General features: G+C 45.8%; 1 protein-coding gene across 1 annotated transcript; it reads right to left on the bottom strand.

Annotated features, from left to right (window-relative positions):
* Positions 1–17,189: 17,189 nt before the first annotated feature.
* Positions 17,190–48,085, bottom strand: LOC115083711 (zinc finger protein 436-like). The gene is made up of 4 exons (XM_029587693.1): positions 47,961–48,085; positions 42,441–42,842; positions 29,116–29,242; positions 17,190–20,173 (listed from the first exon to the last, which is right to left on the bottom strand). Exons 2-4 carry the CDS (start codon positions 42,825–42,827, stop codon positions 19,233–19,235), a joined length of 1,455 nt encoding a protein of 484 aa, XP_029443553.1. The 5' UTR covers positions 42,828–42,842; positions 47,961–48,085; the 3' UTR covers positions 17,190–19,232.
* Between the last annotated feature and the right edge of the window lie 24,004 nt (positions 48,086–72,089).

The following is a 72,089-nucleotide window of genomic DNA, read 5'->3' as shown; positions in this document are numbered from 1 at the left end:
TATCATCGGGACTCGCTAGAGAGATAACGTTCCTGGATGGAATAAATGATAGCTTTATGGAGCAATTGGTTCAGGAACAGACGAGAGAGGGAGCAATTTTAGATCTAATTCTCAGTGGAGCACAGGACTTGGTGAGAGAGGTAACGGTGGTGGGGCCACTTGGCAATAGTGATCATAATATGGTCAAATTTGAATTAATGACTGGAAGAGGAACAGTATGCAAATCCACGGCTCTCGTGCTAAACTTTCAAAAGGGAAACTTTGATAAAATGAGAAAAATTGTTAGAAAAAACTGAAAGGAGCAGCTACAAAAGTAAAAAATGTGCAAGAGGTTCCTGCACCCACTGCCTTTCAGCTGCTCAAGCAGCTAAGTCCACTCTGGCGAAACCAGCTACAGGACCAAGGCACACATCTGAAGGACCATGGAAATCACCTGAGGAATTCTCAACTGGGAGAGGGATCATTTGGTAACACCACAGGAGAACAGGGCACATTTTTTCCTTAATTCTCTTTTACTTTAAAATGAAGCAATCCCCCAGTGGGGAGATGCATGTCCACCATCTGCTGGAGACAGAGAATACCTGCAGGCTGATGCAACTGCAGGGATATATATACTTTGATGTCAGTTTGCTCTGTCTCCATCTGCTGGTAGGAATGCATAATCCATTTATTCTGGATTCATCTGACTAGATCAGCGGTTCTCAACCTGTGGGTCGCGACCCCGGCGGGGGTCGAACGACCAAAACATAGGGGTCGCCTAAAGCAGGTCCCCAACCACCGGTCCGCGGACCAGTACCGGGCCGTTGGGGTTTTTTGCCGGTCCGTGGCGCCGCGGCTGCTGCGGGGAGGCGGGGCGAAGCTGGAGACCTGCCTCCTCCAACCCCAAAAGGGAAGAGACCAGTGGCGTAGCCACGGGTGGGCAGGTGCCCACCCAACTGGCACCGGAACTGCAAGGCTGTCGCGGGATCCCATCCCCGCGACAGCGAACAAGAGAACCCACGCCTCGCACGCCATCATGGCACACATGGGGAAGCGCTGCTGCGGCCGTATGGCCAACCGGTCTTCCTGTTCGGGGGGAGCGGAAGCGCCGCGCGCAGCTTCCGCTTCCTCCCCACAATGCAGGAAGATCAGCTGCCTCTCCTGCTGCCACCCGTTCTCCTGCTATCTTCGGGCCAAACGGCCAGCCGATTTTCCTGTTTGGGGGAGCGGAAGCGCCGCGCACAGCTTCCGCTTTCTCCCCCAAAGCAGGAAGATCAGCTGCCTCTCCTGCTGCCACCGGCCTCCTGCTATCTTCGGGCGTCGGGCCGATCTTCCTGCTTGGGGGGGTGGAGGGAGGAAGCGTATGTTGTGCGCTGCGCTTCCGCTCCCCCCCCCCCCGACAGGAAGTTCGGCGGGCTGTACGGCCCGACGTCCGAAGATAGCAGGAGTCCGGTGGCAGCAGGAGAGGCAGCTGATCTTCCTGCTCTGGGGGAGAAAGCGGAAGCTGTGCACATGCTTGAATGTGTATGTGTGGATGAGAATGGGAGTGTGTGTGGGTGAAAACTGGAGCCTGGGTGTGTATATGGGTGAGAATGGAAGCTTGAATATGTGGGTGAATGGGAGCTCGAATGTGTGTATATATGGGTGAGAATGAGAGCCTGGGTTTGTGTTTTTGGGTGAGAATGGAAGCTTGAATATGTGGATAAGAATGGGTGCTTGAATGTGTGTATGTGTGGGTGAGAATAGGACCTTAAATGTGTATATGTATGGATGAGAATGGGAGCTTGAATATGTGTGGATGAGACTGGGAGCATGGGTTTGTGGGTGAGAATGGGAGTCTGGGTGAGAATGGGTGCCTGGATGTGCGGCTGTGTGTGCATAAGAATATAAGCCTGGGGAGGGGTGAGAAAGTGAGAACTTGTATGTGTGTCTGCAGAGAATGTGAGCTTGTTGGGGGGTGGGGGGGGGAGAGCATATGAGAGTGACAGCTTGAGTGTGTGAGAGGGAGTCTGTGAGAGAAAGCGTGTATGTGTGTGTGTGTGGAAGGGAAGAAGACAGTAATAGAAGAAAGACACTGAAAAGGAATTAGGAAATGAGCTATAAGGGAAAAAATGGGAAAAAGAGACCAGGACCAACTGATTAGAAAAATACAAAGATCAGACAACAAAGGTAAAAATATATATCTATATTTTGAGATGTTAGCAATTTAAATATAAGCAACACAACCTCTCTCTCAAAATTTATGGACAGGTAGGAGCCGTGTATAAAATCGTAATAATAAGAAGGCTAAAGTACCACAAATCACCTTGAATTATGTTTGTATCATTAAGTAAACTTCATACTTAGGCGTAGATGTGAATGCTATGCTGCATAATTTGGCATTATTTATCAGTAAAAAAAACAACTAGTAGACCTGCATGCCTACAGCCCACCCATGTTAACCTTGTGCCCACCCAAAAAATCAATTCTGGCTACGCCACTGGAAGAGACATCGCCCAAAAAGCTAGCGCGTCGCAGTAAAGTATGTGGCTGGAGCCGCGCAGGCAGGAAGGAGGTGTATCAGCCACTGCAGGTGCTCCTCCTACTTCCTTCCTGCCCGCCCTGCCTCGGAAGACAAATGTTGCCGGAGCCACACGGGCAGGAAGGAGGAGGCGCGTCAGCCGCGTGGGTAGAAGAGGCGCTTCAGCCGCGTGCAGAAGAGGAGCAGCGGGGCCGGGAAGACTAGGGCCGCTGCAGAGCCCATCCTGTGGCAACCCGTAAAGAAGAGGCCCAGAGGTGAGAGAGAGGTGTGTGCGAGTATGAGATGAGTTGAGAGATTGTGTGTGAGAGTGAGTTGAGAGACTGTGTGTGTTTGCAGAGACAGCATGTGAGAGCCTCTGTGTGTGTGAAAGAGACAGCATGTTAGAGTGAGAGCCTGTGCTTGAGCAAGGCAGCATGTGGGGGTGTGAGAGAGCTTGTGTGTGAGACTCAGACAGCCTGTGCCAGTGAGAGACTGTGTGTATGAATGATTGCATGAGAGAGAGAGCATGTGACAGTGAGAGCCTGTGTGTGTATGTGTGTGTGAGAGAGAAATGCATGTGAGAATGAGAACCTGACTGTGTGTTTGAGGGAAGAAGATAGGTGGAGAGAAAAGAAATAGAAAAAAGGCAATATAAAAGGAAATGGCAAAAAAATAAGAAAGGGAAGCAGATGTAAAAAAATAAATAAATTACTTTTTACTGATTGGTACATGTAATCTTTGGGAATGTGCAAGAGTAGCACTTTCTCTATGGCGGATCTCACAATGTACGAGATCAACATGGAGGGAAGTGGAAACCCACGGGGCCTGCACAGAGGAGGCAGCAGAATGGGCTTCAGTGCCAATAGCAGCAATCAGCGCCTCCCCAATAGCCACGTGGCAGCAGTGGCAGTAATTAGATTAATTGTTTGACTCAGCTGGAGGTGACAAAGTATGAAGTGGGATGTGAAATCAGCTTGATCTGGTGGAGAATTAGGATTGCTGTTACACATGAACTGTATTTGGCAAACATTATTAAAGGGAGCCAGGATAATCAATTGATGCCTGCAGCTGAGGACTGATTCATTATGACTCATGTAGAAATTAGTGCATTTTCCAGATTAGTCTGCATAACACAATTCTCAACATTCAGCATTATTTCTGCTGCATAGAGTTTTATCTGAGAGGCTCTGAGGTTGTGAGGGAGCCAGTAAGAGTGAGAGCATGAGTGTGTATGAGAAAATCCAGGGGAGTAAGAGTGTGGTGTGAGTGGGGGGGGGGGGGGGGGGGGAGGAGAGAGTGTCTTACACCCTGAGAGTGTGTCAGTGTCTGTAAGAGCGAGAGGTTATGGTGGGTATAAGAGCATGAATGTGTATGTATGTGACAGTGTATGTGTGAGAGAGAATGGACATGTGAGTATGTGTGAGAGAGAGAGGATAACCTCCTAATCCTCGACAATATCAGGGTGACTGGAAATCAAGAGCTCCATGTATGGACAGCAGGGGCTTTTTAAAATCCTTATTAGTTTTAATTATTGGGTGTTATTTGATATATGTGCTGTTTTGAAATATTTTATTGGTGTTTGGGAAATTATAAAATGTATATGATTTTAATTAATAGAAATTCTATTTATCAGTAATTTTAAAATATTCTTTTATTAGTATGGTTTTACTATTATAACTGATGCTTTATGTTTCTTAATTTTATTGTTTTATGAGGAATGGTGGTTCTGTTTATAAATGTCATAATAAATAAGTATGCACTAAAATCCAACCCCATCCATAACCCCGCCCCCATATGACCAAAGCCCCACCCTCGCCCCGCCCTCGCGGGGCGAGGGGTCACCACAACATGAGGAACTGTATTGCGGGGTCACGGCATTAGAAAGGTTGAGAACCACTGGACTAGATGCTAAGAAATGCATGCATTTTTCACCTTCTCTTTAATTTTGCAGGGCAACCCCATCTAAAAAAAAACCTTTTTGATGCTGCCTAGTTTACTTCATTAGTAGGATATCCTAGCTCAAAATGGGCCATAAATACATCAGTCAGCCTACTTAAATAGTCAGCTGGTTCCTCTTTATCTGACATTTTATATACATTTAGTTTTGTCCAATCTGTTTTAGGGGAAAAAGTTACAAGGCTGTTTCAGTAAAGCATCGATAATTTCCCTCACCTCCTCTGCCCACTTCCTTGACTCTTTTCAGAAATTAGGCAAGGAATTTTTACTTGCCATCAAATCATTTCATGGCCATGGCACATACACTTGCTGTGCATAATTAGTATTTGGATTTGCACTGGGTACTGTTGGCAAAGGGTAGTTTCCAGTGTATGATTGTTCCTCTTTCATTGGACATCTAAACCTCAAATTATAAAATCTTTGATGATAGCAATCTGGATAGTCAATACAGCATTTAATCTGAGGGGTAGAGTGAGCCTCTGGACATTTCCCTTTAAACAATTCACTCAAGTCTAAATTTTTTTATTATACGGTTGAGACCTTGTAGGTCAGCTAAAGTTTGCCTCAATATCTCTGAGTCATCAGTATGGGGTCCAGAAGACCCTAAGGATTTAGGGGTCCTAGAATCAATCTCTAGGGATGACAATTCCTCAGTCAGAGATGGGTCTGATGAGCTAGTTTTCACTTGCTGCCTATAAGCCTGTATCCCAGAGCCAGACCCCTGTTTATCATGCTGCCCGTCTGATAAATGAGGACACCAAATGGGTAGGTTGACAATAGGAGCCCCTTCCTCCAGTACCCTCTCCACATTGTCTGATCTACAGGGAGGGGGCAGCAGGTGTTTTAAACAGCCCCCCCTTGATATACAGGATCATTCAGAAAATCTGAATGATCCTCTGCCACCCCTTCCAAGGCTTTCGTGGGTTGCAGTAAAAAAAAAGTGCCCAAAAGTTCAATAAAGATCCCTTTTATATACACTGATCTCCACTTTTTTTTTTTTTTTTTTACTGCTACACAGCAACCTTGGATCGGCTTCCGATTTGTTTTTTTGGGTCCAAGGCTTTCATGGGTACAGTGAAGTTCTGGGATAATCTAATGGCTTAGCCATTTTAGAACGTAAAACATGTAATCCCGTCTTTGTATGTTCCAACACACTTTTTGCTTTTCCCAGAGAGTCCTTAAGTCCAGCATTAATAGATTTTTTTTATTACATTCCTCAGTTTCTTGCCACCATGCTAAAAAAGCAGCTGTTTCTAATTAATTTCTTTCCTCCAATTTCAAGTAAGACAATCTTCCCAATTAAAATGTACCTTCCAATGGAAATTGCAAGTTAATGTCATCTTTTGTAAAGCCATGCCATTTTTTTCAAATATCTTATCTAGTTGCTGGTGATTAGACAAATAAACTGCTGCTGAACTGGCTGGAGAGTTCTGTAAAGAAGCACTCCCCATGTTATAAAAGTAAAACTCACCACTCTTGTCTGTAACATTTCACAAGCACACAAAAAAACCAAAACAATTATATGCTACACCACCTAGCTCAATTTAAGAACTATGCCTGTAAAATCTCCCTATCTCATATCTCCTCCACTACTGTATTCACCACTACACTTAATTCTAAAACCAACACTCAGTTCCACAGCAGCTGCCATTTACAACAAAATTCTTTTGCTCCAGTGTGCATTATGATTGCAAATGAAAGAGACTCCGTACCCTGTCATTATGGTTGTAAAAGGGACTCCATACCCTGATCAACCATAAGTGCATGTGTATCAGAGGGACTCTTAAAACTCGTGAACCACAATTCCAGGACTCCATACCCACAATAAAAAAATCAGATGAACTTCATACCCTCATCATAAATTTTAGGACTCCATACCTAAAACAGACATATCTAAAAGTCGGCTATTTCTCTGGTGCACCTCAGAAACCAACACATAAATTCCGAGAACTTCATATCTCTCACAGAGTACACCGGAGCAATACAAATTCTGGCATCTGCATCCAAATAACTAACCCACCATCCCTTAAGACAGTACCAAAGCCTTAAAAAGGCAATGGGACTGAGAAAAAGAATTAGCAGGAGGCGAGAGGAGATAAAAAGAGGATTACTTCACTAATAGAAAAAAAAATAAATCACCAGCAAAGAGAAAAAGTAAAAAAAACCAAAAACTTCCATGGAATGCAGAACAGGTTTCAAGGCATCAATTGTCTGATTTACAGCCAAAATAGACCCCAGCAGCTTAATAGAAGCTGTCAGAGGACCCTAGATTTATGCCTCATCTCTATCGAGCAACTTTATCTAACTTATCTAGTAAATAAAAAATTCTACTTAAAAGAAATCATAATAGTTTTTATTCAAAAGGCACAAATAAAACAAAACAATATCTCCTGCTACATGGCCATAGCAAGTTGCTCTCTCTCTCTCTGAGATTCCTGTCTGCATTCGACCGGGGCTAATATCCTTCTAATTTCTCATTAAAAGAAGATGTAACCAATCCATGCCTTATTCTCTGATGACAAGCTTCCTTTCATCTCATCCTTAATTCTGTTATCATACAATGTGTCCAAGCACAGACTTAAACAAAGATCTGCACCCAATCACTTAAGGCCCCTTTTACCTAAGTCCAAATACTGAACCAACACCCCTTTTCTTCCATTCTAGATTTCATCAGCTATTTCATGCTGGGTGCCTGTTGCAAATACCTTTTGCAGTAGAGGCGCTGCTAGTCCCATATGATGGCTACTGGTCTAAAAGCCTCTCTAAAAATAAACAATAATAATAAACAATAATAAACAATAATGTACTACCGACCACGCACCTACAAATCACTCATCCCAATCATGATTTCCCCCACTACACAGTTACTAGGCCTCACCCTATTCACCATAATCCTATTCAACGCCCAATCTCTCACCAACAAAACTCTTATACTCAACGACATACTGCAGGACACAACCCCAGACGTTTGCGCCATAACAGAAACATGGCTCAAATCCACGGACATCACACTCATTAACCAATTACCAACGCAGACTTACGATTTCTTCTCCATCCCAAGACAAAAAAAAAAGAGGAGGGGGTATCTTCCTAGCTGCAAAAAAATCCTTAAGGTTCTCACACCACCCCATCAGTACAGTAACTAAACTAGAACTAGGATTGTTCAAATCAGAACAACTCCAAATCCTGCTAGTCTACGCCCCGCCAGGCTTACTAGAGTCAGACTCCTCTCCTATCATCGAAACCATAACTCTGCATCTCAATCTTGACTCCCCTGCTATAATCCTGGGTGACTTCAATTTACATGTTGACAAAGTTCCCCTCTCTACAAACTGTGAAGCCCTCCTCACCGCACTGTCAGCGATGGGATTCAGACAACAAATCAATAAACCCACCCACAAAGCAGGCCACACGCCTCGATCTACTCTTTACAAACACTGGTATTTCTCTTACAAAACAACCAAATTGCAAAAAAGTCCCATGATCAGATCATTCTCTAATCTCCACCAGTTTTTCCTTACCTCGATCAGACTCCAAACTCAACTCAAGACCCTCTTTCCTATACAGAAAACCTTGCAACTCGGAACATCTAAGTAAAGCTCTAACCTCGGATCTACCACTCATTGAAGTATCTACCCCTAACGCTGCCCTCCAATCCTGGTCCAAAATAACAAAATCTATAGCAAACACTCTCTGCCCACTGACAACCAAAACAAGGTCTGCTAATACATCCAAACGTCAACCCTGGTATAATGATGAACTACGAAAACTCAAACAATTACTTCGGCAAAAAGAAAGAAAATGGCGCAAAGCCCCTTCACCAGCCTCACTCTCTGATTACAAACGATCACTCCATCTTTACAAAAGTACCACGTTGAAAATCAAAAGAGACTACTATGCCCGAAAGGTTCATCATCTCAGCTTTGACTCAAAAGCTCTATTCGCCTTCGTTTCCAGCCTCACTAAACCTATCACTCCAGATATACCACCTCCGAACAAGCCCAGACTAAAGCAGACGAATTGGCTCTTCATTTTAACAAAAAAATATCGGATCTCCTTAATCAGCTGATTCCAAACACTACGTCTCCAGATAAACACATATCTTCCCCAAAATAAAGACATCCAGCTTAATGCCTTTGAACCCATCACAATCACAGAGATACAAAATGTATTAAAAAGAATGAAACCGTCATCACACCCATTTGATCAAATCCCTACCAAATGCTTCTTCTTATCCCGGACACAATAGCAAAAACCCTAGCAGATATTATAAACTGCTCCTTATCACATGGCATCTACCCAGATGACCTAAAAACTGCCTCAATCAAGCCACTGCTAAAAAAACCAAATCTAAATGCATGTGATCCCAACAACTTCCGCCCTATTTCCAACCTACCATTTATAGGCTAAAATCATGGAAAAACTGGTAAACACCCAACTATCCAACTACCTAGAGGACCACAGTATTCTGTCCCCAAACCAATATGGTTTTCGCAAAGCCGCAAGCACCGAAACGCTACTAATTTCACTCATGGACTACCTACTCTCTGGTATTGATAAGGCCAAGCATATTTTCTAATCCTCCTTGACTTCTCGGCGGCCTTTGACACCGTCAACCACGCCCTTCTTCTAAAACAGCTGGCAAACATTGGTTTAACAGGTGCCACACTAAACTGGTTCAAAACATTTCTAGAAAACAGAGGATTACAGAGTCAAAATTCATAATAAAGAATCCCAATACCACCCTTCTAATAGAGGAGTGCCGCAAGGATCATCACTTTCACCCACCCTTTTCAATGTCTACCTGCTACCACTCTGCCAACTACTAACAAAATTAAGCCTGAAACATTTCCTTTTTGCAGACGACGTACAGATCGTAATCCCTATAAAAGAATCAATCTCAAAAACAATGGAATACTGGGACAGTTGCCTATTAGAAATTAAACTTCTCCTCAACAGTCTAAACCTTGTACTCAATGCTTCGAAAACAGAATTCCTGCTCATATCACCGGAAAACAATAACACACTTCCTAAACCACCCACACTCCTTCAAACAACCCACGTAAGAGACTTAGGAGCCATCCTAGACAATCGTCTCAACCTCAAAACATTCATTAACCAAACCACCAAAGATTGCTTCTACAAATTACATATCCTGAAAAGAATAAAACCGCTGTTTCACACTCAGGACTTCAGAACAATCTTGCAAGCAATAATCTTTTCCAAACTAGATTATTGCAACTCATTACTATTAGGCCTCCCAGCTTCTTACACCAAACCTTTACAAATGGTTCAGAACTCTGCAGCCAGAGTCCTTACAAATTCCAGGAAAATTGACCACATTTCACCTATTCTCAAAAACCTCCATTGGCTTCCGATCCACTATAGAATCATGTACAAAACCATTAACATCATATACAAAACTATCAACCAACACACGCAACTTGACCTACAAATACCACTTAAAAAATTCACCTCCGCCAGGCCTATCAGGGAACACTACAAAGAGTCACTCCAAATTCCAAAGCCCAAAACCTACCAACATAAATCCTTGAGTCTCAGAGCCTTCTCATCAGCAGGTCCAGCTCTCTGGAACTCGATCCCACCTGATTTGAGACAAGAGCATGCTCTTTAACTTTTAGGAAAAGACTAAAAACTTGGCTTTTCAAAAAAGCATTTCCAAGCCTTGAATAAAACCTCCTCTCACTAGCACTAACTCGTATGCAATAATGGAATGTAAACACGAATCAACCAACCTCAAACCCTCTCTCACTAATTCCTGCTGAATATTTATCATACTATTACCATTCACAACTGTCATATTTATTCATTTGATTACCTATGTACCGTTTCATAGTCTTATTTTTTCACTTGCTATTCTAATGTATCAATAGGCTGAAATGTAAATATTGTGCTGTTCAATTTCTCCCCTTCCATCCCAAGTTTATTTTCCTTGTTTTTTGTAACTTTCCCTCTCCCTTTTTCTGATTCACTGTATTTAAAGTTCAAGGTTCTTATTGAAAATATTGTTTTTTACGTTACGTTATGCTTTACACTCCTTGTTATTTGTAAACCGGGTTGATGTGATGCCTATCATGAAACTCGGTATAACAAAAAACAATAAATAAATAAAATAAATAAATAACAGTCTAACACTGTGAACGACTTCAAAGGGGCGTGGGATAAACACTGTGGATCCATCAAGTCTAGAGGGCGTGAATAAAGAGGAGGCAGCAAAACACTGCACGGAGCGGCAGTAGCCACAGAGGCATTCAAACACTGCACGGAGCGGCAGTAGCCACAGAGGCATTCACAGAGCGGGATGCCAGTGGCCAGTAGTTGGTGTTCCACCTTCACGGAGCGGAAGGATGGAGGGCTGCCATCTCAAAAAAAAAAAACAAACAAACAAAAATAAAAAACAGGGGTGGGTAAGAGTATGGGGGTAAGGGTGTGGCCTACTTGTTACAGCAGTTGCTACCCCTAATTGAGCTGGACGTTCACTTGGATGCAGATACGGCACTGCTCTCTAAATTGGTGGTGGGGTGGAGGGGGAATTAGGGCTGGAGGGTACTGGAAGCCAATAGTAACAGGTGGGAGAGAAAAAAAAAAAAGGGGAAAAAAATGGATAAAGTGCGTAGCTTGCTGGGCAGACTAGATGGGCATTTGGTCTTCTGCCGTCATTTCTATGTTTTCTATGTTCCAGTGACCTAGAATATGGAGATTTCAACCCCCTCCCCCAGAAAAAAAAAAGATTCTTCTACTCTAAATTCCACACATCCTCTTTTTCTCTCGCCTGTCTTTCAGGGGTTTCGTGGGGATCCATTTATTCTTGGTCTGCTTTTTGGTGCAGCCTTTGCCCCTCCTTGAGAACGATGGGCTGTTCTGGCTCTATCTTTTGTCTTTCGGGGGTTTGGTTGGGGTCCATGTTTGCTTTCTTATTGCTCATTTCTTGGGAGTCAAACAATGCTGTTGTCAATATCATCTCGTCTGTCTGCATGTTATTGGTAATGGCAACAGTCTCCAGAGAGTCAAGCAAAATTCCTACAAATGGATACCCTTCAACTATGCTTTAAAGTCCCTAGGAAAGTAACGGGGCTTACGCACCCTGCCTTGACAACTGGGAGCTGCTCTCCTCTTTCTATCACCTGCCTTTCAGGGATTTTGTAGGGATCCATTTTTTCAATGGGGATATGAAGCAGTTTGTTTTTTTTTTAAACTTGTAGGGCATCCGGCTTATATATGGCGGCTGCCGTCTGTTATCTTTTTCTACACTCGCTGCCTTGTCTCTGCACCCCTCCCCCCCCCCCGTGGACATTTTCAGATTTGTTCAACTCAATTCCTATCCATTCCAACACTGTAAGAAAAAAAAAAAAGTGTTCCCATACTATGAAAAGCTTTGCTTTAAATCACTTAGGCCTATTCTTGGCCCTTTCTGAGAATATCACTTGAGTTGTCAGTTGAATGCAGGGCTTAATTTGTGGTTGAACAGCCTGGAACGAAGTTCCACCACTTCTGTTCAGACAGCATGGAGGTTCTGATCCAGTCCCTCCCCTCCAGGAGGCTTGCAGGGAAGAAGAGAGGAGGGAGTGAGCACCGGTGGGCAAGAATGGGGGCTGGAATCAGAGGATCACCGTGTGTGTTTGGGGGAAGAGAGAGTGTACACTCCAGTCCCGCGGACTGTTCACATCCTGCCCTGGTCTCACTCCCCTCCATTCCCACTCTACAGTTCCACATCTTTTGTCTCCAGATTAAATCCTGATCAGTACTGTAAGAGCTGGGTTTGAATTTGTTTTGGTTGTTTATTGTATTGGGTTTTTGATTGGGTGGGTGGGTATTTGTGATTTTGGTTCATTTTAGTGTGTAGAGGGTGGGTTTGTGTGTTACTGATGGGTTATGGGGAATGGTCGGGATATATGATTATATGCTGTTTTTTATACTCCACCATCACATATCCCCCCCCCCCACCTACCCTCCTTCTCCTCTACCCTAGCATTCACCCCCTACCTCCTTCTCCACTCCCACTTTCTGCCTCCTCTTCCCCAGCATCACTTTTACTTTCTCCAACTTCAGAACATGCCTCAGCCTCCATTTCCTTACACCATCCACCTACCTGCCTCCATCCCCCTTCCACAGCATCCTACTATGTCCATCATTCCCATATCCTCAGCAACTACTCCCTGCCTCATTCTACCTCATCCACAGCATCCACCTTGCATTCTCCACCATCTGCATCCCTGCCATCATCCTCCCTTCCACATAAGAACATAAGAAAATGCCATACTGGGTCAGACCAAGGGTCCATTCAAGCCCAGCATTCCTGTTTCCAACAGTGGCCAATCCAGGCCATAAGAACCTGGCAAGTACCCAAAAACTCAAAGTCTATTCCATGTTACCATTGCTAATGGCAGTAGTGGCTATTCTCTAAGTGAACTTAATAGCAGGTAATGGACTTCTCCTCCAAGAACTTATCCAATCCTTTTTTAAACACAGCTATACTAACTGCACTAACCACATCCTCTGGCAACAAATTCCAGAGTTTAATTGTGCGCTGAGTAAAAAAGAACTTTCTCCGATTTTGTTTTAAATGTGCCCCATGCTAACTTCATGGAGTGCCCCCTAGTCTTTCTACTATCCGAAAAAGTAAACAATCGATTCACATCTACCCGTTCTAGATCTCTCATGATTTTAAACCCTCTATCATATCCCCTCCCTCAGTCGTCTCTTCTCCAAGCTGAAAAATCCTAACCTCTTTAATCTTTCCTCATAGGGGAGCTGTTCCATTCCCCTTATCATTTTGGTAGCCCTTCTCTGTACCTTCTCCATCGCAATTATATCTTTTTTTGAGATTGCGGCGACCCAGAATTGTACACAGTATTCAAGGTGCGGTCTCACCATGGAGCGATACAGAGGCATTATGACATTTTCCGTTTTAGTCACCATTCCTTTTCTAATAATTCCCAACATTCTGTTTGCTTTTTTTGACTGCCGCAGCACACTGAACCGACGATTTCAATGTGTTATCCACTATTTATTTATTTATTTAACACTTTTTTATACCGACCTTCATAGTAATAACCATATCGGATCGGTTTACATAGAACAAGGGAATAACAAGACCTAGATCTCTTTCTTGGGTTGTAGCACCTAATATGGAACCCAACATTGTGTAATTATAGCATGGGTTATTTTTCCCTATATGCATCACCTTGCACTTATCCACATTAAATTTAATCTGCCATTTTGATGCCCAATTTTCCAGTCTCATAAGGTCTTCCTGCAATTTATCACAATCTGCTTGTGATTTAACTACTCTGAACAATTTTGTGTCATCTGCAAATTTGATTATCTCACTCTTCGTATTTCTTTCCAGATCATTTATAAATATATTGAAAAATATGGGTCCCAATACAGATTCCTGAGGCACTCCACTGCCCACTCCTCTCCACTGAGAAAATTGTCCATTTAATCCTACTCTCTGTTTCCTGTCTTTTAGCCAGTTTGCAATCCACGAAAGGACATCGCCACCTATCCCATGACTTTTTACTTTTCCTAGAAGCCTCTCATGAGGAAGTTTGTCAAACGCCTTCTGAAATCCAAGTACACTACATCTACCGGTTCACCTTTATCTACATGTTTATTAACTCCATCAAAAAAGTGAAGCAGATTTTGTGAGGCAAGACTTGCCTTGGGTAAAGCCATGCTGACTTTGTTCCATTAAACCATGTCTTTCTATATGTTCTGTGATTCTGATGTTTAGAACACTTTCCACTATTTTTCCTGGCACTGAAGTCAGTCTAACCAGTCTGTAGTTTCCCGGATCGCCCCTGGAGCCCTTTATAAATATTGGGGTTACATTAGCCACCCTCCAGTCTTCAGGTACAATGGATGATTTTAATGATAGGTTACAAATTTTTACTAATAGGTCTGAAATTTCAATTTTTTAGTTCCTTCAGAACTCTGGGTGTATACCATCTGGTCCAGGTGATTTACTTACTTTTCAGTTTGTCAATCAGGCCTACCACATCTTCTAGGTTCACCGTGATTTGATTCAGTCCATCTGAATCATTACCCATGAAAACCTTCTCCATTACGGGTACCTCCCCAACATCCTCTTCAGTAAACACCGAAGCAAGAAATCATTTGATCTTTCCGCAATGGCCTTATCTTCTCTAAGTGTAGGATGTGCTCACCCCAGGAGTTTTGCATTGGCTCATAGGGCCAGCAGATAAGGAGTTAGAAGGGGGAAGGTTCTCTTTCAAATCTCCCACTGGGTCTGAGTCATATGTAAGCTAAAGTGCAGCTACATGAGGAACCCTGTACAGCTGGTTGGGGAGTCTCAGAGATTGAAGTGTATTTGGGGGAATGGGGGAGGGGGGTTAGGGCCACTGTAGGTTCAGAGCTGCTGCAGATCTCTCTGAACGTGGGCTGCTTCAGCTCCTGTACCCATGGGTGCTCCCGAGGAGCAGGACATGATGTTAGTCATTGGGGCAAGGCTATGGTGGCAGCATGGAGGCTCCCAAAGCTTTAATTGTTCATGCTCTCTCTGCCCCCTTCCCAAGACGATCCTACCAAGGGCTGGTGATGGAGCAGAATTAAACCAACTTATAACATGTTTTCAATCAATCATAGTGGAATTTTTGTTTTGTTTTTAGAAAAACTGAGCTCATATGAATTCCTCTGCAATTCTTTTCTTTTTTTTTTCTTTCTTCAACAACAGATTCTAAATAATCATCAGTTACTTTTTTGCAGCTTTTCATTTGATGCTATTACTTCTTTTCAGTTTCTGGTAGGCTCACATTGTGCAGCTTCATGTCCTCAGGGATTCAGGCCCTTATCCATTTCTCTCATTAACTTCTGAGGCTATTTCCTGATTCACTGGGTCCCTGAGCAGGTTCCCCAGGGCCTATAAATGTGGCAGGGATGTGACCTGAACCTGAAGATCCTGCACCATCACCGCCACCATCATTACCTCCGGTGCTAAGGCTGGGAACATTTTTATCCCAGGCAATGTGTGGATTTCTCTTTTTCTGTTTTTTCATTCTTAAACCGTAATAGTGGTCTTGCTGATATTTGAACTAGATTTTGTAACATGTGAAAGTACTGTGCAAGAAGTACCAAGAGATACTCTGTTCCATTATTTTCTGTCCCCTCAGCTGTGACTGGAACACTTGGTGCCTTTTAAGGTTGTGAAGCCAAGAAGTTCTTGTCGCACAGGATATGGTCTCCCAAATGGGTTTGTTTTGTGCATACGTTCAGAGTTAAAGTCAGGGTTTGTTGAATAAGATCTCACTCTCTCACATTGACTGCTAATGCCCCTTCTTAATACTTGCATTGTGCCAAAGAGAGCCTCCTTCTGGAGTTCATACAATGTTACATGCACACAGCAAACATCTTTAACATAGAAATGATGGCAGAAAAAAGACCAATTGGCCCATCCAGTCTGCCCAGCAAGCTCCCCACACTTATTTTCCCATACTTAGCTGTTTCACCGACCACCAAGTTCAGTGCCCTTGTTGGTAACTGTTTTGATTCAAATTTCCTGCCACTCCCTGCCATTGATGCAGAGTAATGTTGGAGTTGCATCAAAGGTGAGCATAAGGCTTAATGGTTAAGGGTAGTAACCGCCGCATCAAGCAAGTTACCCCGATGCTTGTTTACCCAGACTGCACAGATCAATGCCCTTGTTGGATGTTGTCTGAATGTAAATCCTCTTTTCCACATTTCTCCCTACTGTTGAAGCAGAGAGCAATGATGTATATGCATTGAAAGTGAAGTATCAGGCTTGATTGGTTTAAGGTAGTAACCGCCGCAATAAGCAAGCTGGGCCTGAAGGTTCGGTTCTTTTTAATCAGGCTACTGGTACCCAATACAATTAGGACTATTCTGTATCTCTCTTGCCACATTTTTCTAATTGCACATATCTAATTGAATCATTTGATAGTAGAGGATCTTCTCTCTCTCCTTATCTAAATAGTTACTGGTACTGACTCGTATCAGCCAATGCTGTTCTTTGGGCTTTTCTCCTTAACTACTATCTCCAGTTTTCTTGTATTAAGCTTTTTATCCACTGGGAATAGGAATCTCCCAGATTATCACAAATTCTTCATGCTCTACAATTCTCTCCAGGTTGTGATCCCAGTGCTTTTCTTCAGCCCTAAATGCTTAAGTCAAGATGTTAACACATGTAAAGTTTCTATTTATGCTTATGTTGATTTTCCTTGTCTGCTGGGAAAGAGTATTTTTCTCTTATTTTAAATTCAGTTTCCTCTTTCCCATCATATGCCGAAATTCTCACTCATTCCTTCCATTTGACCAAGCTTAAGCATGAAGACTGATTTTAGCCATTTACTTTCATACCTCAGCACTTTTAGAATACTGGGATCTGTTGATGCTGTGAGATATGTTTGAATAGTCTGTTTTATCCCTGTATGAATCCATTCGAGGACTTATTTATTTTTACCACAATCAGAAAACGTACATTTTTTTTCCTCAGGGGTAATGTTTCCAAATGAGTCTTGCATATACTGTGACAGGAATGAACCTCATTCATTAAACAGAGTATATTGGGAATGAGTTCAGTCTCTCAAATTTACTAATACTCTTAATACTTATAATGTATCTAAGACAGCTTCTCTCTGGACCTTACTGGCTGTAATATATATACACATAATAAAGGTGCACCTGAAAATTCTACTTAATCAGGCCAGTAGGACCCAATACATTTGGGACTATTTCTGTTTCTTGGTCTCTGATTCCATACTGTGGTCCTGAAGGATCTTTCCTCTCTCCATATGATCCATAAAATAGCCGCTTGGTGCTGAAACCTCTATCAGCAATGCTCTTGTGTTTTTTTCCTTTACCATAATGACTGACTTATCAGTTGGAAACAGGAACATCCCAGGTGTCCAAACATCTTCCAATCTCTATTCTCTCAAGGTCATGATTCCAGTGCTTTTCCTGGTACAGCGATGTTTAATGTTTACACAATTGCCAGAGGATGAGCCAGGCCACCTTATTATTGCCTTTCTGTATCTAGGCCTTCTCACATCAGTACCCGACCTCCAGCAAGGCAAGCTGTGTAACCATTTTCTAGTTTCTGTTTTACAGAACTTGTATTTGTCTGTTTCAGAAGTTTTTTCCTCTGCTGGCTGTGAACCATCCACTATCCTGTGCTGCAATTATCAATGTCTTATCTCTAGCTTTAAACTCACTATTCTAGGGCCATTCCTGTGTCAGGTTTTGATCCGAGTGGAGTTTGAGAAGTAACTCTTTGTATTTCCTACTATATTTGTGCTTTTGTAAATTGATTTTGTTGGCGGGTCTGATTCTTTATAGAGATTTTGCAAATTCCATTGCTCCTTTTCTTTCATGTACTGGTAGAGACTCATTTATTCCTTCCACTTGTTGTAACAATTATCCAAGCCTTAAGGATGGAGACAAATTTTGGCCATATTCACTTTCGTACTTCAGGACTTTTTGAATATTTGCATCTATAAGGCCCATACCACCAATATACAATATTGGCATACACTGATTCTTATAGATTACTTGATGGATATGGAGAAGTTTTTATTGTTCTTGCATCCAACTTTTTCGGATCATCAAGCCAGTCTACAATTGCAAAATTATATGACAGCGTGTGAATAGCATTTGACTCACATGTGGCTTCTCTGGTGGCTTGCAAGTTTTTCCTTTGTTCTGAAGCTTTTACCACACACAATACATGGACTTGGTTGCCACTCTAGTGTGGATTTTATGATGCCATCTGAGAGATGCTTTCTGACTGAAGCTTTTACCACAATCGATACATTTAAATGGTTTTTTTCTCCGGTTGTGGATTCTCTGGTGGCATTTGAGGCTTTCCTTCCGACTGAAACTTTTACCACACTCACTACATGTAAATGATTTTCTCTTCTGTGTGGATTAGCTGGTGCTGTTTGAGGATTTCCCTTCCGAATGAAACGTTTACCGCACTCACTACATGGAAAATGGTTTTACTTCTGTGTGGATTCCATAGTGACATTTGAGATATTCTTTCTGACTGAAACTTTTACCACACTCAGTACATGTAAATGGTTTTACTCCTGTGTGAATTCTCTGGTGAGATTGAGATATCCCTTACGACTGAAGTTTACCACACTCAGTACATGTAATGGTTTTTACACCTGTGTGTATTCTTAGATGCCACATGAGAGAGTCTTCCGACTGAAACTTTTACCCACATTCAGTGCATGTAAAATGTTTTTCTCCAGTGTGGATTATCAGGTGGCGTTTGAAGTATCCCTTCAGACTGAAATGTTTACCACACTCATTACATGTAAATGATTTCTCTCCTGTATGGATTCTTTGGTGGTTGTTTGAGACTTACCTTCCGACTGAAACATTTACCACAACTCACTACATGTAAATGATTTCTCTCCTGTGTGGGATTCTCTGGTGATCTTTGAGAGTTTGCTTCCTACTGAAACATTTACCACACTCACTACATGTAAATGGTTTCAATCCAGTGTGGATTCTCTGGTGGCATTTCAATTCTACTTTCTGAATGAAACTTTTACCACATTCACTACATATAAATAGTTTTACTCCAGTGTGGATTCTCTGGTGGCGTTTCAAGGTTTCCTTCTGACTGAAACTTTTACCACATTCACTACATGTAAATGGTTTCACTCCAGTATGGATTCTCTGGTGGATTGTGAGATTGCGTTTCTGCTTGAAGCTTTTACCACATTCAGTACATATACACTGACTTTCTTCTTTGGGGATTTTCTTCTGTTGTGAGACTTCTGCCTTCCTCCTAAAGTGTTTTTTCAGGCTGAATACAAGACAATGATCTCTCACCCATATGTTTTTTTCTGTCTCTTAAAATGATTTTCCCCTCACTTACGATTTTATTGCATGCAGTACCTGAAATTGTTCTCTCCCCTGGTTGGCATTTTAGTTGTCCTGTAAAGTTCTCTTTCTGGTTAAAGTTTCTGTTATCATCAATACTCATGAATAATTTATCTTCTCTCTGTGTTGTTTGATTTATTATTAGGTCTTGCTTTTGACTTTCAAAGCTTGAAAATGTTCTCACTTCTGTCTCCATTTTCTGGCGATTTAAGAAATAGAATTCAGAGCTGTAAGATTCCCCATTTTGAGGGCGATGAGAAGGTCTCTTAACTGTGTGTGTTCTTTGGTGTATTACTAAGGATTCCCTGCTAGAAAAGTTTTTCTTACATTCAATACAAATGAAAGTGCTCCCTTTACTGTGGCTTCTCTGGTGTAATTTCAGGGTTACCTTCTGTTTGAAACATTTTCCACACTGAGAGCATGAAAAAGGTCTCGCTCCTGTGTGGGTTTTCTGGTGCAATACAAAATGACATTTCCTCTCAAAGGTTTTCCCACAGGTCTCACAGTAAAATGATTTTTTCCCTTTCTCCTCTCTCTGGTGGTGGTCAGAAGTCATTTGATCATCCTGGAAGGCTTTCTCTGCTCTCAGGTGTCTCTGGTACTCAGGGATATCTGTGAGCTCCCTCTCATTTCTCTCACACACAGTGACGCCAGCCGATAAGTCTCCTGCAGGTTCTCGCTGCTTCTTTTCCAATTTCTGTTGACTTTGGCTAGTGTCCCCCCCCTCAGTCCTCTGGGAAAGATTCTCACAGACATTTCCTGATGGTCTTAATTTAAGTGCCAGTAATAGAGGGTATTCTTCTTGAGTCTCCTCCCTCTTCTCTTCTTGTATGACCTCATTGCCTGCTGGATATTAAAAAAAAAAAAAAGGAATTAATCAAGTGTCAGTGCTAATGGCATGGAAAGCTACCAATGACCTGAGATCAGACTTTAAGGATCACACAATGACCACATGGGACCTCTGACATTAGAGAATTCTGTGATGTAGCAGAAGCTTTACCAGACACTTGTGAAAACTCCTGTGTGATGTCTTTATAGAAATCTTCAGAAAAATTAAGAAAATCAATTGGTTCTCTTTACCATATTGAGTAGGATGCAGCAATAAAGCTGTTGTAACACAGGAACATTGGAGATCACACAGGTCCCTCCATCATGATTCCTGTAGGTCTCGTTCCTCTGTGGTTATCTACTATTTATTCATTTAAAAATATTTATCATCTACTTATAGTGGACCTGCCATACTAAGCAGTATACAATAACAAATTTAAATAATAATCGACCATTAAACATCATAGATCTAAAAAAAGCAGCAACCAATGTAATTCATGCAGCAGCTCATTCGCATGGTCCCATGGTAAACCTCTTATAACTAAATGGGCCATGGAGCACTTGCAAAATTCACAGGGCAGAGTGAGGCAGAACAATACATAAACCGCTGCAATCAATAGTACAGGGCAAAAGACTGTGGAAATCATCACTGTCCAAACTATGTCTTAAGTGATAAAGAAGCTGCATTTTAAAGTAGCCTTGGACTTTAATACTGATTAAATTTATGTGCCTATTTGTAAACCGTTGTGATGGTATATCACTAAACAGCGGTATAGAAAATTTTTTAAATAAATAAATAAATCTGAAATCTAAGATTCAAACAAGAATCAAAATTGAAACCCAAGCTTTTTTATAACCGTTTTAAACTGAATCGGGTTCCCATTTACTATCAAAGGATAAAAGTTTAAATCAAAATTAGGACCATGATGACAATGAAGTATACCACTTTCAGTTTTTAAGAAATTAAGCATTAAATTATAATCTAACATCCATCCTGAAATAACATAGAAATGACGGCAGAAGAAGACCAAACGGTCCATCCAGTTTGCTCAGCAAGCTTTCACTTTTATTTATTTTTTTTCCCCATACTTATCTGTTACTCTTGTCCCTTGTAAGTGACTTTTTGGTTCTATTTCCCTTCCACCCCCGCCATCGATCTATTTCCCTTCCACCCCCACCATCGATCTATTTCCCTTCCACCCCGCCATCGATGTAGTTAGCAATGCTGGAGCTGCTTCTAAGTGAAGTATCTAGCTAATTGTTTAGGGGTAGTAACCGCCGTCATAGCAAGTTACTCACACGCATGTTTATCCAGCCTGTGCAACTCAGTCCTTGTTGGTTGTTGTCTGAATATAAATCATCTTTTCATCATTCCCCCTGCCGTTGAAGCAGAGAACTATGCTGGATATCATTGAAAGTGAAGTATCAGGCTTATTTGGTTTGGGGTAGTAATCGCCGTATCAAGCAAGCTACCCCCCTGCTTTTTTGTGGATGCAAATCCTTTTTTTCACATTTCTTCTTGTCGTTGAAGCATAGAGCAATGTTGGAGTCGCATTAACCATGTGTATGTTTATTGAATAAGGATATTAATCTCCAGGTAGTAGCCGTCATTCCAGCAAACCACTGATAACTCTTCTTTTACAGGGAAATACAACTTCATATCATCTGCATATCTCCTGAATTCTATCCCACGCTGGTCAATCAATAACCATAGTGGCTGGAGAGAGACATTAAAGAGAGCGGCAGACAATAGGGAGGGCCTGCAGGACACCGTATTGTGAGCCACAGCATTCAGACTTTTCTCACTTATCCATACTCACTGTTTCCTCTCACCTAAGACTGAAACCACAAATAGACCCCCAGCCGATGTCCCTGGTCTCTAGGACAAAGGGGTGGGTGATTTTAATGTGAAACTTATAAGCTGAGGGTCAGAGAGGAAGAACTGAGGTAGAAAGCAAATTCTGGCAGAAAATCACAGATTTTCTCCTGTTTTTATTAGTTGTAACAAACAAAAGAAAATTATTCCTTACCTGCTAATTTTCGTTCCTGTAATACCATGGATCATTCCAGACGGTGGGTTATGTTCCATGTCCAGCAGATGGAGTCAGAACACAAAATTCCCAGGGGAGGACCCATATAACCATGCTTCCCCTGTAACAGCTCTCAGTAACTAGACTAACAAAGCCCAAAAGAGAGAGACTAAAAACAGAGGGATCAAGTAATCAAAGAAGGAATTGAAATAACCGCTGTCCAAATAAACAGCAACTAAATTCTGAACAGTGAACTTGCGAACAGCAGTGCGTGAACAAAAAAGACGTGCAGTATTCGAAATACAGAGTAAAAGATTGTTAAGACAGGTAGGCAGGGATGTCCCACAAGCAAAACCCACAAACCAAGGGAGGGTGTCTGGAATGATCCATGGTATTACAGGAACGAAAATTAGCAGGTAAGGAATAATTTTCTTTTCCTTGTACATACCAGGATCATTCCAGACGGTGGGATGTACCAAAGCTTTCCTATCACGGGTGGGCCGCAGACAGCCCTGCTCGTATTACCTTGTCTCCAAACTGACCGCCCGACGGAGCACCGACGTCCAGGCGATAATGTCTCGCAAAAGTATGGATCGACTTCCAGGTGGCTGCCCTACAAATCTCCTGAGTGGAGACGGAGGAGCTCTCCGCCCAAGATGTCGCCTGGGCTCGAAGAGAATGAGCCTTGACAACCAGCGGAGGGGACTTACCTACGCCAAGGTACGCCGCTATGATCGCTCCCTTCAACCACCGTGCCATAGATTGTTTGGAGGCCATGCAACCCTTCCGGGGTCCAGACCAGAGGATAAACAGATGATCGGAGAGCCGAAAATCATTAGTCACCTCCAGATAGCGTATCAGAGACCGCCGTACATCCAGTCTACGCAGGTCTCCAGACTCAGAAGAGGCAAAAGATGGTAATTCCACCGATTGGTTGAAGTGGAATGCCGAAACCACTTTAGGGAGAAAAGAAGGAACCGTCCTCAGCGAAACCCCTTCAGGCGTGAAACGAAGGTATGGTTCACGACAGGATAGGGCCTGTAGCTCGGAAATACGTCTTGCTGAACTGATTGCCACGAGAAAAAATGGTCTTGAGAGTGACGTCCTTGATGGTAGCCGAGCTTAGAGGTTCGAACGGTGAACCACAGAGGACTCGGAGCACCAGATTCAGATTCCACGACGGACAAGGTGGGCGAATCGGAGGCTTCAAGTGTTTCACTCCTTTAAGGAAATGGGAGATGTCCGGATGCGAGGACAGAAACTCCTTATTTCCACTGCGAAGAAAAGCCCCCAAGGCTGCCACCTGAACCCGAAGAGAATTGTAAGCAAGACCCAAATCCAAACCTGCCTGCAAGAAGGAAAGGACTTGTGGCACTGAGGCCTGCATGGAAAGAATGTCATTCGCTCCACACCAATCCTCAAAGACCTTCCAGACTCAAACATAGGTAACAGAGGTGGACATCTTACGTGCTTTCAGTAGCGTTGAAATAACCGGCTCCGGATAACCGCGCCTCCTCAACTAACGCCTCTCAAAAGCCAGGCTGCAAGACAGAAGCGATCTGCCTCCTTGAAAAATATTGGTCCCTGGCGTAGAAGACATGGCAGCTGACCGAGACGAAGGGGAGCCTCCACCGTCAAATTGCGCAGATCCGTGAACCACGGTCGTCGGGGCCACTCTGGCGCCACAAGGATCACTGGCCCTTGGTGTGCCTCTATCCTGCGGTTGACCTTGCCCACGAGGGGCCACGGTGGGAAAACATATAGGAGACAGTGGCGCGGCCAGGGCAGGACCAGCGTGTCCACGCCCTCGGCGCCACGCTCCCGCCTGCGGCTGAAGAAGCGGGCGGCCTTTGCATTTCCGGCGGTTGCCATTAGGTCTACGTGCGGTGTCCCCCATTGCCGTACTATTATCCGCATTGCCTGCTGCGAGAGCTCCCACTCTTCGGGATCCAAGTTTTGTCGGCTGAGAAAGTCCGCCTGTACGTTGTCCACTCCCGCTATATGCGAGGCCGCTAGTCGTTGGAGGTGAAGCTCTGCCTACTCCATCAATTTGTCGGTTTCCAGAGAGACCAACCGACTTCTCGTGCCTCCCTGGCGATTGATGTACGCCACTGTAGTCGCATTGTCCGATAGCACCCCGACTGCTTGATGGCGTACTATGGGGAAGAAACCCTGTAACGCCAGACGGACCGCTCTGGTCTCCAAGCGGTTGATGGGCCACTTCGACTGATCCTCCGTCCATCGACCCTGGATTGAGCTGTCCCGACAGACCGCTCCCCAGCCTGTGAGGCTGGCGTCCGTGGTGATAATCACCTAATCTGGTGTCCTCCAGCGACACCCCCTGAGCTAGGTGCCGCGGTTCCAGCCACCGGCTCCGGTGGCTGGAACTGCGGAACCTTCATTAGTCTCCGGCCACCGGAGCCGCGGAACCTTCATTAGTCTCCGGTTCCTCTCGGAATCGGAAGGATTGCCTGGAAATCTCTCGACACCGGCTGCCACCGGGAGAATAGGGATCTCTGCAGAGGCCTCAGATGCGCGAATGCCCAAGGAACCAGATCGATGGTCGAGGCCATGGTCCCTCGAAGTGAGCTCCCAGAAAATCCAACGACTGGGACGGGACCAGGCTGCTCTTGGTGAAGTTGACAATCCATCCCAGAGATTGGAGAAGTTGTACCACTCTGTCGACTGCGAGGATACACTGCGCTCGTGACTTTGCACAGATGAGCCAATCGTCTAGGTAAGGATGCACAAGGATGCCGCCACTACCACCATGATCTTCGTGAAAACCCGTGGAGCTGTGGCCAGGCCAAAGGGAAGAGCGCGAAATTGGAAGTGTTGACCCAAAATTTTGAAGCGTAGGTAACGCTGATGAGCTTGACAAATTGGTATGCGGAGATACGCCTCCGTGAGATCCACCGAAGCCAAGAATTCTCCCGGATGAACTGCCGCTAACACTGAACGGAGTGTCTCCATGCGGAAACGAGGGACTCTGAGGGACCGGTTGACCTGCTTGAGATCCAGGATAGGACGAAAAGTACCTTCCTTCTTGGGAACCACAAAGTAGATTGAATAATGCCCCTGGCCCAGATTGGCGGCTGGCACCGGCACTATGGCCCCCAATCGAAGGAGACGATCGAGGGTCTGCCGCACGGCTCCTTGTTTGAATAAGGACCCACAAGGGGAAAACAGGAACTGGTCCCGAGGAGCGCAAACAAAATCCAAGGCGTAACCGCGTCTTAGAATATCCAGAACCCATTGATCCGACGTGATTTGGACCCACTCTTCGTAGAAGAGAGCAAGGCGACCCCCCCCCCAGTCGAGGGACCACCTTGCAGGTCCGTCTGACATCATTGGGTAGATTTAGCGGATGTACCAGCACCCTGCGCTTCCTTACCCTGGCGGCGCCCACGAAAGGGCCGGTTCCAGGAGTGCGAACAAGAAGAGGGAGCCCGAGGTGGCTGTTGCCTCTGAGGACGCGCTCTCCGCTGGTTACGATAACGGTTTCTGGAGTAATTATATGATCTTGACGAACAGGGTCGATCTTCGGGCAACTTAAGGGACTTGATGATCTGATCCAAGTCTTCACCAAAAAGATACCTACCCTTAAAAGGAAGGGACCCCAAACGTGTCTTGGAAGAGGCATCAGCTGACCAATTGCGAAGCCAAAGGAACCGATGCGCTGAGACCGCCGCCGCCACCATGGTTCGGGCTAGGACCCTTAAAAGATCATATAAAGCATCCGCTCCATAGGCAACCACGGCTTCCAGTCTGTCTGCCTGGTGAGCCTCAGCTTCTGGTAAGGACTGGGAGGTGAGAAGCTGCTGCACCCACCGAAGACCCACTCGCTGAGCGAGGGAACTGCAGATAGCCGCCCGCATCCCTAAGGCCGAGACCTCAAAGATACGCTTGAGGTAAACCTCCAGCTTCCGATCCTGCACATCCTTCAACGCCGTCCCTCCAGTGACAGGAATAGTGGTATGCTTTGTGACCGCTGATACCGCAGAATCTACGACGGGAACTTTGAGAATTTCCAAAAAATCGGCCGCTAGAGGATACAATTTTTCCATGGCTCTGCCGACCCTAAGGTTGGCCTCTGGGGAGTCCCATTCCCGAGTGATCAACTGCAAGATCTTGTGATGAGTGGGAAAAGACTTGGCTAGAGGCCGCAGTCCTGCTAGGAGGGGGTCCCCCTTCTTGAGAGCCGGGTCAGGCCCCACCGGTTCCGGAGGGGGATCAATATCCATTTCCTGGAGGATGTAGGGAATGAGGTCGTCTAACTCCGCCGCTTGGAAGATGCGGAGGACCCTAGGGTCGTCGCCCTCCACCTGGGCCGCCAAGGTGGGGGTCGTCCACGTCGGGGTCCTGGGATTGTCCTTCCCCCGACGAAGTCTGTATTATCGATGGTGTCCCGGTAGGGCCAAGAGATGTCCCCGCTCCCCCGCCTACTAAAGGGGGCGAGCCTGAGGGAGGTTCCCACCCAGGAGGGGGGTGGGACCTGGTATCATGGGGGGAGAGGGTCCCCAGGTCCCGAGGGTCATGTCTCGGCTCTGAAGAATAGCCCTGTGCATCAGGACTATGAATTCAGGGGAAAAGGCCTGGCATCCTGAGGGGTCACCCCCCGGGGGATCCCCCCTCTGCCTACCAGGATTAGACTCGGAGTAAGGGTCTAAAATGGGCCTAGAAGTGGGGAACGGATTATCCGTGTCCTCCTCAGAAAGCGCGGCATCAGAATCTTGCAACAAATGGCTGCCGTTCCCCGCGTTGAGAGGGAACGGGGCCTGGCGCTTCCTTCCCACGCGGTCTGCAGCTCGAACGTCCTTGCTAGTAGCTGGCGCACATTCCCCCTCGGGGAAACAGCCTGAGCCCAGACCCTCTTCAGGAAATAATCCGGCCCTGTCGGAGCCCTCACAAGGCGCTGCGGACTGCATCGCCGCAGGGAGAGAGAGAGGGGGGGAGGCTCTACAGGAGGCTCGCGCCTAAAATGAGCGCTGACCCGGCAACGGATGCTTGCCGCGGTCCCCCCACCGACCTAAAGAAGAACTGACGGGGAATTACCCTCCCGACAGCAGGCGGCCCCGGGGAATGGTGCTTCGCGGGGCCGCAGGTCGGGACGTCGGTCGCTCCCCAAAAGGGAGGGGGGAAAACCTGGGTCAGGAGGGAGAGGCCGGCGCTACCGACTTTCACCTCAGAGAGCCGAACGGAGTCCAAAAAATTGCAGTCTTCTGCTGAAAAAGAAGATAAAACAAAAATACACTTACCCCAACTGAGCCCTGAGTGAGGAAAATAAGAAACGAAAGAAAGAAAACAGGCAACAGCCTGTCAGCAAGTCACCAGGCTAGAGAGCGATGAGCCAGCACCAGCGGAGAGCTCTCCCCCTGCTGTAAGAGGAGCCTTAGCAAAGTGACCTAAACTGTAAATTTAAAACTTCCTATTTTTTTTTTTTAAACTTGATCCCCCTGAGGAGGTAGCCCTAAGCTAACAAGCTGGGGACCACAAGTCTCCTGCTCACATCTGCTGGAGTCAGAACGTTACTGGGAGCTGTTACAGGGGAGGCGTGGTTATATGGGTCCTCCCCTGGGAATTCTGTGTTCTGACTCCATCTGCTGGACATGGAACATAACCACCGTCTGGAATGATCCTGGTATGTACAGGGAATGATAAATTCCCAGGGAAAATAAAATAAAAACAGAAAACAAAGTCCCCCTCCAGATCAGAGAACAGGTGGGAGGAAGGGTCAGTGGCTGATTTATAGGGGATGAAACCAGGAAGATGAGAACGATGGCCCAATGGTCCTGATAACCCTGCTCCCATCTTAAGAAGGTGCTTGGGGCTGGGACAGGCCGGGATTATGCTGGAAAGCAGTGACAAATTTAGTTTTTCTCCTACCCTTTGCCACTCTTGGTTCAGTCGTTTCCCCACCCCCATGAGGTCGGACATCAGAGCACAGAAGGTCTAAGGGACAGCCCTAGGGTTTCCTGCACCTGATGAGAGGTAAATTCTGCAGCAAAAATTAGAAAATTCTGAAGTTTACTGCAAACAATGTAATCTTCTTTATTACATTATAAAAATAAAACTGTTTTCTAACCTTGCTTGTGTCTGTAGAAATTATTTTGTTAGTTATTGGTTGAGGAAAAGGAATCTCAGGTATCAGCACAGGGAGGAGGACTCAGGGATGGGGGGGGGGGGGGAGAACAGATGAGAGGACCAGGGATGGAGTGAGAAGGAGAGAGGACTAAGGACAGGAGATTGGAAGCTTTGAAGAAGAGGGGGAGGACTGGAATTGTAGGTTGGGGGAAGAGGAGGAAGAAGGAGGGAGGTGTCTGGCTTGAGGAGGGACTAAGAGGGAGGTCAGAGAAGGTAGGATCTGGGATCAGGGGTTGGGGAGCAGGGAGAGGTAGGAAGGAGAGGAGATTCCATTACCTGCAGTCAGAATCTGAGATCAAGGGAGGGAGAGGGGCTGCACTGGAAAAGAGAAGCGGATACACCAGGCTGATTTTTGTTTAAAATTTCAATGTTTTTATCTTACATCGCTTAGGCCATCTTGTGTTATGTGATCAACAAATTTTAATAAATGCAAAAGGTTCATTCTTACAGCATTGGGGATAAGCTTCAAATTTCTTATCAAGGGGTTCTCTCCAGCCCTTTGTTCTGTCTCCTCCAGCCTCAATCACTCCACACTCCCTTCCTCCCACCCCTCCTATTTCCTGCAGATTGCTTGGAAGGGGAGGGGATGCAGAGGACAATTCTCTGCTAATTGAGCTGGAAGGCATCAAATCTGCTGCCCCCAGGTTTTTGCCACCCTAGGCACAGATCTAGTGCCCCCTATTGGTAAATCCAGACCTGCTTGTACATCTCGGGTGTGGAGTTGACCCAATGACTTAGTAAAACATCTTCTGTCTTTACTAAAAATAGAGATAATGCAGATCTTACCTAGAGAGCTCAGGATCTCATAATTCTCCTTCATCACCTCCCTGTAAAGCTCCTTCTGCCCTTCATCTAAATACCCCCACTCCTCCTGGGAGAAAGAGACAGCGATGTCCTCAAACGTCACTGGCACCTGAAACACAAACCAGAAACACTCAGGGGCACGTGGAGGGGCTCAGCTGGCTTTAATCTCATAACATTTTATCATGGAAGAGAGGAGACCAGGACCCCTCATCCCCAGGAACTGCCGGACTTGTTCCCCTGGAGTCAGTTTCCTTTCTGGACCTCAGGGTTTGCAAGTCTAATCCCAGAGACCCAGAATATCAATCGTCTCTGCCTGGATAAATCAGTGAATAATAAAACCCAAGATCTAATAGAGCATTTTCCAGAACATCAGGAACATCTGATTCTGTCACATCAGGACGGCTCACTCTGCTCTCATCCGAGAGGCAGGAGTGTAGTACTTTCTCTGGCGGTAAAAGGACTTCCTGGAGCCCTGTTGCAAGGATTTTCCTGATCGAGGACAGCGGACCTGAGGTACTCGCTGAGAGGTGTTGCAGGGTCTCGTGGTAGTCTTTTAACGGGGCCACCGCATCCCTAACCTTATCGCCAAAAAGATTCTCCCCTGTGCAGGGTAAATCCGCCAGCTTCTCCTGGACCTCTGGTCGAAGGTCCGAGGCATGAAGCCAGGCCATTCTGAGGGCACCAATGCCCGCTATAGCTACCCTCTCCGCCGTTCCAAAAATGTCATATGTGGACCACACCTTGTGTTTGCCCGCCTCTAGGCCTTGCTGCACTATGCCATGAAAGTGTCCTGCTGCTGTTGGGGCAGGTGCTCCAACAATGCCTGGACCTGTTTCCACAGGTTCCGGTGGTAATGAGTCATATACAGTTGGTAGGACACAATACGGGCGATGAGCATAGTGCCCTGAAAGACCTTTCTACCTAGGGCATCTAAGGCCCTGTGTTCCCGACATGATGGTGTAGAGGCATGGGTGCGAGAGTACTTGTAATTCTTGAGGGTAGACTCAACCACCACAGACTGGTGCGGGAGGTGGTGCCTCTCAAAGCCCAAGGCTTGTTGCACCAGGTAAATGGCAGCCACCTTCCGACTGACCAAAGGAATGGACACAGAGTGCTCCCAGATCCTAAGGAGAAGTTCCTTGAAGATCTCATGGACTGGTATGGCCACTATCTCCTTTGGGGCATCAACAAACTGGAGGACCTCCAGCATTTTGTGCCGAGCGTCCTCTTCAGTGAGGAGCTGGAACGAGATGGCCTCGGCCATAGCCCGGATGAAGCCTGCAAAGGAAAGGTCCTCTGGGGGAGACAGATGCCTCTCAGGCAGCTGAGACAGCTTGTAAAGAAGGTCATTTGATTATTCCGAGGAAGACTCGGATGTGTCATCTTCCCAGGGATCATACAGGGGCTCCTCTTCACTAAGGTCCCTTGGGGACTGGCGTGGAGGTTCCCTGCCCAAACCTCTCAGTTTTGGCATTGATGGCACAGAGATCCCCGATGGTTCGGGAGCGGGATCGGGGAACCCAGGCCGTTGCACTAAAGCCCCCGAGGGCACCGTTGGTCGCATGGATTTTTCCTCCCTCCAGAGCGATGGGAATCGCTCTGGAGGGAGGCATCGGTGGCCACTGGGGACCTGATGGTCCCCCGGGCACCGGCTGCGTGAGATGTACGCCCAGGAAGACATCTAGACGCTCTAGAAGGGGCGCCAAGAGAGATGGTGCAGGCTTCGGCACTGGCTTGGGGACCATTGCCGACGGTGGCTCGATACCCCTCAGGGCTCAGAGCACCGCCTGCTGAACCCTGCAGCCCAACTCCTCCTGAAAGTCTGCTGTAGTTAAGACGGATGGCGAAGGCATCACCAGAGCCTCCTCATAGCCCCGAGGAAACTCCGTGTCCAGCAACTCAACCTGTGAGGAATGCCTTGGACTCCCAGGTCTGATAAAGGATGGTGCCTCTTCCCCACGGGGTCGCTTCGGTGGCGGCAGCACCGGTCCCAGAGCCGTGCACAGTCAGTGACCAGTGATGTTGCTTGCGGGACTTTCCTCGGTGCGCAGCCTAGTCTTTCCTCGGAGCCAAGGAAGGCAAAGATCCTGACATCCTTGAGTGCGACGACACCAGAGACGGCCTATTACGGGCTCCTCTCTCATGAGAGGAGCCCACCAGAGAGGTAGAGAGGGACGGCGTATCTAACGACTCCCCTCAGCCTCTAGGTGTCAACACCCCCGTTGCCGGAGTAGATGGATCAGACTTTCTGGCAAAAAACTTCTCAGTCTTATCCAGCTGGGCATGAAGGCCTTTGGGGGTCATCTGGTCACACAGATGGCACCCTCAGACATCGTGCGATGCCCCCCAGGCAGAGGATACAGCCCTCATGTGGATAAGTAATTGACATGATATGCGGGCACTGGCAAAAATCGGACGTCATGAAAAATGGCCAGTGAGCCGTTGATGGCCGGTCACTGAGAAGCAACTCGCCGGGGATCGACCGCACAAAGGGAAAATGTAAAACACCTACCGCACGCCGGACAGCACAGACCATGTCGAAAATGACCAGGAAAAATACTTTGGAAAGGATGAGCTAAGAGCAGAGCTCCACCACCACGAGGCAACTACTTCGTGGAAAAAGAGAGACTGAAGAGGGACCCCGCAAGGATTCGCAGATAGTGGCATGCTGAGCATGGTCAGTCTACCAGTCAAATTTCCAGAAACTTTGACAAATTTTTCCGTGCTGGGCTCCAATCGGATGATGTCACTCATCTGGGAGGACTACCATCCTGCTTGTCCTAGGAGAATTCTACGATCTTAACACTGGAGGAGAGGATCACCTTGCTGGTGGCTGAAAGGAATCAGTAAGTTTTTGCTTGGGACATTGACATTGACTTTTTTAAAAGTATTGGGGCAAAGTTAACTATTTGGGAATATTATTTAGTGTGTTTGTGTGTTTGTGCCTTTAATAGTCAGGCAGTGAATACACAAGTTAGACTGTTTGTATTTAGTCAGTCAATAAGGTAGCAGTAGGTAGTGTGTTTATTTTTTAAAAGTCTGCCTGACTATTAAAGTGTCCTCCAGACTTTTAAAGAGCTAAGTGTTTTATTTAATAATAACTGAGTGTATTGTATTGAAAAACAAAACAAAAAAAAAAAAACCCACAAAAAAGTAGCCAGAAGCTAGAAATAAGCTAGGAGCAGTATATACCAAAGTAGAAAAGTTGAATAGTTCAGCTCAGTTACTCACCTTGGAAAGGTGTTGAGGTAGTGTGATTAGGTTTGAATAGGGAACAACATTTGTTAATCAAGGGAGCAGTAAGTCACTCAGGCTGACTAACTAAAGTTAGACTGTTTGTAATTCCCAACCCACCCACCCCAAGCTCATCCCTTAATTTATAGGCAGGTGCCACTTGCACAAAAAAAACCCATCAACAAAAACTTTGAGAATTCGATCAGAGCCCAGTAGGCCACTACCAGACATATAGTGAATTCACTAATACATTTAAAGGAACTTAGACACATTCCTACTCCCATAGCAACCTAAAACTTAACTAGGAACTGATCAAAATTGAGATGAAGGCAGCAGTCCAGCAGCAAGAGGGGGGCTTCCCAGTCTTTTGCATCGAGTGTCACATGTATGATTTTTTACCCACCGGTGAGAAGTTGTACATGTGCATGCGATGCAAAGAGCTCCTGGCTCTCAGAGAACGAGTCCGATCTCTAGAGGCTAGAGTGGCAGACCTGGAGGAGCTGAGGGAGACAGAGAGGTATACAGATGAGACCTTCAGGGACATAGTAGTCCAGTCCCAACTTCAGACTGGCAGCCCTGGTGCTGCCTTGGAGGAAGAAGGTCTCATAATGGGAGAGCACCAACCAGGTGAAGCAGGAAAGGATCCTGTAGCAAGGACCTGCTCTCTAGGTGATGCATTGTCCTTTTGCACTGAGGATATCTCCCCAAGGCCTACTGCCCAGGATGGAAGGGTTAGGTCGGCCGTCTTAGTTGGTGATTCGATTATTAGGAATGTAGATAGCTGGGTGGCTGGTGGGCGTGAGGATCGCCTGGTAACATGCCTACCTGGTGCGAAGGTGGCAGACCTCACGCGTCACCTAGATAGGATTTTAGACAGTGCTGGGGAGGAGCCGGCTGTCGTGGTACACGTGGGCCCCAACGACATAGGAAAATGTGGGAGGGAGGTTCTGGAAGCCAAATTTAGGCTCTTAGGTAGAAAGATTAGATCCAGAACCTCCAGGGTAGCATTCTCTGAAATGCTCCCTGTTCCACGCGCAGGTCACCAGAGGCAGGCAGAGCTCCGGAGTCTCAATGCGTGGATGAGACGATGGTGCAAGGAAGAGGGATTCAGTTTTGTTAGGAACTGGGGAACCTTTTGGGGAAGGGGGAGTCTCTTCCGAAGGGATGGGCTCCACCTTAACCAGGGTGGAACCAGACTGCTGGCGCTAACCTTTAAAAAGGAGATAGAGCAGCTTTTAAACTAGAACAAAGGGGAAAGCCGACAGTCGCTCAGCAGCGCATGGTTCGGAGAGAGGTATCTTCAAAGGATACTAATGATGCATTAGAATTAGGGCATCCCGACAGTGAGGTTCCAATAATAAGAAAAGTAGTCCAAGTGCCTGTAACTAAAAACTCACCTGAGCTAAAAAATTCTAACTTATCCCTATCAATTAAAAAGCAGAATAAAAATACAAACAAAAAACAAACTTTGAAATGTTTGTATGCTAATGCCAGAAGTCTAAGAAGTAAGATGGGAGAATTAGAATGTATAGGAGTGAATGATGACAGACTTAATTGGCATCTCAGAGACATGGTGGAAAGAGGATAACCAATGGGACAGTGCTATACCGGGGTACAAATTATAGCGCAATGACAGAGAGGAGCAGTCGGGAGGAGGTGTGGCGCTTTATGTCCGGGATGGCATAGAGTCAACAGGATAAACATCTTGCATGAGACTAAATGCACAATTGAATCTTTATGGGTAGAAATCCCTTGTGTGTCAGGGAAGACTATAGTGATAGGGGTATACTACCGTCCACCTGGTCAAGATGGTGAGATGGACAGTGAAATGCTAAGAGAAATTAGGGAAGCTAACCAAATTGGTAGTGCAGTAATAATGGGAGACTTCAATTACCCCAATATAGACTGGGTAAATGTATCATCGGGTCACGCTAGAGAGATAACGTTCCTGGATGGAATAAATGATAGCTTTATGGAGCAATTGGTTCAGGAACCGACGAGAGAGGGAGCAATTTTAGATCTAATTCTCAGTGGAGCACAGGACTTGGTGAGAGAGGTAACTGTGGTGGGGCCGCTTGGTAATAGTGATCATAATATGATCAAATTTGATTTAATGACTGGAAAAGGAACAGTGTGCAAATCCAAGGCTCTCGTGCTAAACTTTCAAAAGGGAAACTTTGATAAAATGAGAAAAATTGTTCAAAAAAAACTGAAAGGAGCAGCTACAAAAGTAAAAAATGTCCAAGAGGCGTGGTCATTGTTAAAAAATACCATTCTAGAAGCACAGTCCAGATGTATTCCACACATTAAGAAAGGTGGAAAGAAGGCAAAACGATTACCGGCATGGTTAAAAGGGGAGGTGAAAGAAGCTATTTTAGCCAAAAGATCTTCATTCAAAAATTGGAAGAAGGATCCAACAGAAGAAAATAGGATAAAGCATAAACATTGGCAAGTTAAATGTAAGACATTGATAAGACAGGCTAAGAGAGAATTTGAAAAGAAGTTGGCTGTAGAGGCAAAAACTCACAGTAAAAACTTTTTTAAATATATCCGAAGCAGAAAGCCTGTGAGGGAGTCAGTTGGACCGTTAGATGATCGAGGGGTTAAAGGGGCACTTAGAGAAGATAAGGCCATCGCGGAAAGATTAAATGATTTCTTTGCTTCGGTGTTTACTGAAGAGGATGTTGGGGAGGTACCCGTAATGGAAAAGGTTTTCATGGGTAATGATTCAGATGGACTGAATCAAATCACGGTGAACCTAGAAGATTTGGTAGGCCTGATTGACAAACTGAAGAGTAGTAAATCACCTGGACCGGATGGTATACACCCCAGAGTTCTGAAGGAACTAAAAAATGAAATTTCAGACCTATTAGTAAAAATTTGTAACTTATCATTAAAATCATCCATTGTACCTGAAGACTGGAGGATAGCAAATGTAACCCCAATATTTCAAAAGGGCTCCAGGGGCGATCCGGGAAACTACAGACCGGTTAGCCTGACTTCAGTGCCAGGAAAAATAGTGGAAAGTGTTCTAAACATCAAAATCACAGAACATATAGAAAGACATGGTTTAATGGAACAAAGTCAGCATGGCTTTACCCAGGGCAAGTCTTGCCTCACAAATCTGCTTCACTTTTTTGAAGGAGTTATTAAACAGGTGGATAAAGGTGAACCGGTAGATATAGTATACTTGGACTTTCAGAAGGCGTTTGACAAAGTTCCTCATGAGAGGCTTCTAGGAAAAGTAAAAAGTCATGGGATAGGTGGCGATGTCCTTTCGTGGATTGCAAACTGGCTAAAAGACAGGAAACAGAGAGTAGGATTAAATGGGCAATTTTCTCAGTGGAAGGGAGTGGACAGAGGAGTGCCTCAGGGATCTGTATTGGGACCCTTACTGTTAAATATATTTATAAATGATCTGGAAAGAAATACGACGAGTGAGATAATCAAATTTGCAGATGACACAAAATTGTTCAGAGTAGTTAAATCACAAGCAGATTGTGATAAATTGCAGGAAGACCTTGTGAGACTGGAAAATTGGGCATCCAAATGGCAGATGAAATTTAATGTGGATAAGTGCAAGGTGATGCATATAGGGAAAAATAACCCATGTTATAATTACACGATGTTGGGTTCCATATTAGGTGCTACAACCCAAGAAAGAGACCTAGGCATCATAGTGGATAACACATTGAAATCGTCGGTTCAGTGTGCTGCGGCAGTCAAAAAAGCAAACAGAATGTTGGGAATTATTAGAAAAGGAATGGTGAATAAAACGGAAAATGTCATAATGCCTCTGTATCGCTCCATGGTGAGACCGCACCTTGAATACTGTGTACAATTCTGGTCGCCGCATCTCAAAAAAGATATAATTGCGATGGAGAAGGTACAGAGAAGGGCTACCAAAATGATAAGGGGAATGGAACAACTCCCCTATGAGGAAAGACTAAAGAGGTTAGGACTTTTCAGCTTGGAGAAGAGACGACTGAGGGGGGATATGATAGAGGTGTTTAAAATCATGAGAGGTCTAGAACGGGTAGATGTGAATCGGTTATTTACTCTTTCAGATAGTAGAAAGACTAGGGGGCACTCCATGAAGTTAGCATGGGGCACATTTAAAAGTAATCGGAGAAAGTTCTTTTTTACTCAACGCACAATTAAACTCTGGAATTTGTTGCCAGAGAATGTGGTTCGTGCAGTTAGTATAGCTGTGTTTAAAAAAGGATTGGATAAGTTTTTGGAGGAGAAGTCCATTACCTGCTATTAAGTTCACTTAGAGAATAACCACTGCCATTAGCAATGGTTACATGGAATAGACTTAGTTTTTGGGTACTTGCCAGGTTCTTATGGCCTGGATTGGCCACTGTTGGAAACAGGATGCTGGGCTTGATGGACCCTTGGTCTGACCCAGTATGGCATTTTCTTATGTTCTTACTCAGTTGATAGATCATACAAAACAAACATTTTATGCTTGGAAGGGATTGCCTTTGTCCATCGAAGATCGAATTAATCTATTCAAAATGGTAATTTTTCCTAGATGGATTTATGTCTTACAGATTTTGCCAGTTCATTTATTGAAGAAAGATTTAAAGACCTTGGATTCTATGCTTATCAGTTTTATATGGCAAGGGAAGAAGCCATGCATTCCTTAGACAAGTTTGAAAACAAATTGGGATCAAGGAGATTTAGTTTTCCCCGATTTGGAGGAATATAATTTTGCTAGCTTGCTGAGATTTCTGTGCGATTGGTTACATGACAAATCCGCATTTATAAATCTAGAAGGGGAAAAAACCATAACCGCAGCTCTAGATCTGTAATACGCTTTGCATGCCCAGTATGGGAAATTACCAAGGGGTTGGTCTAAAAATATCCAAATCTCACCTATTAAGTGAGCATGGATATGTTTGACAAAGCTTTTTACGAGTTCTCTTCGGGGTTCACAGTTGTTGCCTGTCCGAGGAAACTCGGATTTCACTCCAGGTAGTCATTGTGCAGATTTTGCACAATGGTTTGCCAAAGGCACCACCCATTTATAGCATGTGCTGGATGAGGAGGGTAAACCATTGCCATTTTTGTCTTTGAAAGAGAAATATGGCTTGCCCGACGTTAACTTTTTTCTCTTACCTTACTGGCACCTTAACTCGTGTTTTTTGCACATGCTCACATGCCCAGAATTTTTGGACCAAGATGATCAGTTACTTATCAAAACTACTGGGGTACAAGATAGAGGGGCCTCAGGAGTCACTGACTTTTTTTAGCTCTTTCCTCCTTTGCTTTTCAAGAACGGGTGGAATCTTTATTCTCCAGGAAAGCTTGAGTGCCAGGTAAAAAAGCAATTCTAATCACTTGGAGAGATGCAAATGGATAACAGAGCATCCACTGTGATTTTTAAACGCCGACAGATATTTTTTGCGACTTGTGAGCAATATATTCAGACTCTTGCCCCTAGAGTGAGGAGTCTAATTCTGAATAATGTCCTTTGATTTCTGACTTTATAGAGGACCATAATGTGTAAAGTTTCCTTGGGTCACAACTACATTTTCTTGGTGGATGAATGCAAACGTCATCTATGATGTTATATTTATGCTTTAAGGGTGGGTTAGAGGAAAGGAGGGTTGGGAGGTATTAAGATGCAGATAATAGAAATGTTGAAGGGTTTTCTTTTTTGTGTGTGTGTGCGGACTTCCCTTCAGAGTGCATAAAGAGTCAGTGCACTTGGGAGGTCTATGTATAAGCTTTCTTGTGTTAATAAAAATGTTTAATATAAATCAATATACCAACCTTGTTTTGAACAAGCCATAGGGGGAAGAAAATTGTAAAATATACTACCTTATACTGCCAACCACTCCATCACTTTGTATCCACTTTACCTCAATAATTTATCCCACTGGCAATCCTTTGTAATCTAGTTATTTGCCCCTAAAATACAACTTCATTCTCCAAACAGAATGCAATTTTGGATTCTCCTGACTACTATTGTTTGAATATCCCTAGAGAATTATTCTTACCTTCTATATTATTACCCATTTTAGGCTTGTTTAACTTGTATTAAATGTTTCTTTCATTCTTTGAATGTCTTGTATTTGTTTTGTTCTATGATCATTAGAATGTAAAGCCTGTTGCTGAATTATTGTTTATTGTAAACTGAGGTGATGTTTTCAACGTGCCGCGGTATATAAAAAATGTATAAATAAATAAATACTACTTCATTACTGTTAGGGAGGTGGACCCTTGGGCCGGCTGAGACTGATGGTGTTGCACCGTGGAGACCCACAGCGGACGTCGCAGCCGGGAGGCGGCGCTGAAGAGGTACTCCGAAGAAGGCTTCACCACTGGAAGCCCGAGGTCCCCCCAGGAGGAGCCCGTAGGAACCCGGGCCTCTTGGTCTTAGGTGGATCCTCTGCGACCAAGGATCAAAAGAGCAGCCTGCCGAGGTAGTCCGACGGTGAGATGGCGCCCAGGAGGTCAGAAGAGACTTCACCCTTGGAAGCCCGCGGTCCTCCCCAGGAGGAGCCCGTGAGGACCCGAGCCGCTGGGGCTTAGGAGAAACCTCCGGGCGGGAGAAGAACCGGATATCTGCGGAGGCGGAGAGAGATGAAGCCGGAGTCCAGGAACAAGCAAAGGTCGGGAGCCAGAAGTCAAAACCAGGAACAGAAGCTGAAGCCGGAGTCGATGAACGAAGCAAGGTCAGGAGCCAGAAGTCATACGTCGGGAACAAACAGGAACCAGGAAGCACAACTAGCTACTCCGAAGAGTGAACCTCGTTGCAAGGTGAGGCTCAGCTGTGGCTGCCGGGTTTAAATAACCCGGCAGCGTCTGACGTCAGCAAGGAGGCTGTCCTCCATTTCCCACGCTGGCCCCTTTAAATCCAGAGCCCCGGCACGTGCCTAGGGGGCGGGGCCAGCAGCAGATCGTCGACAGTGTCTCCCTCGCAGGGAGAACGCTGCAGCAGGCCGCATTTCGGACCTGGATGGCCGAAGAGGGATTCCCGCAGCCAGGCCAGGCTGCGAGGTGAGTGGAGGTCCCGGGGCATGGCCCGGGACTGTAACAATTATAAGTGTTTCATACTCTGATGTACATAAGGAATCAATGTATGTCAGACATTTGTTTGCTTCTTTTAATAAAGAGTTTAAACATTAAAAGACAGGAAACAGAGAGTAGGATTAAATGGTCATTTGCACAGTGGAAAAGGGTAATCAGTGGAGTGCCTCAGGGATCTGTGCTTGGACTGGTGCTTTAATATATTTATAAATGATCTGGAAAGGGGTACAATGAGAGAGGTGATCAAATTTGCGGATGGTGCAAAATTATTCAGAGCAGTTATATCACAAGCAGACTGTGATACATTGCAGGAGGACCTTGTGAGGCTGGAAGATTGGGCATCCAATTGGCAGATGAAATTTAATGTGGATAAGCACAAGAGGATGCATATAGGGAAAAATAACCCTTGCTGTAGTTGCACGATGTTAGGTTCCATATTAGGAGCTACCGCCCAGGAAAAAGATCTAGGCATCATAGTGGATAATACTTTAAAATCTTCAGCTCAGTGTACTGCAGCAGTCAAAAAAGCAAACAATCAGGCCGATACAGTAAAGTCTGCGGGAGAGCGGACATTCGCCCTCTTTGCCGGTGCGCGCGATTCTGTATTTAAATTAGGCCCGGCGGTAAAAACGGGCAAAAGGAGGCGCTAGGGACACTAGCGCGTCCCTAGCGCCTCCTTTTTGACAGGAGCGGCGGCTGTCAGCGGGTTTGACAGCTGACGCTCAATTTTGCTGGCATCGGTTCTTGAGCCCGCTGACAGCCACGGGCTCGGAAACCGGACGCCGGCAAAATTGAGCGTCAGGTTTTCAGCCTGACAGCCACGGGCCGAATTCAATTTTTTTTTTTTAACTTTTTTTTACTCTTCGGGACCTCCAACTTAATACCACCATGATATTAAGTCGGAGGGTGCACAGAAAAGCAGTTTTTACTGCTTTTCTGTGCACTTTCCCGGTGCCGGAAGAAATTAGCGTCGACCTTTGGGTCAGCGCTAATTTCTGAAAGTAAAATGTGCGGCTTGGCTGCACATTTTACTTTCTGTATCCCACGCACATATCTAATAGGGCCCTCAACATGCATTTGCATGTTGAGGGCCCTATTAGGTGCCGTGGGTTGGACGCACGTTTTCCTCCCCTTACTGAATAAGGCGCACTGTACTGTATCGGCCTGAATGTTAGGAATTATTAGGAAGGGAATGGTTAATAGAATGGAAAATGTCATAATGCCTCTGTAGCGCTCCATGGTGAGACCGAACCTTGAATACTGTGTACAATTCTGGTCGCCGCATCTATTAAAGATATAATTGTGATGGAGAAGGTACAGAGAAGGGCTACCAAAATGATAAGGGGAATGGAACAGCTCCCCTATGAGGAAAGACTAAAGAGGTTAGGACTTTTCAGCTTGGAGAAGAGACGACTGAGGGGGGATATGATAGAGGTGTTTAAAATCATGAGAGGTCTAGAACGGGTAGATGTGAATCGGTTATTTACTCTTTCGAATAGTAGAAAGACTAGGGGGCACTCCATGAAGTTAGCAAGTAGCACATTTAAAAAGAATTGAAGATATTCTTTCCCTCAAAGCACAATTAGGATCTAGAATTTGTTGCCAGAGGATGTGGTTAAGGCAAATATTGTAGCTGGGTTTAAAAAAAGGTTTGGACAAGTTCCTGGAAGAGAAGTCCATAAACTGCTATTAATCAATAGAAAATAGCCACTGCTTGTTGCCAGCATTAGTAGCAAGGGATGTATTTAATGTTTAGGTACTTGCCAAGTACTGGTGACTTGGATTTGCCACTGTTGGAGACAGGATGGATACTGGGCTTGATGAATCTTATGTTCTTATGAGCTACAGAATGAAGACTCTTGAAACAAGTAAGAGGAGCTTGAACTGAACTGAATGTGGAAATGAATTGAGAGGATGTAAGGGAGTATGCAAAAGGCTCTCTCAGACCACTTTAAAGCACAGGCTAGAGCTATCTGCCATGGTCCACTTTAAGGCGCAGAGGTGCAAAGGATTCTGGGTCCCAGGAGGTACCCTGCGAGTTACAGTTTTATTCTGCTGTAAATAAACCTTGTTCCTAACCAGAGGAGCCGCAGAGGATTACAGTGTTGTGCACAGAAAAATATAAAGAAGTTTAAGATGGCGGCAGGATATCCAGGGAGCGAGGTCAGACAAGCAGCCCGAGGTCTGGGCCTGGATTCCTGATGAAATTTCTAGTGCAGAGGGGTAAACCTGGGAATCAGCAGCGTAAAGATGGCATCTAAGGGTAGGGCTAAACGGGCGTTACTAGGGGATCGGTCTTTGGACAGTTCTTGTCAACATTTTCATCTCAAGCCATTCCCAATCCAATCCAGTCTGGTTTTTGTCCTTTACATTCCCCAGAAACAGCTCCTGCCAAAGTCTCCAAGGACCTGTTCATGGCTAAACCCAAAGGCCTTCCCTCAGTCCTTATCCTCCTTGATCTGTCTCCTGCTCTGACGCTGTTGATCACAATCTCCTCCTTGATGCTCTGTCCTCACTGGGATTTCAGGTCTCCCTCCTGTCTTGGTTCTCTTCTTACCTCTCTCATTGCACGTTTAATGTCTTCTGGTGGATCCTCCTCGGCTGCCATCCCTCTATCACTTGGTTACCTCGGGGCTCTGTCCTAGGCCCGCTTCTCTTCTCTCTCTATACTAATTCCCTTGCTGCTCAGATCTCATAGAAAAGGGCCGATAGGCCTATCTAATCTGCCCATCACCCAAATAAGTTAGAGATCCCATGCTCAGAAGGATTTTACTCCCAATGCACTGCCTTTCCCTTGTTTCTTTAAATTTGTGGCTCAGTAACAAGAGACAGAAGACCTTTTTAAATTTAATTCTCATTAGAAAGGAAATTTGATTAATTGGAAGAAGAGATTTGCAAAGCCTTCCCTAAGGTGAAATATTATCTCTTGGGAAAGTTGATAATTCTAAAGTATTTTCTAACTTCTTAATTTTCCTTCTAAGTGAAACCTTATCCTGAGTGGACACAGGAAAGTTTGTGACTACATGTTCTACCTTGCTCTCCAGCGCCTGCAGCCGCTTAGCATGAGCAGAGATTTCCTTCTCCTGGGTCCCTGAGCGCAGCTCCAGCGAGGAGATTTCCCCTTGAATCCTTTCCAACTTGCTGCTCATTGTCGCTTCCAGCCGCACCGGAACCATCCACAGAGATCCCAAAGTCCTGGGCTGCAGGGGATCCAGAGCCAGCCCTGCCCCCTCCTCTGACCCCGGGGGCTCTGCCAGAGGCTGCACAGAGGGGGGATCTGGCTCTGGAGAAGGCAGAACCCCCTTCCTGGGCTCCACTGAAGTCCCAGGACCCATAAAACCATCCATCAGTCCGACAGGAACATCCGTGGGAGACGGGCGAGATTTAGACTTTCCCTTTCTATTCGAAGTAGTCGGCATCAGAGTCCGGTCGGGCTGAGGACAAGAGAAAGAGAGAATCTGGAGAGTTAACTCCGTCCAGCACCAGGCACTTTGTAAAATAACAAAACCCTGCAGAAAACAATCTCAGCACCTTTGAATCAAACCCATCACACCTAAACAGCACTAACATCCAAAACGCATCCTTGCTGAAAAACTGCAAGTTAGCAGAATCCATCACCGCGGTCACAAGTGTAATATAGAGAGGAATCAGGAGAGAGGGAGGCTGCAGGCTGGGGAGAGGTCAGGGAGAGGAATCAGGAGAGAGGGAGGCTACAGAGATATCAGGGAGAGGAATCAGGAGACAGGGAGGCTGCAGGCTGGGGAGAGATCAGGGAGAGGAATCAGGAGAGAGGGAGGCTGCAGAGATATCAGGGAGAGGAATCAGGGGAGAGGGAGGCTGCAGGCTGGGGAGATATGAGGGAGAGGGAATCAGGAGAGAGGGAGGCTGCAGGCTGGGGAGATATCAGGGAGAGGGAGGCTGCAGATATCAGGGAGAGTGAATCAGGAGAGAGGGAGGCTGCAGGCTTGGGAGATATCAGGGAGAGCAATCAGGAGAGAGGGAGACTGCAGGTTGGGGAGATATCAGGGAGAGCAATCAGGAGAGAGGGAGGCTGCAGGCTTGGGAGATATCAGGGAGAGCAATCAGGAGAGAGAGAGGCTGCAGGCTTGGCAGATATCAGGGAGAAGAATCAGGAGAGAGGGAGGCTGCAGGCTGGGGAGATATCAGGGAGAGGAATCAGGAAAGAGTGAGGCTGCAGGCTGGGGAGATATCAGGGAGAGCAATCAGGAGAGAGGGAGGCTGCAGGCTTGGGAGATATCAGGGAGAGCAATCAGGAGAGAGAGAGGCTGCAGGCTTGGGAGATATCAGGGAGAAGAATCAGGAGAGAGGGAGACTGCAGGCTGGGGTCACAGGGAGAGGGAATCGGGAAAGAGGAAGGCTGCAGGCTGGGGAGATATAAGGGAGAGCAATCAGGAGAGAGGGAGGCTGCAGGCTGGGGAGATATCAGGGAGAGGAATCAGGGGAGAGGGAGGCTGCAGGCTCTGGACTTAGGGAGAGGGAATCGGGAGAGAGGGAGGCTGCAGGCTGGGGAGATATAAGGGAGAGGGAATCAGGAGAGAATGAGGCTGCAGGCTGGGGAGATATCAGGGAGAGGAATCAGGGGAGAGGGAGGCTGCAGGCTGTGGACTTAGGGAGAGGGAATCGGGAGAGAGGGAGGCTGCAGGCTGGGGAGATATCAGGGAGAGGGAATCAGGAGAGAATGAGGCTGCAGGCTGGGGAGATATCAGGGAGAGGAATCAGGGGAGAGGGAGGCTGCAGGCTGTGGACTTAGGGAGAGGGAATCGGGAGAGAGGGAGGCTGCAGGCTGGGGAGATATCAGGGAGAGGAATCAGGAGAGAGGGAGGCTGCAGTCTGGAGAGATATCAGGGAAAGGGAATCAGGAGAGAGGGAGGCTGCAGGCTGGGGAGATGTCAGGAAGAGGAATCAGGAGAGAGGAAGGCTGCAGGCTGGGGAGTTATCAGGGAAAGGGAATCAGGAGAGAGGGAGGCTGCAGGCTGGGGAGATATCAGGGAAAGGGAATCAGGAGAGAGGGAGGCTGCAGGCTGGGGAGATGTCAGGGAGAGGAATCAGGAGAGAGGGAGGCTGCAGGCTGGGGAGACATCAGGGAGAGGAAATCAGGAGAGAGGGAAGCTGCAGGCTTGGGAGATACCAGGGAGAAGAATCAGGAGAGAGGGAGGCTGCAGGCTGGGGAGATATCAGGGAGAGAGAGTCACAGGATTAAAATGTTATTTCTTTATTTTTGGTGATTCTTTTTCCTTTCTCTTGCTCCTTCTCATCTTTCATGTTTCCTTCATTCCTTTGCTTGGAATTGTTTTCATGTTTCTTTTTCTTATTTATTCATTTGCAGGGTTTCTACATTTCCTCTCGGATTTCTACATTTTCTTTTTCCCCCATCCGTTTCTGTCTCTCGGCCTCTTTTATTCTGACAACTCCTTTCTGCTCTTCCTCTTCTCCTTCCTATGTTCCAATTCTTTATCCCGCTCTCAGGTGTTTACCCAACACGTCCCTTCTTCTCCTCCTCTCCTCATGCATGCTCTTTCTCCTTCCTCACACACACCTTACTCTCCTCGTCCACACACATCCTCCCTTCTTACTCACTGCTCTCCTCCTCTCACACACCTTACTCTGCTAAAAACATAAGAAATTGCCATGCTGGGTCAGACCAAGGGTCCATCAAGCCCAGCATCCTGTTTCCAACAGAGGCCAAACCAGGCCACAAGAAGCTGGCAAGTACCCAAACACTAAGTAGATCCCTTTGTAAAAGTTGGGGAAAATGAGGTGGGGGGGTGGCTGAGTGGTAGGTTATATGTCACACTTAATTACAAATATAGAAGCTTTACTTATAAGTCTGAGAATAAGAAATCAAAGCATAGAGTTTGCATTAAAGAATATATAAACTAAATATTTTCCTCACAATTCCCAATGTGATGTATTTTGGAAAATCCGGGTCAACGCACTGGGAAATCAGCAACAACTCATTGGTCGCTTCATTAAAACTGGTAATGTCCAAAAAGCTTTTCCTCCGAGCTGTTAGGTCTCTGATTCCAAACAACTTGTTCATGTTGCTCTTTTTAAGTTCATTCTTCTGACCTTTATCCTAGTTTCTTTCTCTGGACCACTCTCCATGTGCTCTCTGAGGCCCTGACTATCCGTTATCGTATCATCAACAAACAGCTGGGTGAGGCCAGGAGGCTAAGTCCTGTTCTGTTCAGATACCTGCAGTTAGCCTTTCTGAGTAACGGCTCTCCAATATATCTGATCTCCGGACTCGTTTTGTTACAAACAGTTTTTTGTTACAAGCAGGCTAAGAAAAATGGCATATGTATTCTCAGAACTTATAGGCCTTTATATTAAATAATTAGACTAATAGTGTCTGTGATTTTCTCTGCTTCATTCCTGTCTATCATGGCACAATATTCTTCTGCACACTAACTTCCTCCTTAAAATAATTTCCCAGTAATAGCAGTGGCTATTCTGTAAGTCAACTTGATTAATAGCAGTTAACGGACTTCTCCAAGAACTTATCCAAACCTTTTTTAAACCTAGCTGCACTAACTGAACTAGCCACATCATCTGGCAACAAATTCCAGAGCTTAATTGTGCATTGAGTGAAAAAATAATTTTCTCTGATTAATTTTTAATGTGCTACTTGCTAACTTCATGGAGTGTCCCCCTACTCCTTCTATTATCCGAAAGAGTAAATAAACAACTCACAATTACCTATTCTAGACCTCTCATGATTTTAAACACCACTATCATATCCCCCCTCAGTCGTCTCTTCTCCAAGCTGAACAGCCCTAACCTCTTTGGCCTTTCCTCATAGGGGAGCTGTTTCATCCCCTTTATCATTTTAGTCGCCCTTCTCTGTATCTTCTCCATCGCAATTATATCTTTTTTTGAGATGCAGCGATCAGAATTGCACACAGTATTCAAGGTGCAGTCTCACCATGGAGCAATACAGAGGCATTATGACATTTTCCATTTTATTCACCATTCCCTTCCTAATAATTCCTAACTTTCTGTTTGCTTTTTTGACTGCGGCAGCACACTGAGCCGATGATTTCAAAGTATTATCCACTATGATGCTTAGATCTTTTTCCTGGGTGATAGCTTCTAATATGGAACCTAACATTGTGCAACTACAGCATGGATTATTTTTCCCTATATGCATCACCTTCCACTTGTCCACATTACATTTCATCTGCCATTTGGATGCCCTATCTTCCAGTTTCGCAAGGTCCTCCTGCAATTTATCACAATCCACTTGTGATTTAACTACTCTGAATAATTTTGTATCATCTGCAAATCTGATTATTTCACTCGTCGTATTCCTTTCCAGATCATTTATAAATACATTGAAAAGCACCAGTCCAAATACAGATCCTTGAGGCACTCTACTGTTTACCTTTTTCCACTCAGAAAATTGACCATTTAATCCTACTCTCTGTTTCCTGTCTTTCAACCAGTTTGTAATCCACAAAAGGACATCGCCTCCTATCCCATAACATTTTAGTTTCCTTAGAAGACTCTCATGAGGGACTTTGTCAAACGCCTTCTGAAAATCCAAATACACTACATCTACGGTTCACGTTTATCCACATTTATTAACCCCTTCAAAAAAATGAAGCAGATTTGTGAGGCAAGACTTCTCTTGGGTAAATCCATGCTGAATGTGCTCCATTAAACCATGTCTTTCTATATGTTCTGTGATTTTGATTTTTAGAATAAATTCCACAATTTTTCCCAACACTGAAGTCAGGCTCACTGGTCTATAGTTTCCTGGATCACCCCTAGAGCCCTTTTTAAATATTGGGGTTACATTGGCCACCCTCCAGTCGTCAGGTACAATGGATGATTTTAATGGTAGATTACAAATTTTAACTAATAGATCTGAAATTTCATTTTTGCGTTCCTTCAGAACCCTGGGGTGCATACCATCCTGTCCATGTGATTTGCTACTCTTTAAATTGTCAATCTGGCCTACTACATCTTCCAGGTTCACAGTGATTTGATTCAGTTCTCTGAAAAACCCTCTTAAAACCATCTCCTAAACTGGTATCTCCCCAACATCCTCATTAGTAAACACGGAAGCAAAGAATTCATTTAGTCTTTCTGCAATGGCCTTATCTTCCCTAAGAGCCCCTTTATAACCCCTCGGTCATCTAATGGTCCAACCGACTCCCTCACAGGTTTCTTGCTCACCCCTCAGTCTCTTTACCGCGGGAGGAGGTTCATTCCCACACATAGTTCCTATTCAAGTCTTGTGGGGATTTTTCTTGGTAAGACTTTGACCTCTAAATCCTAACATTTTAATGTTCAATTTTTATTTTTAAAGCGAAACGTGTGGGGAAAAATAAAGAGGCAGCAATCAGGGCAGCTCATGAGGGCGGCTGCATGCAGGGATTTAAAGACCTGAGCCCGCTTTGCTTTCCCTCCCCTGCTCCCTGTGCAGAGCCCCCTGCCTGGAGCTCCTCACACTCAGCGCTGCTGCTTCTGCTAGAAAATGTCACAGGGACACCGGGAAGAGAAGAGGCTGGGAAGGCACCGCTTACCCTCCGGGGCTGAGCTTCACTGCAATCGCTTATTCCTGGTTAAGAAAAGCAAATTGCTTTGTTATGAGCACGAGGTAGGGGAGAGATCTCCGTCTTCCACCTTCTGCAGGCTGCAGCCACCGTCCCCTTCTGGTGACCGCATCCTCCTGCCACTTCTGATTGGCTGCCGCTGCCCACGCGTCATCACTCTGCGACTGCTGCCTGGGCTGCTCAATGACAGCTGGCAGCACCCAGCCATTCGGTTCTCCTTCCCAAATCCTCTGTAGTACATTTACTTACGCCAAAGAAAATGTGCACGCACAATTTTGAAATCATCATGGTATGTAAGCAGTGCTACACGTATTGGAATAAGCTAAACCTGAAGATGTCTTGAAAGATAAAGAAATATTATAGCCTTGAAAAATGCATTAACCTAACTGTAAGCCTTTCGGATTGTATGGCACATATCTTAAGGGCGTTAAATAATGTATTAAACGTGGCTAGCTCCTCAGTCTCTTGCCCCACATTCTCTTCCCAACGGGTGGATCCTTTCTGTGGGGTTGAAGGAAAACCTTCTTGGCCCGGGTAGGGTTATGTAATATCCCACAGATGTGTGTTACCCTTGCTCTTTGGAACAGGTACACTTACAAACCAGGCTAGACTCTTTGGATGGGTATTAAAATTAATGTTTACTTTGATTGTGTTCAAAATAATCAAGAGGTGCAGCAAATACAATGTCCAGTTACATCCAGGGTCCTTAGATTTACATGAGCCAGGATTTACTCTAACTTGTGGATGTGTCCCCTCAGGCAAGGGCTTGAAACTGGCTTATCTTCCATGGCAGGGAATGATAAATGCCCCAAGTGGGCTGGGGGTGTCCTAACCGTGAATAATACCCTACACCCAATACCTGAGGTCCATGAAAAATCCTGAACTCCAACCTGGAAGGATCCTCTGTCCCAGGGGTGAAAATTCTGTTGGGGGTCTCCAGATGTCCTGCTCCTCTTCACAATGCTGATACATCCCTCTTGGAGGAAAGGCCAGCCACTGAACACAGTTGTTAAAGCTTCCAGCTTGGCACAAGAAAGGGTGGCTGAAAACAGCTTCCTTCCCTCTTGATGAAAAACTAAGTCTCGGATCAAGGCATTTCTCTCTGCACGATTACTGCGGTCTCCTCTTGAACTAGGCAAAGCAGCACACAGCTCCCGCCTGACCCACTGAGCAGGGGGTTGTGCCTGCCAGAAGGTTCAGAGCAAAACTGTGAGAAAACTTTACAAATCCTTCTCTCTTCCATCTAGTCTTCTTCTGGGGACCTGGCAGGGCAGAGTCTCTCCCTCGCTCTGCTAAGCTGAGGGCCTAAATTGGAGAGCACCACAGGCTGCTCCCGTGAACCACCGCCCTTATTCTCCATGGCCGGGCCGGTCGCACTCAACCCTGGCGCAGCAGGATGCCATCAGCTCCTGCTCTGACATGACCGTTCAATTCCATTCCCTGCTGGCAGAGCACAACGCCAACAGCTTCCTTAACGCGCGCTGATGCTCAAGCATTTAAAGGGCCCATGGTGGGAAAATCCCAACAGTGCCCTTAGATGATGTCGCCAGCCTCTTCCTTTAAAAGGCCATCCAGGATGCTTAGCTGATGTCTCAGAAACAGGTCCAGATACCTGTCTAGAGTGTGTTGCTCTCCAGCCTGTTCCAGTCTTCATCTCAGCTTGTTCTGGTCCTCATCTGCCCAACCTATCCTGCTCTACCCATCTGCCTCGGCCTTATTCATCCCTCTTCTGCTCCCTCGGACAGATACTTGGTTTTGACCCTTGCCTGGACTCTGGATACACCTGATTGCTGCCTGCCTTTGACTCTTGGCTGGATTCCCAATACGCCTGATCGCTGCCGGCCTTGATCCTTGCCTGGACCCCGACACGTCTGATCACTGCCTGCCTATGACCATTGCCTGGCCTTGGACCAAGTCTCCAGTCATCAGAGGAGACTCCCGTTTAAATCCTGCCGGCCCCAGCACCCAAAGACTCAACCAGAGGGGAACGTGGGCTGGTAAAAGGTGAAGCTCCTGATCAGTCTCTGCTTCACCTGGGTCTGCCTGCTGATGGTGAGAACCTGCAGGACTCCTCCCTGCATGTAGAGCCAATCTTGCCTCAGTCCAAGGGTCCTCAGACACAACAGTTTGCTGAGGCCATGGTCTCAACTAACTTTACTTTGCTCCAAGCCATCCCTGGTATAGCCCACAGACTACAGGACCAACAGGGGGTCTTGGAGCTCCTGGCTGTAGCTATGGACTGTCTCACCACTCACTTGGATGCCCTGACCGCACCAGTTGCACCGCCTCTGCTTGCACCAGTGATGTCAACTCCTTCAACGTCCAGCCAACCGGTCCCTCAGCTGCCAGCCCCATCCTGGTGTGTCGGGGATTCCTCAAGTACTGCAGAATGCACTTTCAGCTACAGGCTCCACTGTTCCCCAATGACCAAGCCAAGAAAACATATATTCTTTCACTACTGGATGGAGCAGCACTGGCCTTGGCTTCTCTCCTCTGGAAACGAGGAGATCCTATTCTGCTCAACCTCCAGCAGTTCATAAGAACATAAGAAGATAAGATATGCCATACTGGGTCAGACCAAGGGTCCATCAAGCCCAGTATTCTGTTTCCAACAGTGGCCAATCCAAGTCACAAGTACCTGGCCAGTACCTAAACATTAGATAATTCACAAGCTGCTGTTGCTTATTAATTACTATAATAGCAGTTTATGGTTTTTTCCTCTAGGAACTTATCCAAACCTTTTTTTAAACCCAGTTACACTAACCCACTGTAACCACATTCTCTGGCAATGAATTGCAGAGCTTAACTATGAGCTGAGTGAAAAAGAATTTTCTTCGATTTGTTTTAAATGAGCTGCTTGCTAACTTCATGGAGTGCCCCCTGGTCCTTCTATTATCTGAGAGTGTAAATAACCAATTTACATTAACTTGTTCAAGTCCTTTCAGGATTTTGTAGACTTATATCATATCCCCCCCTCAGTTGTCTCTTCTCCAAACAGAGCAGCCCTAACTTCTTTAGCCTTTGCTCATAGGGCAACTGTTCCATGCCCCTTATCATTTTGGTCGCCCTTCTGTGCACGTTCTCCAGTGTGGCTATATCCTTTTTGAAATGCAGTGACCAGAACTACACATTATTTAAGGTGCAATCTCACCATGAGGCGATACAGAGGCATTATGACATCCTCCATTTTATTTTCCATTCCCTTCCTAATAATTCCTAACATTCTGTTTGCTTTTTTGATCATCACAGCACACTGAGCCGATGATTTCAATACATTATCCACTATGATGCCTAGAACTCTTTCCTGAGTGGTAGCTCCTAAGATAGAACCTAACATTGTGTAACTACAGCAAGGGTAATTTTTCCCTATATGCATCACTTTGCACTTGTCCACATTAAATTTCATCTGCCATTTGGAAGCCCAGTCTTCCAGTCTTGCAAGGTCCTCCTGCAATACATCACAATCAGCTTGAGATTTAACTAATCTGCATAATTTAGTGTCATCTGCAAATCTGATCACCTCACTCGTTGTATCCCTTTCCAGATCATTTATAAACATATTAAAAAGCACCTGTCCAAGTACAGATCCCTGAGGCACACCACCGTTTACCTTTTTCCAATGTGAAAACTGTCCATTTAATTCTACTTTCTGTTTCCTGTCTTTTAACCAATTTACAAGCCACAAAAGGACATCACCTCTTATCCTATGACTTTTTAGTTTTCTTAGAAGCCACTCATGAGGGACTTTGTCAAACGCCTTCTGAAAATCCAAATACATCACATCTACTGGTTCACCTTTGTCCACATGTTTATTCACCCCTTCAAAAAAAAAATGTAGATTTGTGAGGCAAGACTTCCCATTGAAGAAATGTTTGCACCATTCTGCAGCACCTTCAGAAGATTAACCTCTACACCAAACTGGAGAAATGTGTCTTTGAGCAAGAAGAACTCCCCTTCCTTGGATATATCGTCTCACAAGATGGATTTCGGATCAACCCAGCCAAGATAAAAGGCATCATGAATCGGCCTCACCCAGTAGGGTTCTGAGCCTTGCAATGATTCCTGGCGTTTGCTAATTATTACTGCCAGTCTATTCACAATTACTCCTCCATAGCAGCCCCCCTTATCTGCAAGGGTGCTAACACCATAAACTGGCCTCCAGAGGCTATTGAGGTTTTCCAGAAATTAAAGGACATCTTTCTGTCAAACCCTGCCTTTGCCGCCTGGATACCACACAGCCCTTCATTCTGGAGGTAGATGCATCTAATTTGGGGGTAGGGGTTGTCCTCAGCCAACACAGTCCTGAAGGGGTGCTTCGTCTGTGTTCCTTCTTTTCCAAAAGGTTTTCCTCGGCTGAACACAACTAAGCATTGGGGATCGAGAGCTTTTGTCAGTCAAGTTGGCTCTAGAAGAATGGCATCATATTCTCAAAGGGGCTCAACATTGTATCACTATATACACGGACCACAAGAAACTTGAACATCAATAGCAAGCGCAGCAGCTCAATGGTAGACAGGCCTGCTGGTCCTTGTTCTTTGTCCATTTCAATTTCAAGTTATGGTACTGCCCTGCACTCAAGTATCAATGAGCAGACGCCCTCTCCCCTTCTTTCTAGACAGAGGTTGTTCCAGAACCTCCTAGGCATAATATTGACCCCACTAAGATAGTCCTGGCCACCATGGTACCTGTCCCACCAGGGAAGATGGTAGTACTTTTGGTGGTGGTTACTGAAAGGGAGAAGCTAAAAGTGGCCATAAATACTATTGTATGGTTTAGGGAATGGTAGTGAAACAATGTAGACATTATGGTACATGAATATTTATTATACTGCTTCAAAACACTTTTATAGTTACAGCCAAATTAGTGCCAGATGTGTACATGATATGGCCCATACAATGGCACATCTATGAAGGCAGAGGGGCAATGTATCAGAGTATTGTGCAAAGTGAAAACAGGACACAGGATGGATGAATGACCTGATGACTGTTACAGAGTGCAGCTGTGGATATGCCTACAGGCAATATGTAATAATAGTTCTGGTACTAATCCACCTGAAGGTTCTATAAGAAGAAAATTGCTAATGATGGAAATTAGAACAGAGACCGGGCAACCCAGGGAAAAGCTGTTTTTGACCCAGTGACTGAGATGGGGCTCCTATTTTCCAGCGCTGTGTTCCTCATGTTTAAAGGATACATTAGACTCACCATAAGGAACTGTGAGGGGAAGTATCTGTATTATATATATGCTATTTGTATTATATTTACATACTAATGCTATATGAATTGGCTTTTTCATTTTATTATCAAGTAAACTATCTTAACTATATTTGTGTTTCTTTTATTCTGTGATGTAATAATACCACTATGGTCCAACCATGACACCTTTCAGAATGCATGACAAAATGTTAAAATGGGCCCATGACTCCCATGTAGCAGAACACCCTGGGTGGATACGAACACTTGAATTGCTTCAACAGCACTAATGTTGGCCTCAAATGAAGCAAGAAGTCAAGGCCTATGTCGACTTGTGTCCCTCTTGAACACAGCAAAAAGCGTTGCATGGCTAACCCTGGGGGCTGTTACAGCCATTGCCAGCTTTCAGGGAACCATGGATCCACTTGTCCATGGACTTTATCATGGACATCTGTCTCGCTAATGGCACCACTGTGATATGGGTAGTGATTGATCGATTCTCCAAGACAGCACACTTCATCCCTTTACCGGGCCTTCCTTCCACTCCAGAATCGGCACATCTTTTCAACCTCCATGTCTTCCACTTACATGAATTACCAAAACATATACTATCGGATAGAGAAGTTCAGTTCACTGTGCGGCACTGGCACTCTCTCTGTAAAAGATTTGGTATCATGCCTGACTATACGATGGCCTACCACCCACAAGGCAACGGGCAAGTGGAACGTACCAACCACACCCTTAAAACCTTCCTCTGCTCTTGTGTCAATGAGCACCAGGACAACTGGGCCGCCCTCCTGCCTTGGTTCGAATTCTCCCACAACAATCATGTCAACACAGCCACTGACTCTTCCCCTTTCTAACTGGTTTATGGAAAACAGCTTTTGCCTCATCTTCCACCTGCGGCTCAACTCTCAGCCCAAGAATTGCATGAACCGGGCAACAGACCAATCAGTTGATTGTGAAAGCTGCCACCCAAGCCAGGAAAATGATAGATGCATGGAGGAGGCCAGCCCCCCAATTCAAGATGGGTAAGAAGGTTTGGCTAAGCACCCAACACTTAACACCTACGGCTTCCTTCAATGCGTTTTATACTGTGCTTTATTGGGCCTTTTTCATTGTTATGGCAAGCGAGCCCTGTCATGTACCAGCTAAAGCTGCCACCTACATTAAAAATCCACAACGTGTTTCACATCTTCTTGCTCAAACCAGTAGTGCTTTCTTGGCCCTCCAGAACCCCAGGAGGATGTCGCAGACGGAGACACATTATACGAAGTCCAAGAAGTCCTGGATTCCCACAGGAGGGACAAAAGAATAGAATATTTAATATCCTGGAAGAATTACGGACCAGAATAAAATTCATGGGAGCCATCATCCAACATATTGGATCCTAACTTCTTAAAGGACTTTCACCAGTGGTATCCCAGAAAACCCAAGGTCTTAGGGAGGGGGCTTAAGAGGGGGGATACTGTTGCATTTGGTGGTCCACAGGCTGCTCCCGTGAACTGCCGTCCTTTCCTCCTTGACTGGGCCTGCCACAGTCAACCCAGGCATGGCAGGATGCTGCTGACTCCTCTGATGACCGCAGAACGCCATTCCCTACCGGCAGGACAGGACACAGACGGTTCCCCTAGCGCATACCAACAATCAGGCATTTAAAAGGCCTGCGGCAGGAAAAGCCCCGCGGTCACCAGCCTCTTCCTATAAAAGGCCAACCTGGATGGTTACCCGGCACCTCAGAAACAGTGTTGCTTCTCCAGTCCGTTCCAGCTTTCATCTCAGCTTGTGCCAGTCCTCGTCTGCCAGACCTGCTCATGCTTTGCCTGTCTGCCTCACTCTTATCAGACCCTCTCTCTCAGATGGATATCTGATTTTGACCCTTGCCTGGATACGCCTGATTGCTGCCAGCCCTTGACCTTCCTTTGTCCTCGTTCCACATCTCCAGTCATCAGCAGAGACCCTGCCCTAAGTCCTGCCGGCCCCAGCACCCAAAGGCTCAACCCGAGGTGAACGTGAGTTGGTAAAGGTGAAGCTCCTGATTGGCCTCTGCTTTGCCCGAGTCTGCCTGCTGATGGTGAGAACCTGCAGGTAGAGCCAATCTCATCTCAGCCCAAAAGGCCCACAGACACAACAAGTACACGGAAAACACTCCTCCTCCATTGAAATCAAATCTACACTGCCTCACTCTCAGAAGGGCTCTCTCTCCCTTGTGGCCTGGGAGATCATCATCCATAGGCAGCCTCTGGGGGAGGGCCTATGCAGGAATGCTGTCTCCACTTAAGCTGATATACATCCTAAGGGCCAGGAGCTATGGCCAATTAGTGGTGACCAAAGGTCTAGCCACGTAACATAGTAATACAAAATAATTACATCACCAAATTGTGTAATTTTAAATAAAAACAGTATAACACTTTCTTGGGGAGGTTTATTCCCAAGGGAACACAAACATTTTTACTTTTTAGGGCATGCCTCCGGCTAGCACTCCTCCCATCCATACCTCTATCCCAGAGGTGGATCCTTTCCGTGGGGGGGGGACGCTCTTGCTTATGGCCCAGGCAGTGGTGAATTTCTCCCGGTGTGTGGTATTAGTTGCTGTATGCCAAAGGGTGAGATGCTGGGACAAACCAGGCAGGACAAGGCATTGGGTTTTAAATTAAAGTCCTTTTTATCTATAAAGGTGAAGTTACAACTGACTGATGTACAGATGTGAGTTTCTCTTCGGGGTAGATGTTCCTTATCTCAGGTATCTGGGTAATGCTTCCCATGGTGATTTTAATGTGCATAATGCTCTCCCAGCGCCTAAACTGGAATCCTGTTGGAGGGGGTCCCCTCAAACACGAAAAGTCTTCCCTGAGTCTCATCTCATTCAGGGACACCCAGCCTGGGGTGGAGACCCACTTGGGAGTTTCCAGCTCTTGCTCAGTCTCCTTGGTCTTGTCATCGGTGACTTCTCATGCATGAAAAGCCTTTAGGAAGTGGGAACCAGGCTATTAAGAGCCCTGGCTTCCCATGGGGAGTGGTGAGTCCAAAAAACCTACCCATAAACACTATCCAAATTATTTTTCTTAGTTTTGAAAACTGGATTCATCTTCAGCCATCAAAACCTCACACAGAAGGTGCTGGCACCGGTCTTGCCAACCTAAGGGGTAGAGCGGATCTCAAGGGCGTTCAGACCTTTGAATAAGAGTCCCAAGAGGGAATCCAAAAATCTCACTATAACTAATAGAAGAGGGACCCTTTGGCAGGGGAGTGAACTGTGAGAGATCGCTTGAAAAATAAGGTGCATGGAGAGACTGGGAGGCCTCACCGGGGAGTAGAGAAAAGGCTTCCTCACAGCGCTGAGGCTAAACTGAACTGACTCCCCCTGAATATTAAAATGGCTTCACTAAGTAGGCTGAACCGTCCAATCCAAGCCTTCCAGGTTAGGAGGGGCTGAAGAGGATGGAAGGCTCACAAAGATGTGGATTTTCTAAGCAGGGACCTAGGGACATCTAGGGGCAGATCCAAGGGGGCGTCACAGTAGCACGACATTAACTTGTCCCTTCCCCCTCCATGGGTGATCTCCCAGCTCACCCTGTCATTCCTCCACTTCCCCTGGTTAGAGCTGCCAAGGGGGAGCTAATTCTTTGTGGGAGATTTTCAGGGCTCGGCCTCACAATCTGCCAAAACCAGGGCCAGTGGAAGCATTAGATTGTCGAGTTCCACACTTTTTAGGGCAGAAGCAGCAGGACTGCACCAGGTTGGTATTGATTGGGGCTTGAATCTTACTGTAGCAGCGGGAGCAGGCCTGGATTTAGGCACAGCCAACATAGGCAAAGAAAGGGCACCAAATTTCGAAGGCCAGAAAGGAGCCTGCTTTCTGCTTGTTTTAGGGTCATGTGCTAGCACAGCTTCAAAGGGGCACTGCCGTGGCACTATGCCTATGGGCACCAAAACCTTCAATCTGGCCCCGAACGGGAGCAAGCTCCCTATTTCTTTTACTGCCCTCGCCCGGATGGCTCTCTTCCCCAGCTTCACTTCCGGATTCACGGCAGTATTGAAACTGCTGTCTGTGCTCCTAGTATCTCCCCACCCAAGCGAGAACATGCCAGGAATTGGGGGGAGATAGAGGAAGCTTTTGGAGCTGGAGGGGGGACGGGTGCATAGATGAAGTTTTTCCTAAAGCATCTCATACCCCTGGCTCAGGCTCTACTGCCCCAACCATCCTTGCAGTAAAAATCACTTGACAAGCATCTTCACCCAAATATCTATACATGGGACTTCTGAATGTGCATTAAAGGAGATGTGGGGTGCTAAAAAAAAAAAAATAAATAAAAAGCTTAAATATTGCCACTTATTTAATTCCAGAATCCATTTTCCTAAAAGATGTTGGATATTATAAATACCCTTATTGTTGAGACACTTTTAAAGGACCCACAGAAATGATGCATTGCATCCTCCAAAGACTTCAGTGTTCTCCAGGAGAGATAGTTATCTTACCATGTATCATGGTGGATTTGGGGAAATCCACTGCTTCTCTTCTTTAAACCACTCCACAGTACAAAGAGAGGATCCGATCTACAGCAACATTTAATTTCAATAGAAAATCATCACGCCCTCACTGATTCTGTACAGGAAATGCCTGAGAAATTTAACTAAGCAAGTTTTTTTTACTTATATTTATTTATTTATTTCGAGGCTTTTATATACCGAAGTATAGCAGACTGCCTTCACTCCGGTTTACATGGGAACAACTTAATACAATTTAATCACATTGGAACAACTTATTATAATAAGAACGGTGTTCGAGTCATAGGTTTAAAAAGAGCAACAATTACATACTGGAAACGAACATTTTTTCAACATACGAATTAACCATTTTTAAAGGGAGGGAGAACATAAGGAGAGTTTATCGCTAGGTGAGGGGTAGGTGAGGACTTAGTGTATCGGAGAGGCTGATCTGAGGGACGGGGCAAGGTGTGTTGAAGATCGGTACTGAAAAGGAATTGATGGCGAGGTGTGTGACCATGCTGATGTGGTGGGGTGTTAACCATCTGGTCCCAACCCAGGGAAAGAAAGCTCTCACACGCATGAGAGAGAGGAAGATAATCCACGTGGAGGTTGAAGTCTCCCAGTCCTATGATATCAATTAGTTCCTGTCTTAAGTCTGATTAGACTGGTGTATAATCGCTGTTTAAGGATCCTGGAGGACAATAGAATAAACAGATTGCCCTGCATTTGTTCTTAACTAATAAAACCTCATAAGGGGCTGTAATACTAATGGGACAGAGCTCTAAATGTAGTTTCTTTTTTGCAAAGGATCAATAGACTCAACACTTTTCTAGGCAAGCTGTGCCAATCTCTTTTTGATAGATCCAGCATTCATTAAACAAATAAGCAAATCGCATGCAAGAAGAGATAAACCATGGGATTAAATGAGATCTGAGTTTAACATGTTTCTTCTAATGTTTCTGAATAAAGCAGGGTTGCTTACCTGTAACAGGTGTTGTCCGAGGACAGCAGGATGGCAGTCCTCACACATGGGTGGCATCAGATGGAGCCCAACCCGGAACGTTGATCTCCAAGATTCTACAGCTTTCAACCATGCCCTACTGAGCACGTGCAGCTGAAGTTACCACCCTGCTCCATAGGCAGAGACCCTCAGTCCATGATATAGCTAATACATGGAAAAACCAACTCAGTGGTAAGGTGGGTTTGTTTTTGTAAGGACTGACAGCCTGCTATCCTCGGAGAACATCTGCTACAGGTAAGCATCTCTGCTTTCTCTGAGAACAAACAGGATGGCAGTCCTCACTCATGAACGATTCTTATGCTGTAGGCTGCCTACACAGGATAGAGCAGGGAACCCATAGTGCTGAAAGCACCACCTTTTTCCCATTTGCCTGTGAGGCAGCCAACTCAAAAAATGGGTCTAGGCAGGAAAGAACTGGCTTCTACAAAAAGAAAATCATAGAACAGACTGAGACACAAAACCCGATGTGTAGCAGAGGTGCCTAAGTCCAGTGAAAAACATAGTTTGCCTCACAGACAATATTACAATCAAGGTTTAGGATCAGTGAACCCTCACAAGCAAAGTAGGTCTAGATCCTCCTGGATACAGGAAAAGGCCTAGAGAATCAACCAAGAGAAGAACTCTTGGACGAAGACCACGCAGTTTCCTTCGGTGTCACTAGACAATCGAACAACCACCTGGGGCCATAGAGGCCTCCAGAAAGAAACTGCGGGCCACTAGCATCTGAAGGACAGAATGCATTTGCAGATGAGCGCCCACTGATTGGCTGCTAGGCATGCTGGGCAGAAAACCCAAGCAACACTTAGAAGAAGCAGCAGCAAGAGTAGCAGGGTCTGTGGCAAACCCTACCTGCTAAAGTACCAGACAGATCTGACCACCCAGGTCAGGCATCAAGAGTGTCAGGGGATGAAAAGCAATCCCTGAAACGGGATTGTTAGTCCAAACCCCCCAGCAGGGAGTTAAGCTAGGCCTGAAGCTCATTCATGCTCCACCCTGTCAAGGGTAGGCCCATCCATAGGATAGCTCAGGGGGCTGGAAGGCACTTTGGTCAACCCAGTAAAGTATGAAAAGCTAAAGGCAATACTGGCCACAAGGTGGCAAAAAAAAAAAAAAAAAAGCAGGGAAAAATTGGTGTACCGTTTACTGCAGGCAAACACAAAGATATATCACGAACGCCCTAGCTTTTCTCCCCCCTCCCTCCAACATTCCAACTGGAAGTCAGAAGGAGTGAAGACAAGGAGGCAGATCCCAGGGATAAGAAAAAGCTGCTAGGCTGTATATCTCAACCCCACCCAAACAATTCACTGCTGATTCCAGTAGGGAGTTGCTCCCCGACCCCCTAAGCGAGACCTCTCAGCAAAATAGAAAAGGCTGAAACTGAGAACGAACCTCCCGGGGAAGAAATCCAGAAACTCCACCAAGGGGATGCCACAAGTCCAAACCACTGTAGAAACAGGATTTCTTCATCAGCCTGGAAACCCAAAGGGTAACCAGGTCAGGGTCAGTCTGATGTCAGAACAGACTGCCCACCAACCTGGCCTAGGTATCAGTACCTAAAGCCATGAGTATGTATACTTTCCCCAAGTAATCGCACAGTCCAGTAAGTGGGACAATGTCTGCGTGAACCAGGACCTCCCTGCCCGCAGACGGGGCTCTCTCTAAAAAAGGGGGAAATATAGCTCATAAGCCACCACAACATAAAAGTGTAGCACCTTGGTTGAGGTGTCCCTCATCCCCTAACTCACACAGCCTTAGACATGGTGAGAGGTTGAAAGGCATACCTGCCAACCAGGATGCAATTAGATCAGAACCCTCCTCACAGAGGTAGGATCCCATATGACTGACAAGAACAGCCATCAGTGAAAAAATGTATATTGTGCTCAGCAGGTATAAAAAATGTGACTCCCGCATGGGAGAAACATCTAATCTTCGCAGGGGAGATCCCCAGTGTACTTGCGATACCCCAAGTACACCGGGGAAACGGAATCCAGAATAGCCCCCTTGCAAAACAAGCAGGCTGCACTGTAGGATGACCTAGGAAAGCGTGCTATCACCCGATCTGCTCTCAAATCCCACGGGGACCAAAGAGCAACCGCCAGTCAGATAGCGAAATCCCTTTTCCTGGAAGCAGAGAACGAAGGCCACCTCTTGTAGAGGTGGACAACCAGGCGTCCAAGGGAGAACACATAAGGGTTGCCTCTGGAAACCCAGTCATATCTCCCCTTCCCGATAGAAAGAGAGGGGCAACCTATTGTTCTCAAGGAGGTCCAAAAGCTCCACCACATTCCTATGGACAATGTCCTCAAAGTGGAGTCAGAAGGAATTATGATGGAATCTCCGGAATCTTCCGCTGTCGAAGGAGAATGTGAAAAAGAGTACTTGTGCGCACAGCCAGGCTATTTTATAACGTGTGCATATACGCGCATATGTTATAAAATAGCTGTGTCCCTGGGCGTGGCCCAACAAACCTACACACGTGTGCCTGCATGCTGGTTTAAAAGTTACTGTCCCTTGGAAAAGTAACCCAAATTATAGCTTCACAATGCAAGGGATCCACATTAGTAGTCAGAATTCAGGAAAAAGATCTAGGCATCTTCATTGATAATATGTTGAAATCTTCTGCTCTCTGCACAGCAGCAGCAAAAAAAACCAAAAACAAATAAAATAGTAGAAATTATTAGAAATGGAGAATAAAACAGAGAAAATCATAATTCCTCTGTAGTGCTCCATGGTGCGAACTCATCCTGAGTACTGTGTGCAGTTCTAGTCACCACATCTCAAAAAAGATATAGCAGAATTAGAAAAGGTACAGATAACTATAGGGGAATTGTTCTATTCCCTTTATCTTCTGTTCGGAAAAGAAACGGCTCAAGGGAGATATGACAGAGGTGTATAAAATATTGAGTGGAATGGAACGAGTAAACATTAAATCAGTTGTTTACTCTTTTGAAAAGTACAAAGACCAGGGGACACACAATGAAGTTACTAAGTGATACATTTAAAACTAAGAGAAAATATTTTTTATTCAACCCATAATTAGGCACTGGAATTTGTTGCAGAGGAAGTGGTGAAAAAAATGTTAGTGTAGCAGCATTTTAAAAAGTCTTGGACATAAACTTTTATTAAGGTGGAGTTGTCTTATCCTTGGGCCCTGGATTGGCCACTATTGGAAACAAGATACTGGGCTTTATGGACCTATGGTCTAACTCAGTATGTATAGCAAATCTTTTGTTCTTATAAGTCTCCACTAGGGATGTGCAATCGTTTTTCCTGAATTAGACAATATCAACGGAAGGTCCATGTCTGGTGTTCCCCACCGGTTCCCTATCATTTGGAACGCTGCAGTCGACAGCTTCCATCAGGGCCGCCATCAGGGCAGTATTCTTGGGCCTGCAGTATGGGGCCCCAGGATCTACTGCCACATATGGGGGCCCGCAGCCGCCAGGCGGCAGGTGCGCTTGGGGGATGTATTAGTTCATGGCAAAGAGGCCCACTGAGGCTCTCTCCGACAGTCTGTCGCCCAGGGGCCTACTGAAACCTGGAGCCGGCCCTGGGTGCGGGCCCCAGAGAAGGGAGAGAATCAATGCTATGCGTGTCTTTTAGACACACATAGCATTGATTTACAGAGCACCGCAGACAGAGACTCGTCCGCGCGCTCTGTCCTGCCAGCGTTCACTGTCTGACATTTTGGCTGTATGGGGCCTCAAAATTCCTGATGGCGGCCCTGGCTTCCATTCTCCTGGGTCTCGATTTTCTCTGCTGAGCTAGTCCGCCGTGATTTTGTCTTTCCCGGCGATGTGGACGGCCGAGATCTCCTGGAGATTTACTTCTGCCCACGACATTAGGGGGTCTATTTCCAGAGACACCTGTTGGCTTCTGGTTCCCCCGACGGTTGATGTAGGCCACTGTTGTGGCGTTGTCCGACATTACTCTGACCGCTTTGTCTCGGAGTCTGTGAACGAACTGTAGGCAGGTTAGTCTGACCGCCCGCACTTCTAGGCAGTTGATGTTCCATCCCGACGCTTCTGCGTTCCACTACCCTTGGGCGGTTAGCTTCTCGCAGTGTGCTCCCCATCCTTGTAGGCTGGCATCTATGGTGAGCAGGGTCCAGGTTGGTGAAGATAGTCTTGTTCCCTGGCTCAGTGGCTGACCTGCAGCCACCATCGTAGCTGGGTCCGAACTCTGCCCGGGAGTGGTAGACACACGGCGTAGTTCTGAGACAGTTGACTCCATCGCGATAGAAGTGAGCGCTGTAGGGGACTCATGTGAGCTCGCGCCCATGGCACTACTTCCAGTGTGGATGCCATCAGATCGAGGACTTGCAGGTAATCCCATGTTGTGGGGCGAGGTTCGCTCAGCAGGATTTGTAACCGGTTCCGCAGTTTTGATCTCCTTGTGGGAGTCAGGCTGTCCTTGTCGAATTGGACTCCTAGGTATTCTAGAGACTGTGAGTTTTGACTCTGTTGGTTGCCTGGTGACTTTCCTCTGGGGATTTCACCCTGATCAGCCAATCATCTAGGTAAGGGTGTACGAGGATTCCTTCCTTCCTCAGTGTTGCCGCCACCACCACTATGATCTTGGTGAACGTCCGGGGTGCTGTGGCTAACCCGAAGGATAGTGCCCGGAACTGGTAGTGACGGTCCAGGATTTTGAAGCGTAGGAAGCACTGATGTTCCTGATGGATCGGGATGTGTAGGTAGGCCTCCGAAAGATCCAGGGATGTGAGAAACTCTCCCGGTTGTATCGCCCTTATTACAGAGCGTAGGGTTTCCATGCGGAAGCGGGAAATCCTCAGGTGGCGGTTGACCGACCTCAGGTCCAGGATGGGCCTGAACATCCCCTCTTTCTTGCGAATTATAAAATAAATGGAATAATGCCCAGTATTTATTTCTTGTGGAGGTACTGCGGTTATGGCCTCGAGGGCCACTAGTCTGGTCAGTGTAGCTTCCACTGCCACCTTCTTGGAGGGGTCGTGGCAGGGGGATTCCACGAACTTGTCCGGAGGGGTTCGTAGGAAATCCAGGTAGTACCCCTCTCGAATGATGGTTAGGACCCACTTGTCCGAAGTTATCTCGTCCCATCTGTGGTAGAATAGGGCTAGTCTGCCACCTATGGCTTCTTCCCTTGGACGGGTCGGCTGAATCTCATTGTGGGGTGCGGCTGGGGCCTGGACCCGAGCTGGTTCCCCTTTTGTTGTGCTTGTTCCGAAAGGGCTGGTTCCTGCCTGTAGAGCAGGGCGCTTGATAATTATTTCTGTATGGATTGAAGTGCTGTGAATCTCTGCCCCTGGAGGATCAGGGGAAGGGTCGCTGGTTTCTCTTGCTTTTGTCCTCCGGTAGCCGCGGTAGTGCGGACTCGCCCCATTTGTCAGCCAGTTTCTCTAATTCACTGCCGAACAGGGGGGATCCCTTGAAGGGCATCCTTGTGAGTCTCAATTTGAAAGAAGGTTTGGCCGACCAGCTTCGGAGCCAGAGTTGCCTCCTGGCTGCCACAGCTGATGACACTCCTCTAGCTGCGGTGCGTACCAGGTCGGAAGCAGTGTCCGCGAGGAATGATACTGCTGGTTCCATAGCTTCCCCAGGGGTGTTGCTCCTGATCTGTGATAGGCAGGCACGTGTCACAACAGTGCAGCAGGCCGCTATTTGTAGGGACATAGCGGCAACGTCAAAGGACTGTTTAAGGATGGATTCCAGATGTCTGTCTTGCTCATCTTTGAGTGCTGCACCTCCCTCCACTGGGATAGTGGTGCGCTTCGAGACCGCGCAGACCATAGCATCTACTTTTGGGCATGTCAGAAGGTCTTTGGCTGCCGGGTCCAGAGAGTACATGGCTGCCATAGCCTGTCCCCCTTTGGAATGTGGACTCTGGAGCAATCCATTCCAGGTCAATTAGCTGTTGAACGGCTTGTAACAGAGGGAAATGGCGGGAAGTCTGACGGAGTCCCTCTAGCAGAGGATTTGTCTTAGGTTCCCCCGAGGCACTTATGCCCGGGATCACAAGTTCCTTCAGGCTGCTGGTGACCAGGTCTGGAAGCTCGTTCTTGGTGAAGAAGCGTCTCATGATCTGTTGAGGCTCTGTCCCTGGAGGGAGTTCCCCTTCCTCCAGGGGCTCTGATTCCTCCTCCAAGATGTTGTTGTCCCCGTAAGTGGGACTTCTGGGTGGTGGATTCACTACGCTGGGCCTAGTGGGGCCCGGAGCGTAGTAGTCCTCTGGTGAAGGCTGTGGCTGTGTTACTGGAGGCTTCATCTGCATGTGAACGAAGAAAGAAGAACGAAGAACAAAAAGAAAGGGGGCGGACTACTCCTTGCAGCCAAAAAGAGATTCAACTTCTCTCTTCAATCTACTCCCCCCCACCTAAACTAGAGATCAGCATCTTTAGATCCAGCTCTCTCCAACTCTGTTTAATCTACGCCCCCCCTGGCATCCTAGAAAAGAACCCCTCCCCCCTCATAGAATACATCTCTAAACACATAAACATTGCTAACCCAGCCATCATTCTCGGAGACTTCAATCTCCATGTTGACTGTGACCCCCTCTCCCCATCATGCGAAACCATATTGACAGCTATGAATGCCCTTGGTTTCAAACAGATGGTGACCAACCCCACACACAAAGCGGGTCATACCCTTGACCTTATATTTACCAACACCTTAATCCAAGCTGACCACCCCATCTGTACGCCCATTCCCTGGTCAGATCACTACCGTATAGATACATGGTGCACTATACAAGATTCCCCCCAAACCTCACAACCTACAAAAACAATCAGTTTCCGAAAACAGGCTAAAACCGAAGATATATTAGACGCCCTCTCAGAGGAACTACCTAACCTAGACCTTACAGATGCTAACTCCGCCACCTCTTCATGGTTCCAAATTACCACCAACATAGCAGATAAACTCTGCCCCTCTCAAACCAAAAAAATCAACTTAGAAAAGAATAACAAAAAACCATGGTATGTAAATGAACTTAAAACCATGAAACTGAATCTTCGTAAATTAGAAAAAACCTGGCGAAGGAACCGCCTCCCTACTACACTAACACAGTTTCGCACCCAATTACACGCATACCGAAAAGCCACAGAAAAAGCAAAAAAAGATTTCTATGCCACAAGAATCCATCAATTCCAGTTCAACCCACAAGCCCTCTTCCAATATGTAAACAGCCTCATTACATCTCAAGACAGATGTAATCCTGACAATGACGATGAAACAAAATGTGAGAATCTAGCATCTTACTTCCTCTCTAAAGTGGAAACCATTATGGCACGCTTCACAGCTCATTCTGGCTCCCCAAACTCACCTACACCCAAAAACACCCCAATAAACTGCACCAATCAAAACACACAATCACACCCACACACGAAAAACCCAAACTCCTCACTATTGAACTTTGAAAACACATCTGCACTAGAAATTGAAACCACCCTCAAAAAAATCAAACCCGCCTATCACCCCTCAGACAACCTGCCTACCAAAATATTACTCACAAGCCCAGCTACTACAGCCAAACACATCGCAAACATTCTGAACAAATCCATTACCCTAGGCCAAGTCCCAAAGCAACTTAAACACGCCATTATCAAACCCACTCTCAAAAAACCTAATTTGGATCCTAACGAACTAGCCAACTATCGCCCAGTATCAAACCTCCCTTTCCTCTCCAAAATACTGGAAAAGATTATCAACAAACAACTCACTGAATACATTGATGAACACAACATACTCTCCACATCTCAATATGGTTTTCGCAAACACCATAGTACAGAAACACTACTCATCACCCTCTCAGAATCTATACTTAAAGCCATGGACAACGGACAATCCCACATACTTGCACTATTAGATATCTCTGCGGCATTTGATACCGTAAACCACCTCACACTCATCAAACGCCTCATGGAAATTGGCATTGCTGGCACAGCCCTACTATGGTTCCAATCATACCTTAGTGACAGAAGCTACAGTGTAAAAATTGGTTGTAACAAATCTAACCTATCTCAAGGAGTACCACAGGGTTCATCCCTCTCTTCTACACTATTTAATATATACCTCCTCCCCCTCTGCCAACTCCTCTCGAAACTGGGTATCCAGCACTTTATATATGCTGACGACGTGCAGATACTCATCCCTATTAATGATTCCATTGCAAACGCAATGAAGATCTGGAACTCTGCACTATCTGAGATAAATAAACTGCTCTCAGATAATTTCCTTGCACTCAATACTAACAAAACAGAGCTACTCATTCTCTCCCCTCCCAACAACCCTTCACGCAGTCTCTCCCCCACACCCTCACTACCCAGTTGCCCTCCTACCCTACTAGTCCGCAACCTTGGCATTATGATAGACGATCAATTTAATCTCAAAAAATTCATTTCAGCCACCATAAAAAGCGGATTTTTCAAACTCCACACCTTGAAGAGAATCAAACCTCTTCTTCATACCTCTGACTTCCGCACAGTTCTGCAAGCTATGATCCTGTCCAAACTTGATTATTGCAACGCTATCCTCCTAGGCTTACCAAAAAGTACCCTACAACCTCTACAGTTATTACAAAATGCTGCAGCACGCATCCTTACCAATACTCACCGTCATGACCACATTACTCCCGTCCTTCAATCATTACATTGGCTCCCCGTAGCCTCCAGGATAGTATATAAAGTACTCACGCTCATACACAAAGCCATTCATAACCATGACATGCAATGGTTCCCTGAACATCTCCTGCTTCACGCTCCGACAAGACCCACAAGAACGCATCACCTGGCCAAACTCCAGATACCCTCTCCAAAGTTCATGAAGCATACCACCTTTAGAGAGCGATCTTTCATCATCGCAGGAACCGCCCACTGGAATAAAATGCCTTCCCAATTACGCCAGGAACCTTGCCACAAAAAATTCAAGCACAATCTTAAAACATGGCTGTTCAAACTAGCATACCCTGACTAACGATTTGTCTCTCACCTAAGATATGACTTGACCGCCTAACCGACTGCCCACCTGACCCTCGCCCTTTCTTTTTCTCTCCCTACCCAATTGACCCTCACCCTCGCTATCTTCTCTCCCCCCCCTCCCAACCTCTTTAGGTCTTCTCCTCATCTTCCCCTTCCATCGTTCACTTCACCCTGCTGATTTTCCTGATTGCTTTATATAACTTTATTGTTAAAACTAACATGTACATTTGTATATATATCTCGTATTATCATCCCCTGCCCTATTAACCGCTACCTGTTAATGTTATTATTGTAAAGCTTGTTCCTAAGTTATTATTATTATTATTATTATTATTGTAAAGCTTGTTGCTAAGTTATGTTACATTGTGAACCGAGGTGATGTTTTGCAAACGTGCCTCGGTATATAAGAAACCATTAAATAAATAAATAAATAAATAAATAAATAAATAAGGTGTGCAGGCCTTTGAAAAATTCCACTTCCACCCAGGAGATAAACGCTGGGTCCAAGCTAAGAGGCGTTGTGTCCCTGGAGGGTCCCGTTTGAGGGAGGGGTCCCGCTGGGATTTGCTAGGTCCGGGGTACTTATTGAGGAACTAGCACTTAGGCATGGATGGGGCTGGCCCTGGGCTTCATCCCCCAGGGCTTCCTCGCACTGGATACACAGGGCGTCGGCCTCTTCGTGTTGTGCGGCTCTGATGTGGCATGCTGGGCAGAGGCCCTGTACCTTGAGCTCCTTTTCTGGTGGTGTCATAGGTATAGACGCAGAAATCTCTTGTGCGTCGAATATGTGCACGTGGACGGATGTGCGCGCTGGTGTGCGCACAAGTCGTAGTTATGCGCCTGGCCTAATACGTGCGAGTTGCGCGCATAACTTGTGCATACTGCACTTAAGCATGTAACGTTGTGCGCACGACTCGCCCTATGCACATGGATCGAGACGGCGGTCAGGGGCGGTGAACAGGGCCAAAATGGCGATGGCAACCACGCGGGCTATATGGTGACCACCTCGGAGGGTCCCCACGTGGTAGAGCCCTTGGCTCTAACCGGGGTCGAGCCCTGCTAGGGCGGATCAACCTGGTGGCACTGGTCCCGGCCAGTGACCTGTGCGACTCCTCGGAGACCGGAGACTTTAAACAAGATTTCTACCTTACCATGTCTCGTTGCATCCCGGTTTCTTTCCGGGCGGTCTCCGGCTGCGGGAGGAGAGGGCAAATACCTTCACCACCACGCTCGTGGTTGCACCTGCTGCCTCTCAGGTGCGCCCGAGATCAGGGGCTAGGTCCCCACCGAGGGTCGGCTGCCGGTCCGAGGCTTACCTTCGAGGGACCACGGAAATCACCTCGGGAATTCTCAACTGGGGGAGGGACCCGAGGGTGTCACCGCAGGAGAGCGGAGCTTGCTGTTGAGGTAGGTTTTCTTATTATTTTGGGTTTTCTCCTTTAAATTTTGCTCTAATGCTGTGAGAGCATGCAGGTAGTCCCTAACTGCTATGGAAACGGAAAATACTGAAGAGCTGCACTTCCTGCAGGGGTATATGTACTAGGGGGCTGACGTCAGATTGAAATCTGATCCGCCTCCAACTGCTAACAGGAGTACACTATACCCATTGGTCCTGAGTCCATCTGCTACATGCTAGGAAAATAGCAAATTAGTCACTTATTTCAAAGGCTTCCTTAAACAGGTGGGTTTTAAGGGCTTTCTTAACTCTTATATTATGAACCTGGGCAAGGTGAGAGTTCCATAAGATGGGACCTGCTATAGAGATAGCTCTCTCATGCGGGGAGACAGGATCTCTAATAATTCTGGGCAGCCGCCCGGCGGGAGCTTGAGGGAAATGGATTGCAAAAGTTGAAATAGTCCATGGTGTATTGATATTCCGTACTAGATTGTTCCATGTAAACCGCCTCCCCGGCGATAGTTATTTCTGTTAAATGTGAACCGGAGTGATATGTATTGTATACAGGAACTTCCGGTATATAAAAACCAAAAATAAATAAATAAATAAATTGTGAATGACTGCTCTTTTGTGCTGTATGCATCATTGTATGGGGAGACCATGGAGCGAGTGCTATACAGGGGTAATGTGATCACAAGGATTCAAGCCGATTATAATCTGTGCAGCTGGATATAGGGGACATGAAATGGTGGAACAAAAAGAGGCTTTTTAAACAAATGTGTACTCTAAAAGCATCTTCTATTCACTCATATGGTCAATGGAGCACTGCATTATACAGTAATGTTGGCATGGAGTCCTCCGTAACTACGAGGCGTGCGATAGAATTTTCACGACTGCTTGAAATGGTGCTGGGATATGGGAAAGCAGGAGCTGAAAAGTGTTTATGACAGACTATGTCTAGAGTATGTCATAAGCCTATTGAGGGTCATGGGGTATAAGACTGGGGCCTTGTAATGAGGATATAAATACAGTTATGAATCTGATCAAGTCTGTCAACAATTCAGAGATCCCCTAGGTGACCAGAAGTCATCTAGTTAGGCCCAGCGTCAATAAAGATCAATTGTAAGGCTTACCGACTGTATAAATCTGTGAAAGAGAGCACACCTCATTTTTTAAATAGTGCAGTGACATGTTGTATTTTTTTTTTTTTTTAGAAAGGAGAAAGGTTATAGACAATTGAAGCAACCCAAGATGTATTTTGAAATAACAGCTGTACTATGTATAGAAAGCCATAAGCATATTTTTGTAATTTGTGCGTTTTGAAACTCTGTAAAAAAGTAACGGCCCAATTTTAAAAAGGCCGCACATGTAAATTTTGGGGGTTGCATGTGTGGCCCAGCCACATGTATCCCCCGATATGCGATGAAGTGCCGACCTGTCTGAAAGGGGTGGGCTAGGAAAGTGCACACCGGCAGCCAGCCGGCGAATGGAAACTACTGATGCACCAAAGGAGCAGCAAGGTAAAAAATAAAAAAAAAATAAAAATCTAAGAGTTAGGTAGGTGGTAGGGGGGAGAGGGGAAAAGGTAGGAAGGTTAGATAGCGGTATGAGGAAGTTCCCTACTTGTGTCACCGCGCATTGCACTGTAAAATTCCCCCTGCGTGCGCGAGTCGCAGGCCGCCCGCATATTCATGCAGGGATTTTAAAAGCCGGTGTGCATATGCGCGCGGGTCTTAAACTTGACTCTTACATGTTCACATGTTTAATAAAATCTGTGCATGGCCTAATTCCAATTTTTCGTAAAAGAGTGAATAGTTAGAAAACAAGTCACAGAATGGCTTAGCGGGAGGACATACAAAGCATTTCTGTATATGCAATGAATCTCATAGACATATAACTCCCTCTTGAGAATGACTGGGATAACCTCCTCTTCCAAGCACACGATGGAATAGGGTCCCCTAGCTGGCAATGGCACATCCTTCGAAGAAAAAGAGCTGAGGTTAGTTTCCAATTCTCATTTACAGGGATAGAAATTCTCCCATCTGTTTCAAAAAGGAAATGTATTTGAAATAAACTCTACCATGTACTGAAAGCCAATTTTGTAACTTAGATCATTGGAAACCAACTGTAATAAAAAATTATGCAAACATTTTTAATAAAACCTATGATTTGAACTAAAGGTCAAGTCTTGCCAGCCTGTATAGGAGCTGCAGTGCTGGTAGTATGAGGGGCAGGAAATGACATCACTGCCAAACATGTGCAGCAATCATCACCGTAGAACAGACGGAGACAGCCATGTTTAATGATCGCACAGGAAATGACATCACCCCGAGCATGCTCAGTACATGGCTATTTTTGGTTTTGGAGATGGCATTATTGTGGAGTATGCAGAGAGACAGCAATGTTTAATCATGTTGCAGGAAATATCTCCAGCCAGCATGCTCAGTACAGGTTGACCATTAAAGAAAAATGGTGATATTCAATAAACTGTGGAGTTTTTCTGTGCTTTCCAGCTACTAATTGAACCTTAGTTTTGTTTTTTTCCTCTCTGCTTTTGGGGATACCCCAGTTCAGAGGTAAAAAAACAAACAAACCCTGAATTCAGCATAAATTGTGTTAAAGCATAGAAAAAGCCTGCAAGACAAACTTTTTATTTTATTTATTTAAGTCTTTTCTATACCGTCGTTTAGTAGTTTCCGTCACAACGGTTTACAATAGGCACAAACAAATAAAGATGCTGAAACGTTACTTTACACGAGTGCCATATCGGTCCGGTACATAGTTCTCAACGCTTCCAAGACGGAAATCCTGCTCATCTCCCCTGAACACATGACCAACACCGATTTCACATCCTCGGACACACAGATTTCTCAAACAAGAGATTTAGGAATCATACTAGACAATCATCTGAACCTAAAAAAATCAATTAATAATATCACCAAAGAATGCTTCTACAAGCTTCAAGTTTTGAAAAGAATTAAACCACTCCTCCACTTCCAGGACTTCAGAACTGTCCTTCAATCTACACTATTTTCAAAAACGG

The sequence above is a fragment of the Rhinatrema bivittatum genome, chromosome 2 (genome assembly GCF_901001135.1).
Source record: "Rhinatrema bivittatum chromosome 2, aRhiBiv1.1, whole genome shotgun sequence".
NCBI classification, from domain to species: Eukaryota; Metazoa; Chordata; class Amphibia; order Gymnophiona; family Rhinatrematidae; genus Rhinatrema; species Rhinatrema bivittatum.
Note: the sequence above shows the minus strand (reverse complement) of the source record. Positions and strands in the feature narration are given on the sequence as shown.

Excerpts from the sequence above, each read along its gene's own strand:
- LOC115083711 (XM_029587693.1), bottom strand. The coding sequence starts at position 42,827 with ATGCCGACTACTTCGAATAGAAAGGGAAAGTCTAAATCTCGCCCGTCT. Across the intron at positions 29,243-42,440 it reads TGCAGGCGCTGGAGAGCAAG|GTGCCAGTGACGTTTGAGGA; the intron begins GTAGAACATGTA and ends TTTGTGTTTCAG. Across the intron at positions 20,174-29,115 it reads TGAGATCCTGAGCTCTCTAG|CAGGCAATGAGGTCATACAA; the intron begins GTAAGATCTGCA and ends TTTAATATCCAG.